At 33.7% G+C, this 71943-nt stretch overlaps 5 protein-coding genes across 7 annotated transcripts; 2 read left to right on the top strand and 3 right to left on the bottom strand.

Annotated features, from left to right (window-relative positions):
* Positions 1-8598: 8598 nt before the first annotated feature.
* On the top strand, positions 8599-20036 carry LOC129893292 (CSC1-like protein At3g21620). 2 transcript variants are annotated; one of them, XM_055968800.1, is made up of 12 exons: positions 8599-8695; positions 10851-11185; positions 12679-12825; positions 14841-14976; positions 15842-15943; positions 16450-16569; positions 16688-16768; positions 17148-17488; positions 17642-17887; positions 18372-18696; positions 19135-19368; positions 19478-20036. In XM_055968800.1, the coding sequence occupies exons 2-12, from the start codon at positions 10872-10874 to the stop codon at positions 19736-19738; spliced, it is 2307 nt and encodes a 768-aa protein (XP_055824775.1). In that variant the 5' UTR covers positions 8599-8695; positions 10851-10871; the 3' UTR covers positions 19739-20036. The 2 variants fall into 2 exon arrangements, with proteins under 2 accessions (XP_055824775.1, XP_055824774.1); XM_055968799.1 differs by having other exon boundaries at positions 8630-8905.
* A 954-nt stretch (positions 20037-20990) lies between these two features.
* LOC129893238 (uncharacterized) lies at positions 20991-36992 on the bottom strand. 2 transcript variants are annotated; one of them, XM_055968741.1, is made up of 12 exons: positions 36876-36992; positions 36466-36570; positions 35447-35578; positions 31941-32780; positions 31671-31752; positions 31519-31595; positions 29800-30706; positions 29411-29709; positions 28887-28993; positions 23372-23522; positions 21976-22128; positions 20991-21776 (listed from the first exon to the last, which is right to left on the bottom strand). In XM_055968741.1, the coding sequence occupies exons 1-12, from the start codon at positions 36915-36917 to the stop codon at positions 21642-21644; spliced, it is 3030 nt and encodes a 1009-aa protein (XP_055824716.1). In that variant the 5' UTR covers positions 36918-36992; the 3' UTR covers positions 20991-21641. The 2 variants fall into 2 exon arrangements, with proteins under 2 accessions (XP_055824716.1, XP_055824715.1); XM_055968740.1 differs by having other exon boundaries at positions 29800-30709.
* A 4033-nt stretch (positions 36993-41025) lies between these two features.
* On the top strand, positions 41026-42809 carry LOC129891933 (fasciclin-like arabinogalactan protein 7). The gene is made up of 2 exons (XM_055967422.1): positions 41026-41201; positions 41846-42809. The coding sequence occupies exon 2, from the start codon at positions 41879-41881 to the stop codon at positions 42671-42673; it is 795 nt and encodes a 264-aa protein (XP_055823397.1). The 5' UTR covers positions 41026-41201; positions 41846-41878; the 3' UTR covers positions 42674-42809.
* A 2567-nt stretch (positions 42810-45376) lies between these two features.
* On the bottom strand, positions 45377-52151 carry LOC129891932 (threonine--tRNA ligase, chloroplastic/mitochondrial 2). Its single transcript, XM_055967421.1, has 8 exons — positions 51815-52151; positions 51095-51241; positions 50819-50966; positions 48885-49138; positions 48367-48744; positions 46500-46808; positions 46079-46279; positions 45377-45786 (listed from the first exon to the last, which is right to left on the bottom strand). The coding sequence occupies exons 1-8, from the start codon at positions 52109-52111 to the stop codon at positions 45526-45528; spliced, it is 1995 nt and encodes a 664-aa protein (XP_055823396.1). The 5' UTR covers positions 52112-52151; the 3' UTR covers positions 45377-45525.
* A 4148-nt stretch (positions 52152-56299) lies between these two features.
* On the bottom strand, positions 56300-58309 carry LOC129893044 (cytochrome b561 and DOMON domain-containing protein At5g47530-like). The gene is made up of 3 exons (XM_055968536.1): positions 57511-58309; positions 57157-57411; positions 56300-56830 (listed from the first exon to the last, which is right to left on the bottom strand). Exons 1-3 carry the CDS (start codon positions 58135-58137, stop codon positions 56507-56509), a joined length of 1206 nt encoding a protein of 401 aa, XP_055824511.1. The 5' UTR covers positions 58138-58309; the 3' UTR covers positions 56300-56506.
* Between the last annotated feature and the right edge of the window lie 13634 nt (positions 58310-71943).

Below are 71943 nucleotides of genomic sequence, written 5' to 3' on the forward strand. Positions count from 1 at the left end.
TATCCTAGCACTGTGGTGGCGCGGTGCCCCGAAAAAAATCTCAGATCTTAGATTTCGAAATTCAAGAAGGAGAAAGGGTTATTTTTCAAATCCTATAAATAGAATATTGAGTATCTTTTGTGTGGGAGTCGTATTATTATTTAGTGCATAAGCAAGAGAATAGAATTCATCTTTAGGTTTCTTTTCTTTTTTTTTCTTAGAATATATTTCATGAAAATAATTCTTTTTGAATTTGTGATTATTAAGAATAGCTAAGAACCCTTGTTTTGATATTGTGGATATGAATGATTATTGAACATTAATTTTATAAATAAAATTAGTTATTGCCGAATTACTCTTGTATTTTTAAATTACTATTTTGATTCTTAGCTACTATTAGAATAAATATGTTGTCTATTCTTGAATTTGGAAGGGGAATAGAGAGATAGAATATAGAATACAAAGAGCATGATTTTTTCTTGCATATCACTTGAATTGATTTGTATCTAGGATAGGGATATACTTAGAACCATGGTTGGTTATTTAAACATGATGAAAACTAAATGCTCAACAGTTGATTCTATCTATTCTCGTTTAAAGATGTAGTTAGATGGCCAATTGAGGTAGATAGTTAGAAATCACGAGGTTAAGACCATAATATCAATCTTGTAAATCAGTAATTTGATAACCATTTGAAATCCATGAAAGAGATGTGAAGCATGAATTTTTAGTACGCTACAGTCCTGAAATTATCTCAATTATTGTAAATTAATCTTATTATTTAATTCTTGCAGCTTTACTTTTAGTATACAAATACAAATTAAACTTTTTTGACACACTTAAATAAATAGTTAAACTCAATATAGTTTAATAAAATAATTAATCAGTAAATTTCTATAAATTCAATATCTATTTTTTAATAAATTATTTTATTACTTACGTGACCACGTACATTTGGGAGCAACAACTACCTAAATCATAAACAAAACAAGCCACATGGATCATCATATAGTAATACAAATAAGTCATGTCTACATCAATGACAGTATTTTTATATGGATTTCATGTTCATAAAGACAATTGTAGCATCGATTTGATTTGATGGCGATGATGTGGGGGACACATGACCCCCCTGACCTGTCTCTTTTGACCTTTTTGTTTTAATTAAGTTCCCAAATTATATCCATACGTCATTAACCAACTAAACAATTGGTCTTGCTAATTAAGCTTCAATGAGCTCACAAAAAGTTTATTATTAACAAAATAGACTTATTTAATTAACACCAGACTGGTCCTCTTTCTTTTTGAAATATAAACAACATTGTTATTTTTGTTGTAAAATAAGCAAAATAAAGCGGAGAGAATAAGAGAAAACAAAAGATAGCAAAAGTAGAGTTATTGCCGTGTAAATATTTTCTTTTGTGTGTTTTTATTTCTGCATCCATTTTGTTGCCAAAGTTGGCCTTTTATAGATAGCAATATGGATAATTTGCCCAAGTGGTTTGTCCACTTATCTTCCAAATGGATGGGTCCCGTATGGAAGAGGACATTCAATTTCTAACACTCCCCATTGGATGTTCATGTGTAAAAAAAAACTTTACAAGAAATAATATACATAGTCATATTTGAACACACATAGATATTGTGTCCCGTTAAGACCTTATTAAGAAAAATCCAGTGGAAAAAAAAAACTTAATGAAGGAAAAAGAGTACACATATCTGGTAATACGTCTTGATTCCTGCCTCATTAAAAACCTTAACAGGAAAAACCCAGTGGGACAAAATCATGGTTAAGGGAAAAAGAGTGCAGCGCGTATTTACTCCCCCTGATGAAAGCTTCATTCGATATTGTGGAGACGACACATTCCAACCTTATATCTTAATTTCTCAAAAATTGATGTTGGTAATGCCTTTGTGAATAAATCTGTAAGATTATCACTCGAACGAACTTGTGGTACATCAATATCACCATTTTTCTATAGATCATGTGTGAAGAATAATTTTGGTGAAATATGTTTCGTTCTGTCTCCTCTTATAAAGCCATTTTTCAATTGAGCTATACACGCGACATTGTCTTCGAATATGATTGTGGGTACTTTAACATTTTTTTTCAGGCCGCATCTTTCTTTGATGAACTGTATCATCGATCTCAACCACACACATTCTCTTCTTCCTTCATGAATTGCAATTATTTCAGCATGATTTGAAGAAGTAGCAACAATGGACTGTTTTGTAGATCGCCATGATATAGCAGTTCCTCCGTGTGTAAATAAATAGTTGTCTAAGATCGAGCTTTATGTGGGTCTGATAAATAACCTGCATCTCCATAACCAATAAGGTCTGCGCAACCTTTGTAGTATAAAATAAACTCATATCAATAGTTTCTTCAGGTATCGCAAAATATGTTTGATACCGTTCCAATGCCTTCGCGTTGGGGATGAACTATACCTTGCTAGCAAATTAACAGAAAATGTTATATCAGGTCTAGTTGCGTTAGCAAGATAAATAAGTGCATCAATAGCACTGAGATATGGTACTTCAGAACCAAGAATTTCTTCATCCTCTTCTGGAGGTCGAAATTGATCTTTTTCCACTTCAAGTGATCGAACAACCATTGGAGTACTTAATGGATATGTTTTGTCCATGTAAAAAAATTTTAAGATTTTTTCAGTGTAGGCAGATTGATGGACAAAGACCCCATCTACTAAATGTTCAATTTGCAGACCTAGACAAAGTTTTGTCTTTCCAAGGTCTTTCATCTCAAATTCTTTTTTTAGATATTCAATCGCTTTTTGGACCTCTTCAGGGGTTCCAATAAGATTTATGTCATCAACATAAACGGCGAGTATAACAAACTCTGATTCTGTTTTCTTAATAAAAACACAAGGACAAATAACATCATTTATATAGCCTTCATTTATTAAGTACTCACTGAGGCGATTATATCACATATGCCTTGATTGTTTTAGATCATATAATGATCTTTGCAATTTCACTGAGTACATCTCCCGAGATTTATTTCATGCTTCAGGCAATTTTAATCCTTCTGGGATTTTCATGTAAATTTCATTATCAAGTGAACCATAAAGGTAATCTGTAACTACATCCATTAGGTGTATTTCAAGATTTTTATGTACAGCTAAACTGATGAGATATCGAAAAGTTATTTTATCCATAACTGGTGAATATGTTTCTTCATAGTTTACCACGGGTCTTTGAGAGAATCCTTGTGCAACAAGGTGTGCCTTGTATCTTATAATTTTATTTCTCTCATTTTATTTTCGCACAAAAATCCATTTATAGCCAACTGGTTTTACACCTTCGGGGGTTCGGACTACTGGTCCAAAACCCTCACATTTAGCAAGTGAGTCTAATTCTGATTGAATTGTCTTTTGCCATTCTAGCCAATCACATCTACGTCGACATTCTTCGACAGATTTAGGCTCAAGACTTTTACTATCTTGCATGAGTTTAAGTGCAACATTATATGCAAAAATATTATCAACCGTGATTTTTGATCGATCTAAATTTATCTCATCACCGGTAGAACTTATTGAAAGTTCTTCATTCACTTGAATCTCGGGCTCACTGATTTCTTCAGAAATATTAGAAGTACTCAAATCTTGACCTTCTTCAGGAGGTTCTTATGTAGTATCAGTTTTATTATTCCTCACACTTCTCTTTTTAGGATTTTTATCCTTTGATCCCAATGGTTTACCACGCTTCAGGCGTGTTTGGAATTCAGAAGTTATGATACTAGTAGATGGTCCTTTTGGGATATCAATCCGGATAGACACATTCACTGCAAGGATATGTGACTTAGTTATCCATTTCAAATCAGTAAATGCATTTGGCATTTGATTTGCTATTTTCTGTAAGTGGATGATCTTCTGGACCTCCTGCTCACATGTGCGGGTACGTGGATCAAAATGAGATAGTGATAAAATTTTCCACGCAATTTCTTTATATTTTTGGGGTTCCTTTTTCTCTTCCCCCTAATGGCGGGAAAAGTGTTTCATCAAACCGACAATCTGCAAATCGAGCAATGAATAAGTCTCCAGTCAACGGTTCAAGGTATCGAATTATGGAGGGTGAGTCAAACCCAACATATATGCCCAATCTTTGTTGAGGGCCCATTTTTGTATGTTGTGATGGTGCTACAGGCACGTATACCGCACAATCAAAAATTCTTAAATGGACTATATTTGGTTCATGACCAAATACTAATTGTGACAGAGAGTATTTATTATAATCTGTCGGTTTGAGACGTACAAGTGCTGCTGCATGTAAGATAGCATGACCCCAAACAGTAATTGGCAATTTTATTTTTATGAGTAGAGGTCTTGCTATCAATTGTAGGCGTTTTATAAATGACTCTGCAAGACTATTTTGAGTATGAACATAAGCAATAGGATGTTTAATTTTTATCACAATTGATAAGCAATAATGATTAAAAGCTTGGAATGTAAATTCTCCAGCATTATCAAGGCGAATGGCCTTAATTGGATAATCTGGGAATTGCGCTCTCAATCTTATTATTTGTGTTAACAACTTCGCAAACGCCAGGTTATGGGATGATAAGAGGCACACATGAGATCATCTAGATGATGTATCTATTAGGATCATAAAATATCTAAATAATCCACTAGGTGGATGAATAGGTCCACATATATCTCCATGTATACGCTCTAAAAAATTAGGAGATTCGATGCCAACCTTCAGGGTCGATGGTCTGGCAATTAATTTGCCTTGATAACAAGCAACACATAAAAATTCATCATTTGTAAGAATCTTCTGATTCTTTAACGGATGTCCAGTTGAATTTTCAAGAATTCATCTCGTCATTATTGATCTAGGATGACCTATTCGATCATGCCATAGCACAAATGTATTTGGATCAGTAAACTTCTGGTTTACGATCATATGTGCTTCAATTGCACTAATTTTTGCATAATATAGGCCAGATGACAGGGTTGGTAATTTTTCCAAAATATATTTCTGGCCTGAGACACTCTTGATTATACCAAGATATTCAATATTCATTTCATTAAGTGTCTCAACATGATATCCATTTCTGCGGATATCTTTAAAACTTAACAAGTTTCTTGGGGATTTAGAAGAAAATAGTACATCTTCTATAACAATTTTTGTCCCCTTAGGCAGAATTATAGTAGCTCTTCCGGAGCCTTCAATCATTTTTGAATTACCAGATATTGTAGTAACATTAGCTTTTCTTCTAAGCAAATTGGAAAAATATTTCTCGTCTTTAAAAATAGCATGAGTTGTTCCACTATCAATTACACAAATATCCTCTTGATTTATCATTGATCCAAACAAGATTTGAGGCATTTCCATATTTTTGTTTTTTGTTACCTTAAAAAAAAATAGTCGGAACCTTGTGCTGATAACGTATTGTAAAATAAGCAAAATAAAGCGGAGAGAATAAGAGAAAACAAAAGATAGCAAAAGTAGAGTTATTGCCATGTACATATTTTCTTCTGTATGTTTTTATTTCTGCATCCATTTTGTTGCCAAAGTTGGTCTTTTATAGATAGCAAAGATATGCAATATGCTAAATAAATATGGACGATTTGCCCAAGTGGTTTGTTCACTTATCTTCCAAATGGATGGGTCCCGCATGGAAGAGGACATCCAATTTCTAACAATTTTGCATTTTAAGTTTAAAATGTGTCGATAGGAAAGAAAACGTTTTTTATGAAAACAAAATGGGTTTCTTATTATTTTTTTTGTGTTCACGATACATCAACAAATAATAATATCCTGATTAAAAGAATTTATATATAATTTAGATAAATATTATAAAAAGTGGGGTCTATAGGGGTGGGATGGTCAGGGATATGAATGTGGAGTCTTCATAAAATATGTTGGAGGGTGGAAAAGACATAATTAATGTGAAATGTCACTCATATGTATGAAACTTGTTTTCCCACTTCACTAGAGAAGTTATTTTCCTAGAGAAAATATTTTTCAATTTTTTTTATCAATCAAACATGAAAAAATTGAATTCGTAATTGATTTTAGTCATCGAATTTGGAATTAAGTACTTATATAAAGTTAAACTAATATATATTGAGTTTGTTCGAACAGTACTAGATATTGTAGCTCCGACTTGAATAGACTTCAAAGTCGATAACCAAATGATTTTTTTAAAAAGGCTTAGTTCATTGACAATTCTTTAAACTTTCATTTACACACTCGAAATGTGACTTGTTGCAATTAAGCATCCGAACACATGATAAAATGTTTCTATTAGACACTTTCAGTTCTAATTTTGAAAATATTCTTGCCGTGTTCTCTGATATCTATTTTACAAATAATCACATAAAATATGTTATCTCCTTAAAATTATGCATATTAGCCTCAATTAGAGAACATATGAAGTTTTATGCTTATTGAGGTGAATGTGTATACTTAAAGAAGGTGCTATATTTTAAGTGGCTAACTTATTTATAAACTGGGCACTAGAAAATACGTGCAAAACAAATTTCAAAATTTAAACTAAAAATGTCTAATAAAAATATTTTATCATTTATTCAAATGTTTAATTAGAATAAACGAGAGTTTGAATATTTAAATAAATTTTGTTGGTAAATTTAAAAAGTTTATCCATGTATTAAGTCCTTTAAAAAAGAATTCAATGAAATACATTTCAAGACATATACAGCAATATGTTGTTTATCAATTATCATGGGATGAATTATATAATGTGTTCAAATGTAGGTATCAAGGGCCCCATCCTAGAGTTTATAAGCAGATAATTATAAGTGACATAATAGTTGAAGAAAAACTTTAAAGAATTATTTTTTAAGGGAATGGGATTAGAATGAAGTCTATTTTAAAATGATTCTCTATAAAAAAAAAATTAAAAATTGAATGGCAAAAATCGTAATAACCCACTTGAAAAAAAACTTAATATTTAAATCAAATTATATTAGTTAATTATGGTAAATGGCCACAATACCCTTATATCACGTCTAATAACAACAACATATTCAGTATTTAAATCAACTTACAATATTTTCTGGCCACAATGCCCTCGTGTCAACCTTAGAAAAAAATTCATAGAAAATAGGTTCATGATTGTAAAATAAATAAAAATTAAAAGGGAAATTGGACAAGTGTTCTTTTAATTACTTAGAAAAATTTCTGCATGTGTAATATATTTAGAAGTGGAATTAATATTCGTGTACCAAAAGCAACAAATAGTAATAGTTATTATATAAACATCACATTCACACCTACCAATCCATTTCAATATTTAAAAAGTTTTCAGGATTTTTTAACAAATAAATAAATTATAAGTCAACGTTTCATATACAAAATGTCAACTTTTTGGTAAATGTATACAATAGTTGATGACTCATATATTGATAAAGAGGTTTTTCATGAAAGTGAAATCAATTAAAACCTCCTATCTATATAATAGGGCAAAAAGCATAAATGAGCTATAGATTATTTTATATAAAAATATGTTAAATTTAGATTATTTATAAAAGTACATTACCCCCTTAAATATGAAGTAATAATAATATAACTTTAATATAACACATAAGTATTAAATTGTTGAACAATTACTAATTCAAGGATCATAAAACGTGATCATAGTAATCCTAATTAATTATGTTGATATGTTATAACGCATTATAATGTAACTCTCGAGTGAATTTCACTAAATACATAGAATTTCAACCCCATATTACATTATTAATTACTACAGATAAATGAAAAGTTCATAGTATACAATTTTAACTACAAATATCTTTTATTGCTGCAGATAGATTTATCGTGTGATATCTTTTAATATTTTTTTTTTCTAAAAAGAGATCCAAAAAAATCACCTAGTCATGAATCGATTCTTGCTAGGCTCTTTATAAGAAGGACGATGAAACTTGCGACGCCTAATTATACGGGATTATGATTTAACTAGTTAAATAGGTAATAGGTTATTTTTTTTGGTTTGGAAAGTTACATATTTCACGTTTTAAAAATAATTACACTTACTAATCATATATCTATAACAATAATATATTCAGTATAATCACACAAGTAAATCTAAGAAAGATAAGAATAAATGCAAATTTTACCTTTACATTTTGTAGGATAAAAAAATTATTCTCGATAAATCTACAACTCAAAAAATAAATTTTCAAAAGAAGATTACAAGAAAAATATGATAGCCTGATGCAAAGCAAATAGAAAAATATGTAGGCTATTCTTTTGATGGACGGTTATCCGAGATTAAAAAATATTTGTTTTCTCTAAAAATTAAAATGTGAATACCAGCAGGAGCAGGGGTAGAGCCAACATGATGTTACGGGGTTCATCTGAATCCCCTTTGACGAAAAATTATACTATTTATATATAATTAAAATTATTTTTATATGTATATAATAAATGTCAAACTTCCTGCATCTTTCATATATTTACTTTTTCACATCGTAAACCCACGTTGAAAATCTTGGTTCCGGTATTGAATATGAATATATAGAAGTTTGCTAGGAGGTCTAAGAAAGTAGCCGTTACTGCACATGGACCGATACCGACATTTAATTTTAAACATTTTTCACAGAGAAAAAGAAAAACGAAAAAGTAACGTAAGAAAAGCCCATAAAAGCAAAGAAAATCTCTGTTTCCACATTAAAAAAACAATTCCATTCCATTTAAAATACCCCCTTTACGCACAGATCAGATTCAGGTAATCTTGCCACCCAAAAATTAGCCATTTTTCAGGTGTTTCATTTTTTCATGAAACCCATTTGTCAATTTCTTCTTTTTTGTCAGTATCCTTTTTATAAATAATACTGTCCTTTTACTTCTTGAATTATTATTCCACACCTCCATTCCCTCTTCTTCTTGATATTCTCTTCTTTGGCAAGTTCAAGAATTACTTGTATTCACTCACTGAGTAAGAATCCCAAATACCCTTTTCTTCGTTTTCAGTAATGGTGCCCCCCACCCTCTTTTGTGTAGGCATTTTTATGTGAAAGTTTGGAACTTGTTTATGTTGTTGTTCTAGTGCCAAGATTGCTACTTTTTGAAGGAACTATGAAAGTTTATTGTTCCTTCATTATAGTTCCAGAATGGATTGATTTTCGTTCAGATTTTTATTTGGTATAATTTGTTCAATTTTTCGATGCCATCAATGTAATTAGAAGAATGTAAGAGCAAAATAAAATGCTGCAAAGGTGAAATCTTTCTTTGACCATAGTCGACTATCAATTGGATTTTGGTAAAATTAATATTTGATTTTCGTAGGATGAACTTCATTGGACGGAAGATTTTGGATTAATTTACAGTTTGAAAGCTACTTTCAATTTTAGGAATTTGGTACATTTTGATTATGTTTTTGTTCTAAATTTACATGATGGTGACTTGGGGGAGAGTGTTCATTCATGATCATATAGAATGTTTGATCTATGATGGTTTGAAGGATAAGGCAAGAAAATTGAGTTACATGGTTTCAATTTTAATGCCAAGGGAAGTGTATGTGAAGATAACTTGAGTTGGATATCCTGGAAGTTTCGAGTTAGAATGAAGGTCAACATGGCTAAGAGAGGATATGACATTTGCATTGATTAGCTGTTTCTTTTGGTGCTGAACTGTTTCATCTCACAATTGGATTATGTTTAGGCTCTGGTGAATCCCTTTATATAATTGATAATCTTAGTCTAAGGTCTTGAGAGGCAACTAGTATGTCGATAGGCCCTTAAAGTCAGGGTGGACAATGACATTGAAGCAAATCCTAAGAGAACCAATCTGAGATGATGCAGTTCTAAATGTTTATATATAGTGGTTAGTCAATGATGGATCCCAGAGAGGGCACAGTCAGCAGTTGGCAATGGGCTTAATACTAGTTCATTGGAGTGAAGAACTAAAACTCCTTTCAGTGAATGCTTTTAGAATAATCCAGGACCAACTATTTTGCAATCTGCCAGAACATGAAAGTTATTGATGTGAAACTAATTGTTTTTGAGAATAACGATTTAATTGGAGTATGGTTAAATGTCACCCATAAAGGATACAATTCGAGTACACTGAGACAAACTACTCACTCCTTTTAGGTATCATGAGTGATGGTTAAGAAGGACAACTGTGAAAATATAGATAGCAAAATGAACTAGTATAGGCTTATCCAATTCTATTCTATAAATACGTGTTATCATAATGTTAGTTAGCTAGACTGTTATGGTGATGACTTTTAAGGACAGTGCTTTCATCATGAGTATGAGTTCCTTTGCTTCTTTTCATGCATTGTCTATGGAATTTCGGTCCTTGTTTAGGGATTCCATGAGTTATCTTGGTGCATTCATAAGTTCTATGCCTTTGGCTCTTTTTTTTCCGAGGTTCCATTGATCTCTATTATTTTTTCTCAGTGTTCTGTTGGCAAAGCATTTTACTGACAATCAATTAGAGATCTTCATTTTGTTGTCAATGTAAAGGGGATAGTTTGCTCTAGTGACAAAACATCTTAAACTAAAAATGTGGGTTGATGGACTGCAATTTTAATCCTCATCAAATCTTTCCTTCATAAGACATGAAGGTGTAGTCTAGACATGGATGAATTCTCATTTACCATAGTGCAGTCATGCTGATTCTGGTCTTAGTATTCATTTTTAATGAGAACATTGAGCCTGGTATTATTGACTTTATACTTTATGGAGTTTCTCATCTTTATCTTTAAGGATATGAATTCATTTCTTTGCTATCTCTCTCTTCAAATTTCATGCATTCTGATTAGTTCCACCAGATTAATCCCATTGTTAAAACATGACTCAAATATATGTCATATATTGTTTCTGATAGGATTTCACTCTGACATATTTATCTCACTAAGAATGCTAATATTGCAGACAAGTCTCTGAAGCAGAACCATGGCCACTCTGACTGATATAGGTGTTGCAGCTGCTATTAACATTCTGAGTGCATGTATTTTTTTAATTGCATTTGCATTCCTTCGAATACAACCTGTCAATGACAGGGTATACTTCCCAAAATGGTACCTAAAGGGTCTAAGAAGCAGTCCTTTGCACTCGGGTACAATTGTCAACAAGTTTGTCAACTTGGATTTTCGTGCGTACCTGAAGTTTCTGAATTGGATGCCTGCTGCATTGCAAATGCCAGAACCTGAGCTTATTGACCACGCAGGATTGGACTCTGCTGTCTACTTGAGGATTTATTTGATAGGGTATCTTCATTTGGCACTTTCACTTTCACTTCTTGTTTTCCATTTTCTGCATTAGAAGCTCCGCCACTACTGTCTGTTTGTTCATAGTGGACTTTCATATGACTAAATAAAATAGGCATTCATCATATAGTGTGTACATAAGCTTAGAGGTCCGTTTAAGTTGTGCCATCAGATGAATCATGCCTGTGTCCATGCTTCAAGAATTAACTTCGTTCCTCGGTTACTGGACAAGGTATCAGAATAAGTCATTAACTCTGGATTACTTGTACGGAATATTTAGGTGGCTGAGATCTGCTATCTTGTACTACTTTGTTCAACTTCTGTGAAGTCTATAATCATTTTCAAATTGAACTTTCATGTCATCTTTGTTATATTCTACTCAGAGAAACAATTTAATAGGTATAGCTAGGGAGCTGCATATCTTTGTCTCATTAATGCGCAGGACACAAATTTTAATTGCAAAAACAGTCTAGGGAATATGATGATCAGAAATTAAGGCAGGGGGAGCCTCTTTTTACCTACATAATATTGAAACTCATTCATGAAAGTTGAACTTTAAGACCATTGTAATAAGGGCAGCCCGGTGCACTAAAGCTCCCGCCATGCGCGGGGTCCGGGGAAGGGCCTGACCACAAGGGTCTATTGTACGCAGCCTTACCTTGCATTTCTGCCAGAGGCTGTTTCCAAGGCTTGAACCCGTGACCTCCTGGTCACATGACAACAACTTTACCAGTTACTCCAAGGCTCCCCTTCTTTAAGACCATTGTGTAAATTATAATTATCCCTTACATTGGAATCTTATTTGAATCCTGATTCTCATGTTTCTAGTTTTTATAGATGCCTTGTGACTTGCTTATAGTTTTTTTCTATATTCCAGGTCTATTTCAAAAGTACATAAATGCGTGCTCGAGGTCTTCCATTTGTCTTTTCTTCCATTTGTTTTGACATTATCTTCGGTCACAGAAAAATCCAGAAACTTACTTTTTCACGAAATTGCTCAACTGTTTTAACTCTTTTGTGATGATAATCATTTCGAAAATAGACCTCGAGCACTTAGAAATCTTAAAAGATGTTTTGTGTTTTGAATGAAAATCTTTGGCACTCATCAATATGTGCAACTTCAATATTGTGTGGCTAATCATATCATACCTCGAGGATTGAGTAATGCTATGATCTAATGCTGATAAATTTACAACTGATAAATTATTTGAGTAGATAAATTAATACAAATTAGTATAAACAGTTTTTTTGTCATTGGGGAGTCCTGCCCTAGTGATGTGGCTATTGTTTCAACTTTTTAGGAACCATATCAGAATCATTTTGGAGATAACCGCTCGCTTCTGTCTCTTATGTCTGTTTCTAGCTAACTTAATATCGAAAACCCCGGGCTTCTTAAATCAAAAGCCAGAACTTATTGTCTTTAATAGCTTTATGAGTAGTTGTTCCTTCCCCACTCTGTGTTTAATTTCTAATTTCCTTTTGTTCAATGCCAGGCTTAAAATATTTGTCCCGATTGCTTTTATTGCGTTCTCAGTCATGGTTCCTGTTAATTGGACCAACCACACATTGGAGCATTCTAATTTGACTTACAGTGATTTAGACAAGCTTTCAATTTCCAATATTCCTCTGGGATCACAGAGGTAAGCAGAATCATTATTTGCTGTATAGTTTGCAGTTATTCTTTCTGAAGTTGCTATTCTTTTAATTTTTCCATTAGTTTTCTTTGACAAATTTGAAGACGTTATTGGTTTCACTTATGTCTTGTGCTCCTTTTTAATTTACCAATGCCATTAAGTTTCCTTGATATCAGCTAAGTCCCTATAATTACGAAGGTCCTCATTGCTTGGTTCCAGAAATTCCTGGTTTCACTAATGTCTTATGATCCTTTTTAATTTACCAATGTCATTAAGTTTCCTTGATATTTGTCAAATCCTTGAAAATAAGGAAGCTCCTCATTGCTTGGTGTTCCAGCTGCAAAGTACTCAAAGTATCACATCTTGTAATAAATGTAATTTGAAGGGAAAATCCGGTATAGTATACCCAAAAGTAGAAATCTACACAAAAATATGACTGTACACCCAATCAGCTATACGAGCAGGGACCTAACGGGTACACCAAAAAGAAACTAAAGATAAGAAAAGGTTATTCCTTAGATTTACAAAGTCATTTTCTATTTCATCAGATACTTTCCTATTTTCTCTCCTTCCATACAATCCAACATAAGAGCTAATGGGGTCATCCCATGCCTTAGGTCTTCTTTTTCTCCTTATAAATGACCAGCTATGTAGCAATTCCTCGACGGTTGCTTGCATCACCTGACCAATTCAAAACCACCGACCATAGCCGTGTTCCTACCTGACAATGTAACAGTAGGATGATTACATCTTCACCACATGAAACACCAACTCAACTAAATCTCTCAGGTTTTCACAGTTAATATCACACCCCTAGCTGCCAACTATGCGAAGATTGAAGAAGCACACCTTTTTTGGCGCCCTGGGTGTCCAAATTGTTGGTACAGGAATAGCAATTCCCCTCTCCCTAGCAATCTGTAGTAGTAAGATTTGTCTGTGAACAGGCCTCTTCTTCCCCATCTCCACGGATCCAATGTATTGATTAGTGTAATGTGCTTATAAAGTAGCTCCAGCGGGTTTTGCAACTCACTCGATGAACCTCCCCTTTATGTATCCTTGGATTCTGTTTGTACAGTCATCTCTTTTTGACACGATGCAGTGAAGATGTTAGGGAAAACAATCTCAAAGTGTTGAAAACCACTTGATGTCTCGAAGAGAAAAACAGAAAATGTAGCATATAAATTTTAGGCTTATTAAAGTATTGTATTCAGAGAAAGTAGAATTTCTACATCTATTTATGCACGTAAAGAGATGTCAAAGTGCCATAGTGAAACAAAATTCCTTTTGTGTGCATCAAAATCTATTTAAGACATCTTACTACAGGTGGCCAAAAAAATACTAGTCAGGGCAGTCTAATAAGTCAACATTTCATTATGTACATAGTTTTTACTATTGATTTTATCTTATATTCTAACTATAAACTGTATATCATACTTGTAGAAGTTATTGAGTGCGTATATAGACAAAGTACCATATCCTTATCAGACGTAAGCCTTGGAAGTCGTCCAATGTTGAGTTTCTAATTATGGACACGTGAAGAAAACAGGTCTTTAAGTTTTAACTGAAAAAAGAGGGGAAAGAAAGCAAGTTTTAAGTCCCACTGAACCCATTAATTATAGGATCAGACATTACAAGTTGACAGTTTGCTGTTTCAACTTTTAAGTTTTAACAGCTTAACTGCCCATTGTCAAAGGCTCTGTAAGGTATAGGATCAGACATTACAAGTTGACAGTTTGCTGTTTCAACTTTTAAGTTTTAACAGCTTAACTGCCCATTGTCAAAGGCTCTGTAAGGTATTACGTGCTGGGAGTCAAAATGGAGGAGCTTAAGTTTCACTAACAATAAAGCACAGTGATGACAAGTTGATTATTTTCAACTGTTAGGTACACGACTAAGAATATTGGACTTGTAAATGCATGTTTTTGGGGAAGTAGATTGGTGGTTTCGTTATGTCTTCTTGCTGGTATCCTGCGTAAGTGAATCATTTACTATTCCCTAAGTACTTGAACGGCTGCTTGCAGATTCTGGACCCATCTGGTTATGGCTTACATCTTTACTTTCTGGACTTGCTATGTGCTGAAAAGGGAGTACGAGATAATTGCATCAATGAGGTTGCATTTCCTTGCAACTGAACGTCGACGACCAGATCAATTTACAGTAAGAACCATAAGCCTTGTTGATCTATTATGATGGCAATCTTAATCTTACTGTAGGTTTTTGGGGTAAGTGAAGCCTTAGGCAAAGGTTGGCTATAAATTTACCTTATAGCAAGTGAAATTTTTAAACCTTAACATTGTTAAGATAATTATGTCTTGTTAGGGAGAACTTAATATTGATCTTGGGACTTGGATAACTAGGGAGAACTTATTAAGATGCCAAAGGTACTAAAGTTCAGCATATCCTATCTTAGAATTTTAACTTACTGTGTTCAGATTACAACAACAACCACAAGGTTGGGTCCAGGGAGGGTAGAATGTGTGCAGACCTTACCCTTACCTTATGGAGGTAGATAGGTTGTTTCGGAAAGACCTCGGCTCAAGTAACGTATATCAAATCAGTTTTAAAAGATGACATACAGAAGTAAAGAAGGCATGAAAACTAATAGAAAAATCACTACATAGCATACACAAAAGTGGAATAGTAACAACAGCAAATTAATAACTGAAGCTTGAAGCATTTAAATTAATAGCTTTTCTTATCTGGAAAAAATAAAAGGAGCTATGCTACTCAATGAGGGTAGAAGAGGATGATATTTGGTGTTATCTTGTTTTTAAGGCCGTATCTCTTTCTAGGTCAATAATAACCATCTTATTAGGGAGACAGTGGATTAACTTAATTAGTTTTCTTACCTTTTCTTTTTATGGGGTTAAAACTCCCCCTTCAACTAATCCAAGCCTTCAACTTCTTGTCATTCTTTCTCTCTTCTCAATATCATCTGCTATACAACAATTAACTAACTGCAGTAAATTGATGCCTATTATGACTGATGCATGTTTTCTAACAAATACTATGCCCTGCCTAGGTACTTGTCAGAAATGTGCCACCAGATCCTGATGAGTCAGTGAGTGAGCTGGTAGAGCATTTCTTCATGGTCAACCATCAAGATCATTATTTAACTCATCAGGTTGCAATTCATACACCTTATCTTCTCATTTAAAGGATTTGCTCACTGCCAAACTAGAATTTTTCAAAGTGTTACATCTGTTTTGCTTTTGTACTGACCTCTAAAGGACTTCCATACTCATAGTTCTTAACGTGTTGATATATTCTCAAATCATTTGTCAAAATCAAACAAGGAATATAGTAACATGAATTAGAAGGTGAAGAACAAGATGTTATTGAGAGTTTAATGTAGGTGCGGTAAAACATGAGTTTACCATCTGTAGTTGCTCATACCTATTAGCATCTGATACTTTGTGAGAACATGTTGTCTCTAATTTTTTTTTAAAAAAATTGGATACATTTTTGGAATGAAATTAACATGGTCAACTGGTGCGAAATGGTTTAGAAAGAATCGGATTTTAAGTATGACAGAATTATATATTTTTGTTCTAATTTGCTTACACTTATTTTATTTTCCGTCTATGATGAACAAACACTTATTTTATCTTCCCCTTAATAAATGTGTAGGTTGTATACAATGCCAACAAGTTGACAACACTAGTCAATGAGAAGAAGAAAAAGCAGAATTGGCTTGACTATTATCAACTCAAGTATACTAGAAATCAGTCCAAAAGGCCAATATCAAAGGTATTATTAATAGGTTATTTTTGCACTTGTATTAGCTAGTAGTGATTGTGAGGAGAAATGCCATTTCTCACATCTCCATTACTAACATCTAATGAGGAATGTTATTTCTATTAAACAGACTGGTTTTCTTGGCTTATGCGGCAAGACTGTTGATGCAATTGATTTCAATAGTTCTGAAATTGAAAGGCTCTCAAAAGAAGTAAGTACACCAACAGTATGTTTTTTACATAGTTTAGGTTTTTGTGTACTGTAACTGCGTCATTATTTACCTCTTTTAGGAGGGACTGTCCTTTCTTGCATTCTTATGCTTCTGCCTCTCTTATTTTGGTGTATGTATAAAGTGGGAATTCAAAACCATAAAAAATATTTTATCAGATAGTTGTGATCAAGTCAGATTGTCTATAAAAATAAGAGGTAATCAGTTTAGTTGGTTGAATATCAAGTTACAGGGAGAGTTCTTTGGCGTCTCAAAAAGATTAGGTGAATAATCCACTGAAGTAACATAGTGATAGCTACATGTGAGAGAATGAATATTATGGTCACTCACACATCACCACTTTGTATTGTGTTTATGTCAGATATCTGATGAGAGAATGAATATTATTGGGAGCACCAAGTACATTATGCCAGCAGCATTTGTTTCCTTCAAAACAAGATGGGCAGCTGCTGTTTGTGCACAAACACAACAAGCCAGAAATCCAACACTGTGGTTAACTGAGTGGGCTCCGGAGCCCCGTGATGTCTACTGGGATAATTTGGCAATTCCTTATGTTTCACTGTCAGTCAGAAGGCTTATTGTTGCTGTGGCATTTTTCTTCCTTACGTTCTTTTTCATGATTCCAATTGCGTTTGTACAGTCCCTTGCTAATATAGAGGGAATAGAGAAAGCGTTACCTTTCTTGAAATCCTTAATTGAAACGTGAGTTTCTTCTTCTTCACACTGTTTCCTCTCCAGTTCATTTGAGATAACTTGACTTATATAGTTTTTGAATACCACCTTTGGCAAACTGAAAAAGTATGCCATAGCAATATTGCTAAGAGTATTTATACTGAATGATGCTTTTCCATGCAGTAATGCTGTAAAATCCTTCATCCAAGGCTTCCTCCCTGGAATCGCATTGAAGATTTTCCTTATCTTCCTACCTTCAATATTGATGCAAATGTCAAAATTTGAAGGATTTGGTTCCATATCAGCTCTTGAAAGGAGATCCGCAACAAGATATTATATTTTTCAGTTTGTTAATGTATTTCTCGGAAGCATCATTACTGGGACCGCATTTCAGCAGCTAAATAACTTCCTGCATCAGTCAGCAAATGAGTATGTCCTCTATAATTTCATCTTTAATTATCCAATGCAAAATGCTTCCTTTGATAAACAATATTCTGCAACATTCTTTCAAATTGATTGAAGAATTTTCTTGTTTTCATTTATGTTGTCTGTCTTCAGCTTTATCTATCACAACCGACCCGAGAATTTTGTCCACCTTATTTATGCAGTTCATGTCCCTTTCTCTTCTTGTGAGGTGTGACAGAAATTCAGTAAATTCTCTAGTTGTCCCACCACTCTTGTCTCATGCATAAAATGTGGGTGAACATAATGATCTTGACAAATGACATGTTTATATGTAACTTCTTAAATTGATAGATAGAGCTGCTATTTCATTTGCCAATCCCATGCCTCTATTTCTTCTACTCTTTAATCTCAACTTTCATAAAGAAGAGCACGAAATATTCCACTCTGGTTTGCTTGTGCTGATTATGAAAGATCAGACAGTTAAAAGGTTGTGTGGTTTCTGATGCAGAATACCAAAGACAATCGGTGTATCCATTCCGATGAAGGCAACCTTCTTCATAACTTACATAATGGTGGATGGGTGGGCCGGAGTTGCTGGAGAGATACTTAGGTTGAAGCCATTAATATTCTTTCACTTGAAAAACTTCTTCCTGGTGAAGACTGAGAAAGACCGAGAAGAGGCCATGGATCCAGGAAGTCTCGGGTTCAACACTGGTGAACCTCAGATACAGCTTTATTTCTTACTAGGCCTTGTTTATGCTGTTGTGTCACCGATTCTACTCCCTTTCATCATAGTATTTTTTGTCCTGGCATATGTTGTATATCGACATCAGGTAAGCTTAATTAATACTTTTGAAATGACTTTTTCTTATATAATTAAGTTTTTCAAAAGGATTTCTTCCAGTGAAAAAAGCATCCATGCAAAAACTTAATAAATCTCTGGTTTTTGATTTTTGTTATAGTCACATGGTAGTTCTAAGTGTACATTATGCATGATTTTATGTGTATCCAAATGTTGGTTGTTCTTTTGATTGAAGATGATCACTTTGAAAGTACATTTTACCCGGCTTGAGACTAATTGGACTATTATTTATTACGTGATCATCTCCTCAGTTTTTATTATTCATTTAGTTTTTGGTTCTCAGTTTATATAGTATGTCAGCCATCTGTATAATTTTGTGTTTGCTTCCCCTTATACATGTGCGAAACGATTTTGCAATTCTATGTGAACTTATGAAAACCTGATCTTTGATATTTTTGTTTGCCTGTAGATTATAAATGTGTACAATCAGGAGTATGAAAGTGCAGCAGCATTCTGGCCTGATGTACATGGTCGCATCATAACCGCGCTGATAGTCTCTCAATTGCTTCTAATGGGATTGTTAAGTACAAAGGAAGCTTCTAATTCGACTCCACTGCTAATTACACTCCCTATACTAACCATATGGTTCCGTTTCTTCTGCAAAGGTCGTTATGAGCCAGCTTTTGTCAGATATCCGTTGCAGGTATTGCAGCTGTCTATTGCTTTCTTTTTTTCTTTGTATGATCTATGGCCAATTTGAGGCAGTATGTGATTTTTCCTATGGCATCTCTTTCTTGATTGATCAATATTAGGAAACAGTGAGGAAAGATACGCTAGAACGTACAAAGGAGCCAAACTTCAACTTGAAAGAGTTCCTTCAGAATGCTTATATCCACCCTGTTTTCAAAGGTGAAGAAGATAGTGAAATTGATGCAGCCAGCGAGGATGGGGAGCTTGAACCTTCGCTCGTCCAAACAAAACGCCAATCGCGTTTCAACACACCATTGCCAAGCAAAAGGAGCGGTTCATCTCCTCCATTGTTATCTGATTTTGATGCAACTACACGAGTATAGTTAGAAAAGTCTCTGATTTTATAAGCAATACATTTAGCATCTCACAGATAAAGCTAGCCAACTTGACAAAAGCAGCTTGGCAGGATTATGCTTCGTTGAAACATGCAAGTTTTTTGTGTGCTGGCAGAAACCTGTTTGGCATTGCATGTTTTTTCAAGGTTACAGAGTTGTTTAGTTTTGTACATAACCTTCTTGGTTCTCATTTACTTTGTTGTATTTCTTCTGATTCCTGTCCTACAATCAGCTGTTAAAAAAAAGGGCATAGAAAGGAAATGATCATTCCTAGTTTAGTTTTGAAGTTCTTTTGTTGGCATTTTGCACTTCCTCTTCTTTTTTTGAGTTCCTTTTTCTTTGCCTCTGCTGTCACTGAAAAGTACTTTTGTCCAAGAAAAGAAAACATTACGCCACTAGTGGAAATATTCATTCGATAAATGAGGAATAAGGTTTATAGTTACTAACAGGATGGTGAAAACTTGAGCATATCGTAGTCTGATTGGTTAAGTTTTCAAAATCTGCTTATTTTGAATATTTTTTTTGTTAAAGTGCTTTCTAAAACAAAAAAATACTTTTAAAGAATTGTAATTTGTGCAATTTGAAAAGCATAGTTTTTGCTACCACTCAAAAATGCTCAATTTATCTCTAAAAGCTTTGTCAAACACCTCAATCTTTCAAAATAAATACTTTTGACATCCTAAAAACTTGGTCAAGCATGCTAACTTGTAGTCCCTCCCTTTGCTTCTACTTACTCACTATACTAAAACTATTCAATTTTACTTGTCCACTTTAACATATTACGAGAAATACAAGTTTTTTCTTGTTTTACCTTTAATATGTTACTTGTTTCTCATTTTCAAGACTATTGAGACGACATACCAATTAAAATGAGTATATTTGTAAAATATATATTTTATCTATTATTTCTTAAAAGAAATGCAAAGTTCGAATGAGTAAAAGTGAACAAAAGGTGTAGAGATTTTCAGTTTTTCTCAGAGTTCGAATGAGTAAAAGTGAACGAAGGGTGTAGAGAAATTTCAGTTTTTCTCAGACTAATCACTTGGCACTAACAAAGAGGTCAGAGGATCCCCAAAAATAATAATTTTGATTTATCCTAAATGTCTTCTAAACAAATTGAATGAACTACTTCCAGTGCCCTGGGTCTCCCATAAGATTTGTTGCAAAAATACTTCTCCAAAAAATTGCATATTCACATATTAATCTTATCAATAGGAATAAGTGAGATCAATTGTGAATATATTATCTAAATCAAGATAAACTTTATCATCTTCATGAACGGTATATTTTTCAAACATATGAAATGATATATTACAGGCTTCTTACAGCAGAAACAGATGATGACTTGTAACATACAGAATCAGATAACCAGTTTGATTCATCCTCAGCATACAACATACAAACATATCACTTCACCCATATAATTATGAACCACCACACCTTGTTTACTCCTTGCTTTCTTCAGAGCACAGTAGTTATTGTATATAATCCTTTGATCATGCGCCAAAGAAGCGAGGATAAATATATCTGCCTTGAGCATCGATCACTGTTCTTGTCGTCTGCCTCCTCAACCCATCAGCCTAAATCAATGTTGTTGAAACTATCGTGCATCTATATATCAACATCCTCCTGATAAATTATGTACACCTCGAGAATCAACTGACCTCAAGAAGTCAGGTTTAGATGTCGACTTTGACGGGAGATGAAAAAGATTTCCCCTCTTAAGAAGTAAATCAATGAGCAAACAATGAGCTGCTACACATCAGCAACCCACTTACTTCTGAGTGAACCATGGTTCATATGTCAAGAAAAGAAGTAACCCCTGCAAGGTGATATATTGAAAATTCTCCTCGGGGCGCAAGTGCACATACATGGCCACAAAGAAGAGCATTTATATTTCTTGACTCAGACCCAGGGTATCAGGAAATTCTGGAAGCACTGGAGTAGGTAACTTGCAGGTTTTTGTTTTTTCCTTCAAGGGAAGGAGTTTTCCCAGATGTAAACTCCTTATGATCCAGTAAGCTGACTGCACAAAATGAAAAACAAAAAATGAAGTGTATATGGTAAGGTAGAGCTAAAAAGAAGAGATTTAAATGCTCCAAAACATCAGAGCATCAACGGCTCATCCATAGCACACTTTTATGCAAGTTGGAGCTTAATATACTTAAAACTAAATAATTCAATTAACCAGCTAGCCTACATAATTAAAGAAGGGTCTAACTAACCGTAATCGGTATGTTCCCTTCCGAGGCGCAATGCTTCAGGTGACGTGATGCACTACGCTCATTCTCAGTAATAATGACTCCAGTTACAATCTTCTCACCGTCACAATTTTGAACCAACTCGAGAAGTGTTTTGAAAACTTGCCCACCACCATGCTGAGTGCCCCGGAAAGAAGAAAAAGGGGTATCATGACATGAAAGCTTGAATGACAACAAAGTAGCCACTCTAGGAACACTATCACACGGATTTGACTGAGAAACTAAAGACCAACAAAGACGAACAAGAGGATTCTTGTAATGTTATTATTGACAAGAATTACTACATTTATATTGAAGTCATATAAATAAATATGTTTACAAGTAGTAATAAGCTAAAGCAGAAAAATTCCCTGATAATTTCAAGGATGTGAGAAGAGATATATTAGATTCTGGCTAAATCTTGTCAAAGATCAGTTCAATTGACATTAAGCCTTCAATTTTTCCATGGGTTAAAAGAAGGGGCTCATAGAATAACATTTTGTTGAGCTGAGGTTGAGGGAAACATAAATCAATATTTTTTGCTGAATCATCTAATTGGATTTGATTTTTTTTCTAATTAATTTCTTATGTATTAGCAATAATGATAGTAACTCTCCAACGGAAACAGGAAGAAAGAAAAAACATATTATTCACAAAACCTATAAACCTAATGACGTATACTTCACAGAAATAAGAATAACTTATCTAAGAAAAACTCGAATTTTCATCTATCTCATGTGTCTATCAGATCAATTTGATATTCTTTGATGTGCTTTTTTCTGTTCTTCGAGCTTATAGACGTTCTTATTTTTTGATTCAGAAGAAAAGTTCAGTTCAACCCTACATTTGATCAACAGAGACACTATGACGCTTGAATCAAGCACAAAAAGGGAAAACTTGACAATTTGACGGGAATCTACAGCTCTCAAGCAATGAATTTATCTTGTGGAAAAGGGAAGAGTAATCAAGTATTTTTTTTCTTTCTTTCTTGGTGCCAACTTCGACAGAGAACTATAAATACAAGCAAACTTGGACACGTACTGGTTATTCACATAGTGATGCTTCTTTAATTATTAAATGGAATTAAAACTTCCTATATTTCAAACCAAGTACACAAAACTTGTTAAAGGAGAAAGCACTTGGTTCATTCAACTGAACAAATTCTGAGATCTATGGGACACAATCATAAGAATTTATTTATTCATAACATAGACCAGAGTAGTTTTCACTCTTCTTTTCCCTTTTTTTCTCTTTTTGTTTAACATTTTTAGGAAACTGGCACTTGAAATAGGAAAAGAAAAATGGAGTAATACGAGCAACTGAGCAAGAGAACAGCAAGAAAATAGAGAAGACAGTAGTTAGACTTCAAAAACCAAACTACCTTGATAATTTTAGCCATGTCGGTGCAGAAATTCCTTTCACCGTGAAGCATGATGCCTAGATTGTCAAAGATAGGGCTATGACTATTGTTTTCGACTGAACTTCCGACAGCAATAAACCTTTTGCCAACAATTTTTTTAACAACCATGTACCTGAAAAAAAGTAAAGATGCAACTAATCATGAATAAGCAAGTTATCAGGATCAACAACAGGAACAATTCAAAAGGAAAATGTAACTTGTGCAGTCTAACACCCTTCATCATGTTTTCCTAATCAAATAAGGAAGAGAACCATTACTTAGAATTAACATTAGCAATAATTGAAACTAAGTTACTTACAACAAAGAAAAGGAACATGCCTAGAGAAGATTTTTCAAATCAGCAGGATCCTTTTTTTCCAGATTAATCAAATAAGCATGGTCATTGAAACTGAGTACTTAATAAAGAGTTTAACTGCTTCAGCATAACACGTTGAGTAGATTTAGTCCATGAGATTGCAGTTTTCCATCTCTTAATCTTTAAGCAAATACATGTGGAGCTTTCACAAATCTAAATACAATATCTAGCTTGTGTAAAGCAATATGCTACCATTAACAAAGTCATATTTATGTTTTGAATTTTTATGCACACTTCCTCACTGTGGAGATTGAACTATAAATCACTTTTTGAAGATACACAAAAAAGAAAAAGGGTTAACTAGTCAGCATTTAATGCATTCAAAGAAGAATGTATAGACACAAGAAGGCACTAATCCTAGTATTTGGAAGCATATTGTTTCTTGCTATAAGCTGGATAAGTAGGAAGAAAAGTTTACTTTCTCAAAAGAGGGGAATACAACTTTTGTACAGGTAACACCGAGAATCCCACTAACTATATGTATTTGTTTTCTGGTATAGGTCAATAAATGATTGGAGAAACTACTGAGGGATTTTTTTGTCGGATGTCACAAATAAGAACAGGAGTATCTTCGGCTTAAATGTGAGAGGGTTCCATCCCTATGGAGATAGGAGGTTTGGGTATTCAAAGATTGGAGATCTTTATCTGAGAATTGCTGGTAAATGTTCATGGAGGTATGCAAGTGAAGATGGGACATATTATTAAATTCAGCTGAAATGTGGATTAATACAGCTGGAAATTAGCTGTCACATCAGTTGGTTACTGTTAGTTGTAACTAACTCATTCTGTTAGAGTTAGTTTGTTAAGTAGGAGTAAGTCTGTTAAGTGTACTTCGTTAGCACTATACTACACATGATTTGTATTGTTGCATTGTATAAATACTCCCACTGTGGGTTCAATTGATATATACAAAAATAATTCTTCTTCTTCTCTAATCGAGTTCTCTGCAACTCTCTAAATGTAGCCCAGTTAGATCAAGTTAGTTTTCAGCTTAGTTGATAGATTCTAACATGGTATCAGAGCTCAAGATTTTCACACACAAGTCAAATTGATTTCTTATTAAAGCAATGAAATCTTTCAGAACTACAATGACTTCACTCTTAGAATGAATCAGACATATCCATGTGTATCTACTATGATCATCTACTATAGTAACAAAGTAGTTCTTTCTGTCATGAGTAGGCTTGCTATAAGGTCCCCAAACATCAACATGACTAAGTCTTTTACTGTTACTTATAGGAAATTTCAATCTACATTGCTTTGCCAAAGGACAAATCTCACAGTTGTGTGACACATTCTTGTCTGAGAAATGCTTTAATGACTGAATATCTTGCATTACTCCAGTTGATGGATGTCCCAATCTGAAATGCCATAGCTTTGCATCTGCATTGTCATTCTCAGCAACTACTGCATTTATTGTGGATTTTATTGATTCCTTCAATATGTACAGGCCTTCCTTTTCCCTACCAATCCCCAACACCTTGCCATTGAAGAGTCCCTGAAACACACAGAAATCAGGGAAAAAAGAGACTGAACAAGAGAGTTCCCTGGTTAATTTGGAGACTGATAGTAAGCTGAACTTGAAGTCTGGTACATATAGAACATTCTTAAGTTCATGACCTTCTAAGATGTTGGTAGTTCCTGTACCTTTGATATCACATCTATTCCCTGTTGGAACTTGAACTCCACAAGAATCACCATCTTTTAATCTTCTAATGGTAGTTAACAGATCCTCATTAGGTGTAGTATGATGTGTTGCTCCACCATCAACTATCCATTCATAAATTTTACTTGCTTTGGACAATAAAGAGGTGATACCTGACATGTTAGCAACACAATCTGATGTTCCTGTTCTATCCATCTTGTCAACTAGATCCTGATATTGAGTTGGTGACATATGTGTTGAAGTTGCACTATTGGGAAAAACATCAACATTCTTTGTCAGGTGTGCATTTGCAGGCTTGAAGTCATGCTTGAAATCATCAGATCCTTTCCTCTTGCTCTTGAAATCTGGAGGATAGCCAACTAACCTATAACAATCAGCCTTAAAGTGACCTTTAAATCCACAGTGATCACAAATTGTTCCAGAAGGTACAAACTTCTTTGGCTTTGATATGTATCCCTGAGTCCTGCCTGCTAGAAGTGTTAAAGCATCTCTGGTCTTGTCCATAACTCCCAATGCTCTTTGGCTTTCTTCTTGTGCTGCAACAGCATATGCTTCATTGACAGTCACCACAGATTTTCTAGCCAAAATATTACTTCTAATATTCCCAAAGCTTTCATTCAATCCCATCAGAAATTGAAGTAGTCTTTGTGACTTCAGATGCTCCATATAGGAAGCTGAATCTGCACAACTACATCCAGGTGATGGAATCATTACATCCAACTCAGACCATAGATCCCTCAATTTCGAGTAATATGAAGTAACAGAGTCAGTTCCTTGTTTCAAAGTGGCAATTTCAGACCACAAATGGTAGGTTCTCATGAGATCTGATCTATCAAATCTTTCTTCAAAATCTGCCCAAACTTTCTTTGCATTCGAAGCATACATGATTCCTGGTAACAATTCACTTGTAACGGTGCTTGCAATCCATGACAACACTATCGCATTGCATTTTTCCCATTGTTCTTCTAATGCTCCTTTGTAATCTCCTTTTGCACAGGATCCATTAATGAATCCAAGCTTTCCTTTTCCCCTGAGAGCCAGCTTCATTTATCGACTCCACAGAGCATAATTTTCTGGTCCTGTCAACTTGATTGGAATGAGAACAACTCCAGGTGTATCAGATGCCTGGAGATATAGTGGATGATTGTGATTTAGGGCTGTTACTTCATTTACTTCATTTGGCGCCATTGCTGCTTGTTTCAGAAAGCTTCTCTCAGATCTTCACAGTATCTGTTCTTGTCTTCTTTTACGCAAATCACCAACATGGATAGTTCAGAAGGGAGGTGATGAGATGGCATGAACTTGTCAATGGGAATAAAGGAGAAACTGTACGTTCCATACTTGAATTTTTGGTTGGCAATGGGGATAGAGTCTGATTGTAGCTAGATGTATGGTGTGATAACAATACACTGACAGATGATTTACCGAGCTTATTGCATTTGTTTATTGACCAGTTGATCATAGTAGTTGAGACTCAACCACCATGAGATATAACTCCCAGAATACCTCTAATTCGTATGGGAGTATTATGAGGTGGAGCCATTCCTACTGAGATCATACAGCCCTACACAATATAGCTCGAGTTCTTACAGCCTTTAGTCCGAAGTAGCATCATCAAGACTATCTTACCCCGTAGCTAAGGAAGTGAAGAGGAGCTTTCTTAGTTGCCTAGGGAATCATATAAAGACGGAGACAAGCATCCTCAAGGACTTCTCAGTCTAATCTTAGAGTGAAGAACAAGAGAGATTCCAGACCTATATGGAAAGTCGTAGGGAAATCTGAGGCCATGAAGAAGGTGGCTTCACTTGGTATGCAGCTTGGGGTGTGTATGTTTGGGGTGGGTGGGGGGGGGGGAGGTGGACTATTTTAACCAAAAAAAACATAAGAAGCAGATGCATTCTTAGTTGGCGTTGCTTTTGCTAGAAACCTGGGGAGGATGTGAACCACCTTCATGCATTTTTTGACTTTGCTTCAGAAATGTGGTCATAGTATATATGATTTTCAACATTCATTTGTTACTTCCTAATTCAGTTAGCAAGTTGGAAAAGTTATGGAAAACCACAATTTTTTTGCATTTTGCGGTTAATATAGAGAGGAAAGAGAAAAACAGGAGAACTTTTGAACAAGTAGAGACTCCATTACCTATGGTCAAAAGTTTCTTTTATTTTCCTTGTAATATTTGTGCAATGTGGAAACACTTGTATGGATAGTTTTTAGACTTTTGGGAGGCTTAATGTACATTACTACAACTCCTTTTGTAAAGTTAAAATCTTGGTGAAAGAGAAGGCCCCACAATCATACCATGGAAGTCAAAATAACATGTTTCCTTTGGATAAACACACCATAGGCCACATCCTACACCTTAAACCCACTCCCAGTGTTGATGAAGATGTCTGGGACTGAGCACATGGCCCTTTACGAAGTAGGTTTGGGAATGATGTTTTTGACTGCTCTTTTGGTATCTATTTTGCCTTTAACTCCCAAAGCAGTCTAGAAGTCCTTTTGGATTATTCACACCTTTAATTTACTATCCGATGTTGGGCTCAGGGGTTTATCTTGAAGAATGAAGTGGTAGGAAAGGTGGAGAGGGAGTCCTTTAGTCTTATTAGTTTTGTAATATGCTAAAGTATATGTAGCATGAACAGTGATCCTTCCCAGTGCCTGAATTAATTTAGTTCAAAGATTGATAATGTGAAAACAGATCATTGGAGGTATAGGAAGAATGCCCGGTGCACTAAGCTCCCGTTATGTGCAGGGTCCGAGGAAGGGCACGACCACAAAGGTCTATTATACGCAGCCTTACCTTGCATTTCTGCCAGAGGCTGTTTCCAAGGCTTAAACCCGTGACCTCCTGGTCACATGGAAACAACTTTACCAGTTACTCCAAGGCTCCCCTTTCAGGTACAGGAAGAATACTAAAAGTTTTTGGCATAGAGATGATAGATGCTACAAAAGTGAATATAAGTTTTTACTAATATCTGTTGGGGGAGGAAGCACCACAACTAAAGTTTGATATGATGATAAATAATGAAAATAAATTGGACACGAGAATTTTACGTGGAAACCCTCAAACAAATAGAGGGGAAAAACCACGGGGTAGAAGAATTTTTACTATTATGATATGAAGTACACCGCTCTCAAATACAAGGAGAAAACCCAATTATACTAAGACCTTTCTTTTCCTTTCCTTTCCCTTTTTCTGCCTACTTTTTTTGTCTACTTTTTCCTTCTTTGAATTAGACTTTACTTAGCAGCCTTTGTTGACTTTTCTTTCAATATCAGTGCCTTATAGATCGCTTGAACAACACATGTAGAATGATAACCCTAAAAAAAGATCCTATAGAAGGATTATAGCTGGGAAAATGAATTTTCCATCATAAATGTAATATATAAAGGTGAAAGCTGAAAAATCCATAAATTCATCAGTTATATCTTGGGCATGGTAGAAAACTTACTTTTCAGGTGGTAAAATGCATCCTTCACTAATTGAATCAGTAAGCCATTTAGCTTTAAGCATGAAGGCATCTACTGCACGTCCATACAAGAATTTGATTGTTTGCAGCTGCAATAACACCAAGTAGAGACAAATATTTACCTTAGAATATCAGAAGTAAAATCTAGGATAATAGCAGTTCAAATGAAATGACAGGAAATATATAGGCAACAGGACAAGAAAGTTGGAAGATTTATAAATCTAAGTTATGGTTTTAGTATCTCAAGGTCAAAGGTCCAATTAATTAACTTTAAGAATATAAGAATCCAAATTCAGTTTTTTTATGACAGTAGTGCCCAGACCAGCTCCATGCGCCTTAACTATTCCACCGGGTATGTGCTACCTCCCACTAGCACATGATGCAGTAGCCAGTCACCGGACTCCGTTTTCACATATGAATAATGTTCCGTCTTATGCCCATTATAAGCATCACGCTAGAGACCTGAAATGAATTGGCAAAATAAAAGCAGAGAGACAATGACTGACCTTCTTTGAACAAAGAACAACAGGAACTGCATGGGGTTGAAATCCCTTGCATCTCTTCCCCCTATTAGTTGGAGGGGGAATATCAGAGAGAACTGTGCCACCATGTTTATTGATTAAGTCTTCAAGTTTCATCTCTCGCTTCCTAGAAAATCCCGTGACTAAGAATTCCATATTTCTGAGCATCAATCTTCTTCCAACTCTGGCACAAGAATTTATAAGACGTTTCTTGAGTTCTTGAGTTCTCGACTCTAAATATGAAGTTGGAGGCCTCAAATTTCTAGCAGCACTGGGAGTATGACCTACATAGATGAAGGTAATGAAAGAAGTGAAACTGTGTCCTTATTCTTTGAACAAACACTAAGTCAAATTACAAATTACAACTCACTAACAAGATTTTAGTGCAGCAGGTGACTTTTTAGGCTCCTTCCCCCGTTGAATCTCAGTTTCAGTTTCTGAAAAGCGAACGCGCTTTCTTTTTGGACACTCTATAGCAGCTTGATCTTTTGTTGTTTTCTTTCTATCTTTTTCTGTCCCAAAATCATGTGGAAATGCTTTTGAAGCTTCAAATCGACGGCGTGGTCCAGGGTTCAATATAAGGGGTGAGCTTGTGTTCTTGGGCATAGAAACTGCGAATTCATTCCCGTCTCTTGGAGTATCACCACAATTTCCTTTTTCGTTTGTCATTTGACCTGCTGGCTTTAGCATCGGTACATCATTTCTTCCCAATGAAACTGATGTATTAAAATAATATCCTTTCTCTGAAGATATATCAGTGCCAGAGAGTACACTATAAGTTCTTAGAGAGGTTACTTCTCGGCGAACTGGGACATGCATCCCTTCTCTATTAATCTTCGGAGTGGTAACTTGTTTCCCATGAACCACCTGATTAACAAGAACCGAGTTCTCCTGCAAGTTCGTAGCACATTCAATTGTGGGACCAAAGCTTTGTTGTTTTTCATCCCTTACATTATTGTATATAGCTGAAGGAGAAGACAGATGGTCAGATGATATACTGCACGGAACAACAGAACAGAGGGTATCATCTAAGGACAGATTTGAAGATGTCACAATATCCTGAGAGAGCAGTATCATCTCCTTTCCTTTGTTACATAAACCCTCAGAAGGTATACTCAATTGAGAAGCAACAATGACCCCTTCATCCTGTTTTTGTGCGACAAAGGAATTCATATCTGGAGCTATGTCAGCTGATTCTGAGAAATAACTTGTCTCGCCAACAAAAGGTTCAGGAATACTTTTGATAGCATTGCATTTGACTTGAACAGATGAGCGTACTTCCTTCTAAAGAGCAACATGAGAAGGAAACAGAAAATAAGGTATATCTCATGAAAATTGAAAAAAGAACATAAAAACAAGAAAGATCAGTGATAAGAACAGCAAGTGAAGAAGAGAGAGAGTAGTAATCAAAGCAAGATGACAAAGAAAGACTAAGAAATGAGATACAATGCAGAAAGGCAAACTCCAAATGTCAAATAGGACTAGCACTGCTGTGATCTCTTTTAGCAGTGACATGGCATCTAGTACTTCTGAAGCTCTGTTTTTCCTATGCTACTAAGAAACTTGTTGTGTTTATTTCATTGAAAAGAAAATTTGATTACTTTATGTCTTTCAAGCTTATCATGTCCAAAGATCATACCCTCAATTTTCCTCTGATTCTGAAACCTGGGTTAAAAAATGACCTGATTGGAGGACACAAGGATAAAAAGAAATAGAAGATAAAAAGAGATTCAATCTTTCTATATGGAGGAGTCCTAAACCATCACTACAGCAGTGATGTGTGACCCTAATTTAGATGATTAATGTTAATATTGACTAATGGATTGAAGGCAACTGATCTATAATGTAGTAACTTACAAAACAGAATCAGAATATACTTTTCAACCTGTTGCATCTGTGTCAATGCCAAGAATCAACGCATTCATTGGCTACAATATCGGACAATTTCTAGGCATACATGTGCTTCTTTCAAGTGACGGATCACTGAGGCTTTGGATTTACATATGACATAAGTTCTGCTTTAATAGTAAAATATTCCACAGAGGAAGGGTTGATGAAGGAACCAGTGACAAGATATACTTGAATTTACTGACCTTCAAACAAGTCCAACCACCAAACCAACGACTTTTGAATCTATTGGGAAATACTTTTGGTAATTCAGCACCTTCTCCTGTAAGAATGAAATACATTATCTGACATGAAGATTCTTCCAATGGAATGTGATATTCAAAGAGAAGTGCTTTACCTGCAACATTAATGTTCTTAACACTGGGAAGACCAATAGATGCTTGAAATGAATTTCCTTCCAAGACAGGAAAATTGACTTTCTGCATAAACAGGGTAACGTTAAGGCCCAAACTAATCCACGGCAAAAATTAAGAAAACCAACCAGGTATACGGAATGGAACAATTATTAATACAGAAACTACATGGAGACAAGAAATTGTCACATATCTCTGTCTTTATTAATAGTTTCCACTTTTGATACTACTGAAGCTGAACCAATAGGAGTTACCTTCAAACAGTCTGACATGTGATCACTCTCACGTGCCACTGGGGTGATATCTGCAACCAAATATGGATCCTTTGTTGGTTTTCTCTGCCCGTCAGCGCTAAGAGACCCAAACTCGTCCACTTTCAACTGGGACTCACTCTCAATATCATTTAAGTTTTGCTCGGTAAAACTATCTCCCGACTGAAGAATGTCTATTCCATGAAGAATAGCTCCTTCCTTTTCCAATTTCCCACTACATCTTTGAGTTTGTGAAGCAAGAGTATCTTTAACGTGAGACAGACTAAAATCATGGAAATACAAATCAGCAGAGTCACTAGCAGATAACCCCACATCTTGGAATGCATCTTCCATTCTCAAATCCTCCGATTCTGATAGAGAATCAATTTCAGGTATCTCCTCAGTGGCACACTTGCAGCTTTCATGACTCTCTTTCCAAGCTTCCAGCCTTGCTTGTTTTACCTGTAGTGCAGCTTCTAACACAGTTGAAGCCGGAAATCTTTTTGAAAATAGTTCATCTTTGAACACCTCATGAATAACCAGTGCTTCAGATGCAGCAATCGACAACTCAATTGTATCATCCATTTGATTGACTTCATGTAAGCTGGCATTTCTCTCATACCCTTCTTTTTTGTTCACATTATTACATCCTTTTCCTAATGCAGAAAAGTTGTCTACTTTCAATTCCTTAGCACTCCCTTCAGGAACAGTTGGGATTTGAACACACTGAACTGACAGAGCATGACTGGACTTGATCCTTTCTGCTTCAGATATATCTTCAAGTGTAGTTGGAAGGTTCTCTGAGCTACAATCCAATGACAGATGAAGATGAAATTGAACCACCTTTAAAAGAAAGTAACATAGATATAGTTAAGGACTGCACTGGTAATACACAGGTCAGAGCATCATGCAAGAAGTGGCAAAAACCAATTATGTGACATTCATTATCTTGGTTTCTCTGATTTGAAAGGAGTTAGAGAAAATCAATTAATCATCCAATCAAACTTAACTACACATCCCGAACTAGTTTGGTTGGCTGTATGATTACTCTACAACCATTCAACTCCAGCAGTGGCCAATTTCATTCCAATATAAGGCAAATTATGGGATCTCTAAAGCTAGAGGTTCTCTAAATGTCACACTTATTTTTGCCCCCAGGGGTTCTCAGTTAGCAAAGGTTGAGGGACTTGTGCTTAGGTCACAGATTTGAGCCCTATGTCAAGCGAACTAAGTCCATTATATAAGTGGATAAGGATAGATAGGAGACCAATAGTTTCGAAGGGTGCAGTTGTCCCAAAGTGTTGTCTCTAGACAGATTTCTCGATCTCCAAAAAAAAAAAAATCTAACACTCATTTCTACACTGACATACAAGTTTCTGACCAAATTGAGAACACTCCTGGCATATACCAGACTAATGTAAGTGTAACAATCACCATTAATCCTTGATCCCCGAAACGGAGAAGGAGAAAATAAGAAAAGAATACCTGGGTTAAAGGCGACTTGTAAGTTGCACGCATGTACCGAGTAGTTCTTTTATAAATTGCACGCATGTAGAATAGATGCACAAGTTTGCTTGAAGGAAAAAGAATGGGGAAAGGAGAGAAAGACAATCTACAATTTTACAAAGGCACAGAAGAATGCTAAAATCGCCATGGTTGAATGATGCTATACGAAAATTTTGATTCCAGGACCAACCGTGAATGCACGCACAAGGTTGGCCAGTAGGTAAGCCAACAGGCAGGCAAGTGAGATATTGCGGCCTTCTATAACTCCTAGAATTTTGTAACCTCCACATGACAAATTAATGTGGTGTTTATCTCATTTCAATTGCTATTGAAGTAACATTCTTCATCCCATCCTTTTTTTTGAGATTAAGATGTTATGCAAGAAGATGAATCCAAATTTGCAAGGCTGAACTGATCCAGTGTTATGCATCTCCATCAATTCACTAGATGCAGTCTTAGATAATTGCATTAAGTACTAGTTTTATAGATCAGTTTCACTTTAACTTCATGTACTAGTCTCACTCGTGGAAACAGGCTAAAAGAACCTAGAGAAATAGATAAGAGTCTGAAGAATATTTTTCCAGGCTTCCTTTAAACAAAAATGAAAGCAAACCTATGATAAAGTCAGTAATAAAGGTCACCGACCAACCATCTTAAAGCAGAACCATAAAGAATGCACAACTTTCGCGAGAACATTCTGTATCTTTTGTGAGGTTTAGCAGCATAGCTACAGTCTCCTTTCCTTAGCAATTTATGAAAGACAAGGAAATATGGGACTAATTATTGAAGCCTTAGAGTCTCCCTCTTTTATTTCCTTTTCTTTTATGTGATAACTAATTAGGACTACTGACAAAACGTAAGACCTATACACAAGGAGTATACATAGACAATTTCATAGAAGAAGAGTTCAAATTCACAAATCTATCCAACCACCTATCATTCCACCCCATAAATATAAGAAAATATACTGTGGTCATCTGAATTTGTGAATCTTCATGTTCCAATCTTGAATATCCCTAGTAAAATAGGAGTGGCCAGAAACCTTCTATGCACCACCTAGATACCTCTCCTACAATGGCTTCTTTGTCATGTAGATGGGATACAGCTGCCAAATCCAAACATAAGATTCTCTCATCACGCCGTTGATGACCACCCAGAAAATAATTGTTACAGAATAAGGACACTCCTACATAATCTCTTTCCACAAAGCTACACGAGAAGGGCTGTTGATTTGCAATTTTCCACACCCCATCCTCTACCACATATTTTACCTTATTGGACTTCTCCATAACTTCTACTTTTCCAAGCATAATCGCCACACTTGCTAGTAAAGCAGCACAGCTATTTGTTCCTCACCCAAGGACCCCAATTCCTTATTAATAGCAGCAGCAGTTTTCTGGTCAATCAGAAGGGTTTTTGGAACCTTCCAGGCCATCTTACAGGAAGTTCCTGCAATTGATAGTGTTTTTTCTATCACATATGGAAGCACGCTAAAAAGTGACAAGAAAGAGGTTGGGAGGCCTGAAATGTACTGCTTAAAAGGACTAGTTTTCTATCTTTTGACAAATTATTCCTTTGCCGATGCTACTAATTTTTTTCAAACTTCTGTCACTTCCTTATGAAAAGCACCTAGTGAGAGGCCCAAATAAGTAGCACTAAGCTGGCCTCTATCATCCAAGTCTTGAAATCTACGTCAGTGTTGAAGATAACTTTAGCAAGCAGAAACGATATTGATTAATGTCAACAAGTCATTAGTACGTAAAATATGTAACCAGATTTTAACCGTTTTACAATATTACTACTTTACTATAGGTAGTCAATAAAGAATAGGATGTTTGCGTAACTTCTCATATTGTAGCAAAATATCAGTTATCACATCAAAAAAAAATCCATACTTCTCCTGGAAGATTTCAACTTAAAAACTAAAGTCGGGAAATAACTCACAGTGAAAGCAAAGAATTTTTGAAACATTTTATAAAAACAAAGAGTTCCCTGCAGCTTACATTGTTAATCGGTTGAACCAAACTGAGTGGTGAACTATCATCACCAGATAAGAATAGATGGCAACTCTTATACCCATCTTCTTGTGTTGATTGCTGATGGGACACCACTGCATTATGTTGTTGGAGAAACTCCTACATATAGACCAAGGAGCCAAATTGATTTTTCTCATGGCACACGAGTCTTATCTAGAAAAATTAGAAGTTTGTAGACCATGAAAAAACTATGAAGGAACAACCATGGTAGTTAGCTGTAGTAAATATAAGCAGAATCAATTTGTCCTAGCTCACAACAGATTATTGGAGCAAACAGGATGCAGAATCATCAACTTAGTATTGAAATTTATTGCGCCTCACTTTTGCAACTTCATTTTTTTACTTTCCTGTTGGTTTATCTCTAAGCTTACACTGGTATAAATGATGCTGATAAACATACTACAGATTGGTGTTGCTACAAAAGGTAGACCTAGGACTTTCAGTAACTGGTTCAGAAATGAGAATGCAATTAACAGTTCTGAGCAATGATAGCTTCCATCCTCGTAAGATTAAACCACGCTCAGTTCGATCCACATTTACACTTCTCACCGTGTTTATGCATTAGTTATATGGTGTAAATTAAAAGCTTTGGTATTGTTTCAACATCTTAAAGTTCTCATCAATGAAAAAATGTCGCACAAGATACTAATTTAATGCAGTGAATTGTTCTTCTCGATGGCAAACTCATAATAATAACTTGCATCTTTTCATGAGCTATATTGATTCTTATATTTGAAATGAAAATGTAACTAGATGTTAAGGACAATCCTTAAAATTTCAAACCTCTGCTAATGTCTTGCAAACAAAAATAAACTTTTGCTTCCAGGTAATTTCACTTTGACTTCCTAGAGTTTTTTTTCCTTAATCCTTTGATATAGAACAATACTATGACAAAGTAAAAAAAAAAATCTTGTATTTAGCAGTTATTACTAGATGAAAAAAAGTACAAGCCCTTTACTTAGAAAAATAATAATTAAAGACCATACCTCCATATGCTGGTGAGAACATGACTTCCCAATATTGGTACCATTGTAAGATGATTTGGTTTCAACATCATGTTGCTGAAGCCAACCCGGAAGCCAAGCAGTCTCCTACATCAATCAAATTGTTCAAATAAATGAATTATCACTTTATTTTCTTCGACTTCTTTTTTCAAATTATTGAGCTTGTAAGCAGTGATTGAAACTGAAAATTTTTGCAGAGATTTCTGATTCTGTTATAGGCGTAGCTTATGAATTTTTTAAACCATGAGGTCTCTAGTTCAAATTTCAGCACATATATAAGACTAGGTGATTTGTTCCAACTTTGGTTGATGTCGAACTGGTCTAGACACCACGGTTATCAAAAACAAAAAGTATTCAAAGTTTAAAAAACAGTGATGCAATTGAGAAATTACCTCGGAGAACTGAGGAGGACGAAACCCTAGCAAGCTCTGCATTGAATGTACAAAAATGTTAATCACACTGCTCTGTACACCACCCGATGAGCTACCAGTAAGAGCAGAAGATTTCGTCTCAATTCGCGCCAGTTCCTCTTCGCGCCAAAACCTAAAGGGGGATTCTGCGTTTGGGCTTCGGTCTTTTCTCGTTAATTGGGCCAGTTATTAATCAGCTTTAGGGCACAATAAAGTGATGTATCGAATCCTAACTCACAAGATAAAAGTTCATATTGATATAATCAACCAACTAGTCTACAAAGATTCTTCGACAAATCCTTTCATTTCTTATCATGGATACTATTTTTTTAGGAAACCTTGGTTAACATAAGGTGTAAATGACAACCTTTTTTCACTCTTTTCCCCATAAACTAAGACATTTTTAGCTTTGTGAATAGTCTAGCATCAACTTTTTATGGGATGAGTGGTCTTTTTAACATGACTTGAACAATTCTTAATTCTTGAGCTAGTATTTAGAGTTGAGTTAGGTTCAAAATTTATTTTTTTAATATTGTATCACAGCAAGACTTATCTCGATTCTCATTTCTGATATTGGGCACTAATATTAAATTATCCATGCACCGGACATTCAACCATGAGTGTGAGTTGTGTGTGTGAAGAGTCTCACATGAATCTTTTACTGAATGAGTGGTCTCTTTAATAATATGAATTTGGCATGCGATCCTCACCTCTTGAACGAACTTTAGGGATTGACTTAGAGTCAAGATTCATTTTTTGAACAACTTGCATTCATAGGGCTCACCCCACGAACACATTCTAGTCACACGTCATTGATAATGGACGATCTATCGTTAGTTAAGATTGAAGTGACACTTTTTTATAGAAGATCTACTGAAGTACCTTAAGGCGAATAAGGCTCTCAAATGAACTAGACGTCTGATGGAATGCTCTTGCCGTGTTGAGAAGCATTCGTCCAGATCTTCATTGATGAACAATGAAGAAGAAACAACAAAGAAGAAAAGACAGAACTAAACAAGATACTTTGGGCCTAATACACAGAAGAAATAAGATTTGGGCCTTGCAAGAGTTTGGGTCGTTTCTGCATAACTTACCTATCAAGACTCAGAATAAATTATAAGTACATAGATTAGTTTTAGCACTTTCTAGAATTCATAGTGAACTGTATAAATAGAGTTATAATTTGTTACATAGGATTCTGTATTAGAGTTATAGTTTGTTACATAGGATTCTGTATTTTTTTTATTCAGTCCTTGCATATTTACATAGCAGTCCTTTGTAGTGTGTATAAAGTAATGTAATTAGAGAGCAATCAGAACAAGAAATTTGTCCCAAATCTCAATTAATCTTTTCTATTCTTTCTAAAAGTTCTCAAAGAAATCAGTCACAAAAAATTCTTTTGTAAGTCTATTAACTCTGGAAAGACATGATCCTTCCCAAAATATGAATCTTGCATTTCCTAATAGTATTTTTTTTAATTTATTTAACAAAAGTCAAACATAAAAAAATAGGTAAGAAATTCACTATTTTATTTCCTATTGAAATATTTTTCAATAAACTTGCTTTAGAGAAATGCCAATTGAAGTGTCGGTTACCAAAAAAAATGTCTGCTATATACTTAAATAATCTTCCGTTTCAAAGGAATTTGGATTCTATTAATTTGCATACCCGACAGCAACAGCTCAACCAACCTCCACATCTCTTTTCCATACACCTCATTCTTTCCACAAGTATTATGTCTCAAGATGAACCACTTTTAACGAAAAATTACAATATATATATTATTCTTTTAGGTATATATAATAGATGTTGAATTCTCTTGATTTTTTTGTGTATTTACTTAGCTTCTTCAAATTTTAAATTTCTTTGAGTAAAAATCTTAATTACGTTATTACCGCCAGGTATTAAATTTGGGGGAAAAGTTATTGTGTTTCTCTGAACCATGATAGGGCTTTGGATCCTCCCAAGATGCTAGTGTACAAGAACTTATATGCTATCCAGTTAAATTGATATAGAATACTATATAACTCTTCTTAAAAGCATAATATCATAATATAGAAAATAGAGTAATTATATGTTGATGTCGATTGCATTACACTAATAGAATCTAATAGTTGTAATTTAGTCTTGTATCACTTAATCGTGACAAGTATTTTTAGTAATTTTAACAGCGATTTCAATATGAAATGGAGATAATAGCAATAACAATTGTTGATACACATACACCCTTCCTCAATTCCTCTCCCCCTCCCTCTCGATTTTTGAATTTGTTTATTTCTATCCAATAAAAATTGCATTTTATTTAAGAATAAGATTAAGCTAATTTTATTTCAAAAACATTTAATACTGAAGATAATATAAGACAACAATATAATTAATTGCATGTATATTACTTTTTATATACCAATAAAATCAAATTTTATTCTTATTAGTTACTTAATGTTTTAAGTTAAATAAATATATCACTAAACAAGCATTTGATTGTTATTCATGTAATTAAAGCAATCAACAAAATTATTTACTAGGACAGTAGTGCCAGTTCATCTTGGACCCATCTTAGCTATTTGATTGTCATTTTGCATAATTAAACAACTCATAAGGTATGATCATATTTATGTATCCTTGTCGTTGGTTAAACTTTAATTTAATTAGAAAAATAATTGATATTATAAAATATTAGGGGTTGTTTAATAAGATCAAAAGAAATATAGGTGCATAAGACCAATATCTCCGTATTTATTGTCCTTACTTATAGTACAAGATATATTAAAGCTAATTATACTATTAACAAATAATTACAATACCTTCTTCTTCTTTTTTTCTCTGGAAAATGTTTCTTCTAGAAAAATTAGGATAAGAGTAAGAAAGGGTAATCAATAATTAATTTTGAACTAGTATACTTACTATTAATATAGGGGGAGTTGAACTGAACTCTAAACCAGTGAATTCTTTATAAATCTCAGCCTTCACTTTACCAAAATTGATCATTAACGATAATTAATTAATGTCAATAGCTTAATTGCTGCTAAATATGTTTTTACCGGTCACAATTATATTTTAATACTCTTCGTAAATGTCATTAAAATCTATCACGACAATTAATTCTAGTGACAATTAACTAATGTCGGTAAAAAATTTAACACTCTTTATTATTATTCATATTTATTATTGCTAAAAGATGTTTTTCTATAATGCTAGGAACTTTAACCAGAAAAAATAATTCTTTTTAAGTAATTAATATTGATTTCACTTCATTCTTAATGCAGACTTTTGACAAAGTTTCACTGGCTTATAAGTAATAAAATAACTATAAGAAGAAATTGATGAGACCGGCCCCAAAAGGGCACCAATTTCAACACATCGTATCAAAATAGAATACTCCCTAAAAGTACAGAGACTACAAGGGACAGTTCGCATGTTGAAATTGTTGTTTTGATATGTATTTTTAGAAAGTGTTTGTTTTGATACATTGCGTTGAAATTGTTATCCATTTGACATCGGACTCGAAATTTGATGGTTGACAAAGCCTATACTACTTTCATGAAGAAGCCAGCTATAAATAGATCTAAATGTTTAACCTATGGGCTTAATCAAGGGTCTGCATGTTGTAATATTTGTATTGTTAGGATAATTGTAAGTTTAGCTTATAGATTATGATTCCTTCTTTTCTTGTCTGATAGAGCTGATTTCTATATAACATGTTCCTTCCATCTTAATTTTTGATTGGAAATTGACTAAGGTTGATTTGAAGCCCCGCGGCTCGAACAATAACTATATTTTGGTTATTTTGCTCATTTTCTTCTCTAGCTTTTGAGTGTTGTCTTTTATTTATTATTGCTTGTTGTTTTACACTTCTTTAATGACCATTTTAAAGAAATAAAGAAGTTTTCTTTATCTTACAGTATTTATATTTTGTTTTCACCAAAAATGAACCTATGGGTAGAGGAGTAGAAATTTGGAGACACAAGAAGAAACGTTTTAAAAAGAAACAATTAAATGAAGACATTGAAAGGCCAACGCACATCAACACTTTGCTTTAAAGTCTTGTCACAAAAAATTATTTCCACTCAACAGACAAATTAACACACTATCAAATTACTATAAAATAATGAAAAAGCCCATAGTAATCATAGACGTAAGCAAAAGCTTCATTTTCCTTTTTTTGGCCCTTCCCCCCTTCACCAAATGCCACTGCAAATATTGTATAATTTACACATTCTTTTTCTTTAAATACTCTCTTTGTATACCAAACTCCATACCCTTTTGCTCTCAGCCCTTTTCTCTGTCTCTCAGCTTCTCTGTTTCAAGGTCTGTTTTTTTTCTCCTCATAATCACTCCTTTAATCTTTGCATTTAATTTTCTCTCATAACATTTGCATTATTTTGTCCTTTTTTCTGTTTGTGTATGAGGGTAGTGGGATTTTTGTGGGGGGTAGGGGGTGGGGGTCTATGACTGGATCTGGATCTGTGTTCTTGTTCAGTCAGTCTTGATGTTCTGCATTGTTTTCCTCAAAGGTATAGAAAGCTTTAATTGACATTGTGACATCTGGAAGTTTCTTTTTTATTTTTTTTATTTTACTGTTATATCTGCTTAATTTTGTCTTGCATGCTACTTGTATGGACATCTTCATTCAAGAATTTTCAAGAATTTAATTCTTGAGTTGATGAGTTACAAATTACTAATTTGGTGATCATTTTATACTCAAATTGTTTGTTAGCTCATGTTTTCAAGAAGATTCTAGTATGATTTTGTAGTGGTGAGTATGAAAATGCACTTGTGATTCTGTAGTGGAAATGTTGAGATCTAACTAAAAGGGTGTCTAGATAACATAATCTTGTGAGTAGCAATTCACTTGGATCAGCACTTTTTGGGTTAGTTTTAGCTAAAGATGCTAACTTAATGTCAATTTGCTTTGATTTTGGTTGACTTAATCATGGATCTTGAATTTGTAGGGGTCAGTGAGTGTATATCAGGAATAAGTGAAAATGGGCTACTCAATGGTTCTCATTATTAGTAGTCTACTTCTAGTCTTTCAATTGTCAACTGTAGTTGCGAAAGGCAAAGCGATTGGATCTCCAATCATGGCTCCAGCACCAGCACCAGGTCCTGAATACACGAACCTAACGGACTTACTGTCCGTTGCAGGCCCTTTCCATACATTCCTTAACTACCTTGTATCGACAAAAGTCATTGAGACATTCCAAACCCAAGCTAACAACACAGAAGAAGGGATCACACTTTTTGTTCCCAAAGATTCAGCCTTTACCTCACTCAAGAAGCCCTCACTTTCCAATCTTACCTCAGATCAACTTAAGTCCCTTTGCCTTTTCCATGCCTTGCCACATTACTACAGTCTAGCTGATTTCAAGAACCTTAGTGACATTAGCCCTATTAATACCTTAGCTGGAGGAAACTTATACTCCTTGAACTTCACCGATGACTCTGGGACCGTTCACCTTAACTCAGGATGGTCTAGGACTAAAGTTAGCAGCGCTGTTCGCACCACTTATCCAGTTGCTGTTTATCAGGTGGACAAAGTCCTTCTTCCTGAAGCTATTTTTGGGACAGATTTACCACCAATGCCAGCTCCAGCACCAGCACCAGTAACGGATATCGCCCCTACTGCTGACAGTCCAGCAGCTGATCAAACAGGCAAAGCTAGAGCACCAGCGTCGCCTGATTCATCATCACCATCAGCTTCTCACAAGATGATGAGCTGGGGCATTTTGAATCATTTGGTTTTGGCAATTGGTGGTGGATTCTTGATGTTTTTCTTGTAAGGAAAATGATCTCTCTGGGAGGAAATTCTGTTAAATTAATGTTGAACATCATGGTACATCTGTTTTTTCTTATTGGTTTTGATATACTCCATACATTGGGGATTTAGTATTGGTTACTTTACAATATTTTTGTATACATTCATGTATCATTTTCATTTTCTCATACTCCATATTCTTTATCAACCTTTTTCTATTCTTTAGTTTTATTTATCATTGTGGAATTCTTTTTCCAAAGTGCTGAGCTTTAAGCTTTTCAATATTGATTCCATTGCTATATTGCAATTTGCAAATGATGTCCCCTAATTTTTATTGCACATTGCATATGATAACTCATGGAAAAACTTTGTATATGTTGCTTGTAGGGTTGTACATAGGCCAGGTTGGTTGAGTTTTTTCAAATATCAAACTAAACTAATTGTGGTGGATCTTTAAAATCTATAATTTAAGCTAAATCAATAAAAATTGGGTTTTTTAACCCCTTTTTTTTTTTTAATTTTGTTGGATTTTTTTTTTTTTGGATTATGCCATGTCAAAGAGGACAATTGAAATCCAAAGTAAGTGTCGCCTTAGGAAATCAGTTAAGCATTAGTTTTTTCTTTTTTCGAAAAATGTCCTTACTTTAGTAAATGATATTTTTATTGGGTACATGAAAATCGTAAACAACACTTAATTTGGATGGGAGATAATATTAGGTAGAAGAGTTTGATGAGGAGCTCTTGATTAATGAATTTGGAAGAGGTAATTCTGAATACAGGAAACTTAAGTGGCCCAAATCAACATTTTTCAAATTATCTACAGTCTTTAGTTGACTAAAATTGCCTAATTACAATTTCCAAGGATTTTCTTACTATAAATAATGTTAATCTGTTTGGTGACATTAATTTTATGTCCGACCTTTTTAATAGTTTGGGAGAAAATGATAAAGCCTTTGGTAAAACATAATTAATACACAACTAATTTAGGTTGTTACAAGTGTAATTTGTACTCCATAGTTTGTCTTGTAAAAAAGGTTAAAGTCTTGAAGAAACTAGAGAATATTACTTCTTCTGTCTCAACTAAATTTTACTCCCTCTGTCCATTTTTATTTGTCCATTATATTAAAAATAGATATCCAACAATACTTGTTCAATTAATAAAATTAAGAGATAATTTTAACCTAATTTCTAATTTATCCTTATCATTAATTAGTAGTCATTTCCTATTACATTTTTTGAGATATTGTATTTATTATATTCAAAAGGTGATATGATAAAATTACCCTTCTATTTATAATTTTTTAATAATTGTGCAAAATCAATAGTGGGTAAGTAAAGATAGATGGATGGATTAGTTATAGTTTTAGCTTTTTTTACGTCTTTTAAAAAGAAATTATAGTTGATTAAATTATCTTTTATTTATTAAATGTTATTTGAGAATTGAGTTATAGTTAAGAAAAAAATATTTTTTTAATGTTAGGGGTATACTTAAAAACAATTGCAAACTTTGGTCTTGAATTTTTATAATGACATTTATTTTGAGCTAAACTTACAATTAAAATAAAACGAAGGGACGTATATATGATGAGTTTAAATTTTGTGTCCGATATATATAAAGCTTAAATCATAACACACACATATCACGATCTATTCCGTCAAATATTTTACAACTGGAATCACATGCGCTCCAAGTAATCTACTAACTAATTCACGTGTCAAGATTGATACTATCTCAGTCTTAAATTATTTGTCGCATTTTTTTAATAATTTTTTTTTATATTTTAAATAAGATGTAATTTTTTTTATAAAATATTTATTCTATTGAGGTATTTGTAGTCTCCAAGAATACTGACTACTAAGAATAAAATAGAAAAAAATTGTTATTATTATTTTAAACTTATATAATAATAATAAAATTGAAATAACTATTTTTAAAAATTATAATAAATATTTTAGGACGAGGTAATAAAAAAAAGAGTGAGCTCTGAGGAGTGGTCAGTGTAGATCTTAAACAAACTCATTTTTATGATTTATGAGATCTTAGAGAAGTCAACTAATTAAAGAATCGAATAGTTTATTTATCAACAAAGATACCAAATTCAACATGGGCGGCAAGTTTTTCTTTTTCTTTTCCTCATTAATTGAAATAAAACAAAATTTAAAGTTACAAGTTAGAAAAAAGATTTTGAAAATTTAAAATGTATTTGGATAATTGTAGTTTTTTGAAGGAAAAAAAACTAGTGAAAGTTAAAAGATTTGAAAAACTTTCGTCGATATTTACTTCCTCCATTCATTTTTGCTTGTCCTAACTCTATTAGCTTAAAAATAATTTCAAGTTTACTTATTCGTTTTAGCATTTCAAGAAAAAGACAATTTTGCTTTTCTTCATATTTTACCTTTGATATTAACTAATCATTTCTCAAGTCACTAATCTAACTTATATGGGTGTTATGATCAAATATACACTTCATTTATTATTTCTTAAAAAATATGTAAAGTACATTACGGATAAATAAAAATGAATGGAGGAAGTACATTCAAACTACTGCTTGAGAATTTATTTATTTTTTCAAATTTTGCTTGCAAAAACTTAAATAAGACACTTCTAATATTTGAAAATAATTTAACTTTAAAATTTTTAATTTGCGCAATTGCGCTTGGATGGCATAAATATTATGACATTTAAAGACTGTCAAACACCATCATATATAAGGTGAAATGAATTAAGTACAAAATAAAAAGATTCAACAAGAATTCATTTATTTTCCTCTATTTTTTCTCTGTGGTTCACAACTATGTTTAAAATCATACATGAATGACTGACTAATAATTAAGGAGACCCTAATTCCAAACATTTTCAATAAACCATTCTCTTGATCATAAGAATGAACGGTTTTCACTAGCAGTCTTTGTTCTGCTGATAAATTCATCAATGGACATGTTCCCTAACTCCCCTGCGAACCGAGATCGAACAGTTATAGTTTGTGTTTCTACCTCTTTGGGCCCAACTACAGCCATCAATGGGATCTTTTGCTTCTCTGCATTCCTAATGAGTTTTGGCAGCCGCTCGCCGCTGCAAACCTCAGCCCGGATACCATTAGCTTTTAGTTTCTTGCCTAATTCATTGCAGTACTGGAGCTGTAAACATAATGCAGTCAAGTCAGTATGAGACACCATATATATATATATATCAGCAGAAGCAAATACACAGATCAAAATATGAAAGAAAATCATCATGAAGCCTTTTGCTACTCTTTTACTTGATGAAAATGATATGGCTCATGTACACTCAAATAGAAAACCACAAAGTATGTTGAAGAGTGACTGCAGGAGTTGGTATAGTGTAAGCAGCAAATCTTTGGTCGGGGTAATAAACTAAACATGGTTATATGTAATGGAGAACAAGATTAGTCAAACAAGTATTGATTACCTGAGCATCAGTAACTGGTAAAACTCGAGCTTGGATGGGAGAAAGCCAAAGCGGAAAATCACCAGCATAATTCTCTATGAGAACACCAAAAAACCGCTCCAAAGATCCAAGAACTGCTCTATGGATCATGATAGGTCGCTTCCTCTCTTGATTTGAATCAACATATGTAATGTCAAAGCGCTGGGGTAAATTGAAATCAACCTGTAGAAGCTCATGTGTCAATGAAGGATTACAAAGAAGCTAACGAGCAGAAAATAAAAAGGAAAAACACTTTCAAGTTTGCGAGAGGTCAAGACTAAAGCAAACTTGATCAGAGTTTTGCAAACAGAGACCAGAGGGACCAAGAAGACAAGAAGACAGAGGAGAGTGGTCCCATGGAGCATACAGGCCAATGGAAAAGGAGACCAAGATCAAAACATGCCTGTATAGTTGAGCATTGCCACTTCCTTCCAAGAGCATCCTCAATTTTCAGATCTATCTTTGGACCATAGAAGGCCCCACCACCATCATCTATCTGATAGCTCCAACTTTTATCTTCTAAAGCATCCTTAAGTGCAGATGTTGCTCTATCCCAAATCTCATCATCTCCAACAGCTTTTTCTGGCCTTGTTGAAAGGTTCACCTCATACTTGTCAAAACCAAATTGCTGTAATATTTCCTCAGTCAGATCTAACACGCCTCTGATTTCATCTTTAATTTGATCCTCTAAACAGAAGATGTGTGCATCATCCTGTGAAATCAATATAGTGGTATCAGATAACAGTAATGCAAGCTGCTACTACTTAAGAGTTTCTGGATGAAAGCATGAACACTTGAAGCAGACATTTTATCTGAATCATCTCATATGATTGAATCTTTCTCGTCTTTCTCTGAGAGAGGACAAGCATACTATTAAGAAGACCGTACATAACAATATGTTTTAATGATTATAATTATAAATGTGGAAACTTAAATCCCCTACTGCAGTGGAGAATATCACAAAAAGGTAAATTTAACAAGTTAACTCCCCACCACCACCTGTAATGCAGGGCACAAGAGTACATATAAGTCTTCCACAAAAGGCTGAAGTATCACATAATGTAAGAGATCTAAGTAATAGCAGGTAAAAAGCTGAAACTCCACCGCATCACAGGTAATGCACTCACTTGAATCCTTTTAATTTTTTTAGGGGCTCCTCTTGGAAAGTCCGTGGTAAGAATAGAGGAGATAATGGGAGTTGGCTCCACAGTCAGATTGCAGAATTATGAACACTCCAGAAATTCTGGTTGTATATTTTTGGAGAAGATGAGGAATGTTTGCAATGGGCATAATTCTCAAGGAAGGTTGACAAGCAAAGATCAGGATGCGGAATTTTTGGACCAAGTTAAGTTCTGGTCGGGTGAGATGAAAGGAATGTTAGACAATAATGACAAAAAAAAGTACAGAGAGAAAGAATATCAAAGTAATCTGTTCCTTAGGAGGAGGCTGATTGGTGGAGGCAAAGGAGTACAACCTAGAGATCTTAAGTTCCTATCTCAACTACAACACTCTTATGTGATCTGCTCCAGCCACGGTGAGTAGGGTTACTTGGCTTATTCTTGTGACCTTATGGGCTGAAGCACGCTGCCCCTGAATTAGTATAGGTCCAAGAAAAAGAAAACCAAAGTAATCTAAAGAAGTGTCCTCAATTATAGCAGGCACTTCGTTTGTGTGTACATGTTAATGTGTGTGTTTCTCTCTCCCTTCTCCGGCAATTCTTGGTATGTAATTCGAGGGTGATGGAACTTTTATGGGGAACATTATGGCACTGAAGTTTCTTCTGGAAGAAATTTCTGGTCTTTCTGGTGTCATAAACATCACTCCTCCTGGATTTCTTCCCCTTGGATGCCCAATGAAAAATTTACATAATAAAAAGAAACTAAAACCAATAAATGATTTTTGCGGTTTTCTTAATTGAGAAACTTTCCATGCTTACTGGCAATACCAAGTGTTTCAACCAACAACAAAGATCAGATGTTGAGAGTCAAGGTGGTACACTAAACACCTAAAGAGAGAACAGATTGATTTGTTCAACCACATTAGTATGTTCTCTATGTCCGAGAGAACCCAAAGCAGACCAAGACAAAATCCTAGCCTCTAAGAGGAGAAGACGGATCACTTCTATAAACTATAGCAAGTATGTTGTGCTCCACAATGATGGGTTTCTAGGAAATGCATCTTCATTTGTTCATATTAATTGTTGTATAAGGCAGAGGTCATCATGGTTATTGCACAGATAAACACAAATAAAAATCTCATGTTTGACATACCTGAGTAAAACCTCTTACACGGAAAAGGCCATGTAAGCTTCCAGATAACTCATATCTATACACTGTTCCCAGCTCTGCAACTCTGATTGGAAAATCCCGATAAGAGTGTAACTGCCTCTTATAGATCAGTACATGATAAGGGCAGTTCATTGGCCGAAGCTGGAAAAGCTCTTCCTCAATCTCCATCTGATCAAACATATTCTCTTTGTAGAAGTCCAGATGACCACTAATCTTCCAAAGATCTGCCTTCGCTACATGGGGAGTATAGAGCAAATCGTAGCCCCGCTCCATATGAATCTTTTTCCAAGTATCTTCTATTATGTGCCTAATGATAGCTCCCTTGGGATGCCAGAACACTAAGCCTCCACCAGCTTCATCCTGCAGTTTAACAATCAATTTGAGTTTCAATTCATGTAAGCATAGGCAACAAAGAAAAAAAAGTTATTGAATCTCATTCCATAAAAAAGGTATATATACATCACAGGTCTCATAAATGGGTTAATCAAGGAGAGACCTGCCTGTATGGAGAAGAGATCAAGATCTTGGCCAATTCGCCGGTGATCACGCCGTTTAGCTTCTTCTTTGAAATGAAGGTATGCTTTTAATTGGTCCTCATTCTCCCATGCGGTGCCATAAATCCTTTGGAGCATTGGTTTCTTAACATCTCCTCTCCAGTAAGCACCAGCAACAGATTCAAGTTCAATAGCTTTTTTGTTGATCTTTCCTGTAGTTTCAACATGAGGTCCCGCACAAAGATCCCACCATTCATCACCTACGAAAAGAAAGCATTTTATGAGAAAAAGTAAAATATATTTTGTTGTTAAAGCAATAGATTTAAGTGGATGTTTCTACAATCAAATCAAGTTCTGCAAAATACAAAATGAAGCTTTTGTGGGTGCTGTATAGTTTATAAAGGATGGATAAGCAAATATTGACTGAAGACCTACATTTTGTTGGATAGTTTTAGCTAGAACTTAGTACTATAAAAGTCCAAATTTAACCTTCTTTTTCCACCTCTTAGAAGTCTTAATACTTTCTTGTATGATCCTAATAGGTCTATATCTAAAATAATGCAGTAAAAGTGATGTTCTAGAGAAGCATAGCTGGTAAATTCTTTAGTAAATTCACCTATTCTGCATTTTCTCAACAAATTCTGAAGCACTTGTTGATTGAAAACTATCACAGTAACAATAATTGTTAGCACTAATAACAGCATGTAAGCTTCAGTCTTGCACAGCAAGGGCTGATGACTCAGATCTTGTATCACAAGGGTTGAGACCGGATCCCAGAGAGTTGATTTGGCTGACTCTAATCTTCCCGACTCATATTCTCACACCTTAGACCTCTGCAAAAATTTTAGAACTTCCAGGGTGGGGTACAAGTCTTCAATGGAAAAATTGAGTTAGAGGTAGAAGTTCAGGAAGATTAAAAGTAAGATTTTGCAACAAATCAACTATCTAGGGGTCCAGCCAGATTCAAGTCATCTGGCGTCCAGGTTCAAGATTCAGCTTCCCTCTATTTTTACTGCTAACAATAATAATAACAACTCACCTCGCAGAATACTATCATTGTACTCTTACAATATCAATATGGTACATCTTTCCACCTAAGTCCTAGATTCAATTTGTGCATTATGACCTAAGGTGAGGCAATCTTTCTTAACAACCTTTGTGAAGGAACTCTGAACTTCACATACTGTTCAGGACACACTTCTCATGACATCAATTTGGTCCCCACAAACGTAAATTTCCATATCGAGAAATGAAATTCTCTCAAAGTGAAAATATTTGAATTGGTACAAGTGTAAGTGTATTTAGCACAGAACAGAATGAAATATACTACTTCACATGAAGATATTTTTGACCTGAAGTTTTAACAATATTAAGGAGTAACTACATAATTCAACAGAAGAATGATATATTCATAAAAACCTGCAGCAATAGCTAGGGTGGGTATTGAGAATTCCACCTGAAACACTTTCAGGAATGATGTAATTAGCAGCAAGGACCAGAACTTATCCTCCATGAATTAGTCTAGCACTCTACCATATGATCATTAGTTAAATAATAATGATATCAAGATAGCTACTAAGGCTAAGGTCAACATGTATAATAGTAGATATTCAAGAAATAGACAAGGTTTATACACTACAAATTGCTAAATATTACATTGAGATCATTCTGATCATGTGAGATACTCATTTCAACGAATTACCAGGTATAGTCCTGAAATATATAGGGTTTATGCTTCTCAAATTAACTCCCCGTGATCATTATCATTTATGAGTCATACAATCATAAAGTAAAAGTTCATATTGTCTTAGTTAGAAAACATGTACAATATGCTAAAGTAATATTTTATATTCAAGTTTCCCAAACTTGTGGGATTACACTGACTACGTTGTTGTTGTAAGTTTCTCAAAGTAAACAAAAGCAACTAATCGAAGTCTTACCAATATGATATATGGTAATTGGTTCCTCCTGTATGCTCTTTAAAATCTCTATCTTGTAAGGTTCATTGATAGACATTATTCTTCTCTGAGCTTCGTCCCGGCTAACTTCTTCTCTAACAAGAGGCAAGTTTCGGCTGATAATTCGATCCTAGAGAAAATTCAACATGTCAATTCTCTGACCAGAAATCATAGCTTCATTGACATGGTTGTGGGGAGGCGGAGGGACTACTAAGGAATAACTTTCTAACAATAACTTAAAACGACAAGTGAGCTTACCATTTCCTTCTTAATCCTCTTCAGGTCTCTATCAGTCAAAGGCTCCATATCAAAATCATAATAAAAACCATTTTCAATCCAGGGCCCAATAGTCACTTTTGCATTTGGGTAGAGCTTTTGTACTGCCATGGCCATAACATGAGCACACTGCAGCAAGAAACACATTGACCCACTCTCAGAATGGTAATTTATATTACTGAAATCTGCTGGTCACACTTAAACTACAAAAAACTCAGGATTCTACATAATGAACGAGTAAACACACCAGTCCCCGCTAAAAAAAAAAGATATCTTGCAATAGACAATACGAACCTCATCTCCAACAACATTAAAATCATAAAAGAAAAAAACTTCCCAAATCAACATTAGCTGATTTCTTCCCATCTATTCTAGCCTTGATGGTTAGAGTTGGAATTAGTCGAGATGCGCACAAGGGGGCTTGGACACCACGGTTCTTAAATAAAAATCAAACTTCCCAAATCCAACAAATGTACAAGGAGAATACTATGAGTTATAAACTAAACTAATTAGGATGATTTTGGCACAAGAAAATTAGCTTTCTGTGAAACAGTATAAAAACAACATTTTTGAGCGATATTAAATCCTGCAACAATGTACTAAAATAATACTTATTTCTGTAATTGACCCTTTTCAATTTTAAAGACAATAAACGATTCAATTTCTGCAATACCCATAAACCCATCCGAATATCAACATTACCGTATGGCGAATTCTAAGGAGTCCGTCGGATGACTCGTTAGTTGGGAGAACAATTTTCTCATTTGGGGCAGGAGCTTCTTGTAGGGCGGCGGAAGCATGGGGACAGAAAGAATTGCGGCGTCTCAGCAACTTTTTCCTAGTAGTGTTGTTGCTTTTGGAAGGATCAAGAACAAAAAGAATACGATATTGTCGAATTGGTAAGGAAGAAAAGGGTTTTTTGAGAGGAGAAAGGGTGAAGAGAGAGCATAAAGATAGTGATAAAGCCATTGTTTTCCCTAGAGCGCCAACGTACTTCATTTGCTGCTTTTGGGTAACGATCCTGCCCTGGCTCTTGTGATTTCTGTGGTCGACGTTTTGTTTCCTCGTATTTCATTTTGTCAACAAACAATTTGACTTGATTACATCTTAGCTTAATATTATTTATCATTTATTATACTTTTTTCATAATATTTTTATTTTATATTTTCTTTTTTTAATAGATTTATCATTTAAATTATTAATACATAATATTATGTAATGATAAAGAATAACACAATCTTTCTAAATATTTTATTCATTAAAATAATACAATACAATACATTATCTATCTATATTATTATAAAAGCATAAATATAAATATTGATTGACCAAAATATCCACTAAAAGTTGATTTACTTATTTGTTCTTTTAAGTTAAAATTTTCTCTATCTAAAAAATTACTAATGGGTATAAATATAATTTTATACTAGAACTAAACAAAACATATTTCTATTAGAATTAAGTTTATTTTAGGATAGACATTATCCTATTAATACTAGGAGCTTAACATTAAATATATTTCAAGTAAATTATGAATAGAGAATTTCTACACGTTTAATAATATTGATCGATCAAAATATCCATTAAATATTGAACGATTTTTATATCTTTAATGAGTAAATATTTAATAGTTATAACTTCAATTAATTTCAAAGTGTTACATATTTGCATAATAATTAAATTAAATATCAATTATTTTAAAAAATAGTAAATGATAATTTTGCCTATTGTAGAAAAATAGTAAATGATAAAGTCAGATCCAAGGTTTGATGTCGAGGTCGAGGTCAGGTCTCGTGTCGGAGGTTAGAATCGGGTGGGGTCGGGTGCAGGGTCAAATCTTGGATCGGAAGTCAGGTCCCGATCCGAGATTTGAATTGGATCCTAGGTCGGGAGTTAATGTCGGAAGTCGGGTCCCGAATTAGTGTCGGGTGTCAGGTGTCGAGGTTGGATGTCGGGATCAGATCTCAAATCAGAAGTCAGATCTCGAGTCCTGATATGAGTGTTGCATTAGATCCTGAGTCGGGAATCAAATTCTTTTTTGTATGATAATTGATAAGGAGTAACGTGCAAAGCACGTTCATAGACACTAGTGTAACAATACAAAACAACCATCTAAACATAGTGTTAATATGCTTGGTACAAAGGGAAATGTTTTCTAAAAACTTTTCTTGGAAAATAATTAACATCTTTTAGTGTTTGATAAGTAAATAAAAAAAATTATCCAAAAATATTTATATGTAATTTAATAAAATACCCACAGCACGTTTGCTTGAAGGGGAGCCTTGAAGTAACTGATAAAGTTGCTGTGTACTGCCCTTTTACTCACAGCACGTTTGCTAGGGTGCAAAACGAATAATGATGAATAAGATGTATTATTGTAATAATAATGTTGGCATTATATAGAAACGTTCATATTAGTTAAGATTGTATTAAAAATGACATTATGTATTGTATAATTTTTAATTTATTTACAAAGATATCCCTCACAAATATGAAAAAGATGTGAAAAGGGGTTTGAGGGTTAATTGTGTCTTTAATTATGTTAATGTATGCATTAAAAATTAATGTTTGGATTGTTAATACCATGATTTGTCATGCATTAGTTATATATAACATAATATCAAATAGAGTGTATAACTAAAAATTGTATCAATCAAGATATTCGTAATACACAAAACTAATGTATGCATTATTTTTTTTCTAATGCATTCAACTAAACAACCTCTTGTGGGTTTGGAATGGGGCATGAAGTGGAGGTGTAGGGCCGTTGGGTGGTTGAGTGGGAGGAGATAATGCAGTTGAAATGTCATTGATGAAACTTGTTTTTTTGCTTATCAAAAATTATTTACTTGAACTTTTTTCATAGAGAATATTTTTCAACACATTTTGATTAGCTAAACAAGAGAAAAGTTATTTCGAATAGGAACTTTACTTTTTTTCGGTATTATCGTTTTCATTAGGCGTTGTCTCGTAACAAATTTTATCTCTATCTTTAAATGTGAAGAAGCTATTTTTGACAGATTCTCGACTCAAGAAAAAATATTTCAAAGCATATAAGAAAAAAGATAGTGAATCGAGACTATAAAAGTCATAACAAAATACTACATATAGCATGTCAAAACATTCTAGAAAAAAGAAAGAAATTATAACAAAATAATACAATAATCTAAATACAAAAAAAATTAGATACTAACAGAAATAAAAGGACAAGAAACTACATGAGTAATATTATGTACGACTACCGTATAGAAATTTAAGCGAAGAAACACTCTACTACCTGCTAACCTCCCCCTAATCTGTGTACTCTACAACCTCTTATGTATGGTTATGTTCTCGATAAACTGAAATTGTGTCATGTCCTATCTTAGTGGGTACTTGAATTGACTTATTTTTAGTGACTTTTGACTTTTAAACTTTTTTTAAAAAAAGTTTTGAAAGTGTTTTTAAACACTTTTTTTAAGCTGAACAAGTACCCCAAAAAGTCAAAAATCAAAAATTACATGTTCCCAATTTATGACTTTTAACTTTTAACTTATAAGTCACTTTAAAAAAGCCAATTCAAACACCCCATTACTTGGCCTACCTCTACCTCTCATGAATTCATTCATAGTCAAATCTCTCACACATGTGCATTGACGCATCCGCGCATCTAGTCTTTACAAGTTCAAATCATCACAATCTCACTTCCCCATCTTGTCCTCCACCAAAGCCTATAATAGGGAACTTTCATTCCCACTAGAAGTCCTCGGGCCATTCACTTTTTAATAAAATATTGCTTTCTCACGGCGCCTCCTAGGAGACACTGGAATCGGCATTTCCTCGTCTTTCAGTCACAGTTGATTTTTTTGTTTTGGACTCCACAAGAATTTGTCGCGCTGACTCTTGCACCGCTGGAGCAACTTCTTCTCTCATCCTTCCTAAATGTTGATCTTAATACTTACTTAAGAACAAAAAGAATAGCTAGGTTTCCTTTTTCCCGAAACCCATTGGAAAGAGCAGTGCAAGAGAAATCATAAAAAAATGATCGAATCTTCGGACGCCCTTATGGGTTGGGCCACACACGTGCTACAATGGCAATTACAATGGGAAGCAAGGCTGTAGGGCGGAGCACTCCCACACTTGGCCACATTATTGTTAGTAGAAAATATAGATTTTATCTCGTTTAGTTTGAATTTTTCCTTTTAAAAACGAACTGAATCAAATAGTAGTAATAGTTTCGTGCTTAAGTGAAGAATTAAGCAGATTCTTCAATATTGAATCTGAGAGAAATCGGTATAATTAAGAAGTAAAAGAGAGTAATTTACATTATTTGATATTCAAGCTAATCTACAATATTGGATAGTATACAGAGAATTTATAGACAAAAAATAGGATTAACTAATTCCTAATTACTGTTAACTTGTAACTAACTTAACTATTAAGTGTAACAGACTGCTCACCAGTCTTTAACAAACTAATACTACTTCTAACTATTTTTTAGCTTTTTTCCTCAACATTAAGTCAACTTGGCACTTTTCAATTTTTTTGGCAAATTAGGTATTGACTAGCAATGTGTTATTTCTTCTAGAAAAAAACGACTTTGCTTGCATTTGCAACTAGTAAACATTTTACTACTCAACATGGCCTTTACGTATTCCACTTCTTTAATTTGTTTTTCAAGTTTCATCTTCTAGAAGCCCCAATTCATGTTTTTCCAACTTCATGACAATATGCCACTTGGCAAACTATTATAGTTCCTCCGCTTGCGGGTTATATCATTTGTAGGAGGGATAAGAAATAATAATTTTGGAATAAAATGCAGAATTATTTTATTTTGTGTTTGGTAAGGAAATTAATTAATTTTGAAATTACTTATTCCACCATTTATACTATAATGATGAAATACGTTATTCAATGGTATCTCCCCCCCATACCAAAAACAACTTAAAGGCTTGTTTGGTTGGGGATTTATCCTATCCCAGGATTGTTATCTCACTCACAATGTGAAATAATTAAATTAGAAATAAGTTATCCCACGATTTTATTCTAACCAAACATGAGATAAACCTAATAATTCAAAGATTAATTATTCCTTATCCCTCGTACCAAACAAGCCCAAGTGTACAAAAATTAAACTCACACATTATACCATATCTTCAATGGTGCTAAATTAAAAGAGAACTCTTATTGCCAAATAAAAGATGAAAGTGAATGAAAAGACTACGAGCAATGATAAAATAAAACCACAAATAGGTGGTCTCTCAACATATATGTATACAAGAATATATATCCATCTGCAAAGAGCAAAAAGAAAAGAAAAAAAACAAAATTTCATGCTAAACAATCATCTGAACTAAACAATCAAAAACATATATGCATACTACAAAGCATGTCCAAAGTGACATTTAAGTTAATTTATGCCTGCTGATGATGAGTCCCATTTCCATAAGGATTAACACCATTTGTTCTATTTTGTGTGTTCTTGTTAGAGTCTGTTTTTTTCCTTTTGATGACAATGAACCAAGTGAAGGCTTCTAATAAAACAGCAATGGCCCCTAAGGCTATGATCACACCAATGTAAGCCCTCTTCCAATTCTTTTGCCCATTTAATGCATCAAATCCTTCAAACACATTGACGATGCTCAGACTTATTACCGCGTATCCAATAGCATGGTGGTAAATGTTCCAGTATAATCTGTACTTGTGGTCTGGCTTTGGCCTTAGAAGCAAAGCAAACACCTACAAAGTTGGATTCAATCCTTAGTTCAGATGTCTAAATGAAAAAGAAAAAAATCGCAAGTTTGAGGGGGTCATCTATGTATTAAGCCAAAAAAGGGGAAATTCTTTTGCTCTTTAGTTAAGGGTCCGGTCTTTTAATGTCTGCAGAAGTGAATTCAAGATTTAGAGTTAATGCTTTTAGATAATAGTGATCTATATATATGTGTAACATGGTTTGAAGTAAAAACAGTTAATTCAGTTGAATCCATCGCGCTTACTCTTTTGTTCGTGTGCAATTGTTTGCAGAAGTGAATTCAAGATATAGGGTTAATGTGTTCAATAGTTACCTGAAGAGTTCCAAGGCAAAAGAGAGTGATGCCAATGTTCCTGTGAGTAGTGAATTCGATACCAGTAGAATCACTGCCAAGTTTGAGACCAGTGCCCCATCCAGCAACACCAACAACATAGGCAGAGGTTTGACAAGCAACATGTATATAAAACCAAGCTGGATTTGCTGCTTTGAACACCTTCAAGTACCTTGCAAATACTGCTCCCATTGGCATTAACACTCCCCAACTCACTGCATTCAATACTCCATGAACCTGTCAAATTTTCAAGAAATCAAACATGTCAAAACTCTCCTTTCTTTGTTGCTTCTAATTATTTGGGGAGAAAAAGGACACTAGATATATATAACTTACATATCTTCTGCGTTGTCTAGAAGTGACTGAGCTACCACCACCACCTAACTCTCCATTTGCAAAATCAACACTTCCAAAAGACCTCATATTATCACCAGACTGAACATGAACTGTCAAAGCCTGACCAGAAACTCCTCCATTTTGCCAAGCCTGATTAAAACTAGTCCTTCCAGCAGGAAGTTCCAAAGTTGCAAAAATGATAAATTCATTGTTTGAAAACTCTGCTGCAATTCTTGGAACATTGAAACTTAAAGCACCTTCTGTTAACTGAGTGCCGTAACTAGAAACAGGGGAAGTGTAAGCATGAATTTGTCCACTAGAATTTCTAAATGCAACCAAACATTGTGAACCAACCATCATGGATCCATCAATATTTAAACCCCAAGCTACCCAATCTGTATTTGGTACACCTCCATGTCTGTAAGCAAGATCCACTGTGTGGTTATCTGGATGGTAACTCCAGTGAAGAACAGAATTTAGTACAGGCAGAGGATTGCAAGTTGCAAATATCTGGTTATTTCGGAATGCAAAAGCTGAGCAATTTTGAGTTTGAGCATATGAAGTAGTAGAAAATAGACTTAGAATCAAGACTAATGAAAACAAAAAAGTTGTTAAAAGTCTATCCATTAAATTCAATCTCTTTTTTTTGTGTTCTGTTTTTTTTTTTGTCCAGCAAAAACTCAAATTCAAGAACTTGGGTAAGTCCCAAAATGTTACAAGAATTGGTTTTCTTGGGTTTTGTGATGATTGAATCAAGAAAATGAACTGTTTGTTGAAAATTGAGGGAAAGTAGCTTTAGATTATATAGATTTTTGAAAGAGAAAGGGGAAAGGAAGGTGAAGTAGGTGATGACAAATTCTAGGGAGTTAGTTGACCGCTTCCTTTACGTGGAATTTCAGGCATATGGACTCTGGTGTAGTTAACTTCTGGAAATTTTCATATGAATTCGGTAGGATCTAATAACGTTTACTCAAAGAAATTTATTAAATATACACAAATATTAAGTTTAGAATTTAGTTATTAACAACTAAAATGGTTGTTATAAAATTCAAAATCCATAACATTAAAATTGCGACTTCGCCTCTATTTTGAGTTTGAGTTCTTAGTATAAACACATTTTTGCTAGATTTTTCGGTATAAATCAAAATTTAATCGGGCCAATACAAATATAAAAAATTGGATGAAAATAAAAAAGAACCTTAGGCGTATATGTGGAAACCAAAGTCCATTATTAGAAACGCATAGAAGAGTTCTAATGGAAGTAACAAGGAAGGTGTCTAATTTTATTTTTTACTATTTTCTGGTTTTGTATTAGATATAGAAATTGAATATTTTTCTATTAATGACGAGACTTGGTACTCAAACAAACCTTTGCTTTCAAACTTGGAAAATTGTTGAATTTACTAATTTAAAATATTGCTATTAAAGGACGTAATTTGGATACTTTCGTCATATAGAAGTTGCTATTTTATTTTTTTAGAAATTAGTAATAGTACAAGAGAAAGTTCAATTTAGCTGAGGAGAGTAGTTGAACAATATAATATGTAAAGTATAAACAGCTGGTAGAATGTAATATTCTGTCTTCTAAATAAAAAATATATTTCCTTTATTTTAACTTAGGTACTTTTTAAATTTGTTTTAAAAAAATATCGCTCTAAATTTAATTTATTTTTAGAATAAGGTCGATGTAGAGTGACATTTTCATTGTCGCTTAGAATATCACGGTCCTAATTGTCTTCGTGTTGCAGCTAGAGCCAAGTTGGTCGCATAAATTAAAAATCCAATTATTTTTAACATATCTTCTTGTTCATTTGTCTGTATGTTAAAAAAATAAATAATAAGCAGAATAAGTATTTTCCGACTTATGAAAAGGTTTTAGGAACATTACAAAATTGACAAAAAATAAGGAAAACGATTATATAATTATGATTTTATTTTTATAGAAGACTTTTCTAAATAATATTTTCAAAAAAGACTGTACAAACACCATAAATACCATTGAATATAATGGCCCCAAGAAATATAATTTTGACTTGTTTTTTATCTTATATACTCCTTCAGTCCCAATTTACGTGGTATCTTTCGAATTTCGAGAGATAATTAATTAAATTTTGATCGTGAATTAGGGTATGAAATCTTAAATATTTTTGAAATAAAATTTACATATTTAAATTTTTTATAAAAAGTAATATACATTACGATACTTGACATTTCAAAAAATTTATAAAATTAATATACAAAAATCGTGATAAAAAATCCGTTTAACTCTCGAAATCCAAAACATATGAAATAAAACAAAAAGGATTTTACGATGAATATGTTCGGCGATCGGCAATATTAATAAAATCATGTTCGGCAAACGGCAATATTTAGAGTCTATTATTATATGAATTTGAAGTGATTATCACTTACCCACTTTTAAAAATTAAAAATAAATTTCATATTTTTATAAGAAAAAATAAATTAACTTCAAAACTATATTTTACCCTTAATAAAATAATTTATAATCGCACAAATATCTATTTTTTTATTTTATAGATTACACGTTTTAAAGAATTTTATTTTTTAAAAATTTGTGTTAAATTAAACATTGCCACGTCAATCAATCGGAGATAGTAAATATTCTTGGTTTGGCAAGATAAGTTGATCGTTATTTTGTCCACTTTTCATTGAATTCTGTCTATAATATTTTAGTCGCCACCACAATGTGTACAAATCTTAAAATTTCCTAATTAAATGTGTTGATAAGTCTTCAACTTTTAATAAATTTGTTGATAAAGGAAGGATCAGAGTATTACAATAAAAACTTTTTAAAAAAAAACTTATTTCTTGGTTGTATACGTTGGCAAGATGGTTGAGCATAACTTTTCTTTCCTATATACTATATTTTATCAAGTATTTATATTATGAAAGAATAAGAGAAAATAGAGTGACTTTCTTTCTTTTCTCAATTTGGTTTTTTTTGCTGAGTTTTATATTATTTAATTTATGTTGTTTTTGCTTGTAGTTATGTAGAAGAGTTTCCTTTCAAAGTAGGGTTTAAGTCTGCGTACATTCTATCCTCTCTAGACCCACATGGTGGGATTATAATGGATTTGTTGTTGTTGTTGTTGTTGTTGTTGTGTAGAAGAGTTTGTTAAATCTTGCGAAATATATCTTTACTTTTAAAATATCATTAAAAACAGTATTTTTAACACGTCTTAAGCTATAAGAATTTACGTGATTTCTAATAATTTTCCAACACACACTTCATCTTATTTGAAATGACAACCTTGTACATCAGTTAGCTTATAAATTATGAAAGTGAATTAAACAATAAAATTGAAGTTATCAAACGGAAGTCCAATTGTTTAAGAATTATGGATTGAATAACTACTAACGTAAGAAGTACGTCCACTGATGGGTGATTTGAATTTTGATGTCTGCTAAGTTTTTTTACTCAAAATATTTCCAGAAGAAGTAAAATTTAAAAGGAAAAAATATTCCATTTGTTTCGATATACATGCACAGAACTTAAGGAAAAAAAAAGGAATTCCACAACGTTTTTTTGAAATCATTTTATAAACAATTATACTTGAATCTAATTAGTCCTATCTATTTAATTTTCTAAAAAAAAAGTAAGAAGTAAACGTAAAAAAGGGTGAATAATTAATTTTTTATTCTTCGGTATTGAATATGATAGCGAAGACAAAAAAGAAGTAAAAGAAAGGAATAATAGAAAGAAACAAACAAAAGGAAGGAAGTAATTTTTTTTTATATATTTTTTTGATTTTCCATTCAATGTCTATACCCGCATTAGAGTTTCAAATAAATTCAAATCATGCTTCTAACAATTGTTTTTCATATTTAAAATTTAAATTCAAAATTTTTAATTAAAAATAGAAAAGTCACTATTGGTAAAAGAAGAAGTTGTACTAGGCCATGGCAATGGCGTGTTGACCCAGATTTAGTTGACTAAGCATTGTATTATAACAAGTCACGACTTACATATATTTTTTATTACTAGAAAGCTTCATAAAATTAAATATTTGAATTTAGAGACATATAATGTACATTGCATGCAAATGCAATAATGCGTGCATGGGCCTTTTTCATAGGTGTCATATATACAATTGGAGATAATTAATTCACGTCATCTTATGCTACTTAATCAACACCCAAATTTGACCAAACCCTACTTATCTTTTTTTTTTTTTTTATATTCATTCTACATTAATCATCCTTTCTATTCTCTTTCATTTTATATGACATTATTCAAAATACAAAGGTCATACTAATTAACTTTTTATAATCTAAAAAAAATCATTCTTTTAAAAAGTATATATTTAAAAATTATTATAAGTCATGACAGTAATTAAAGTTTCAAAATATTAAAGAGACAACTAAAAATATAATTAAAAGAAAAATTTATTTGATACTCCAAACAGTAATAGTATTGCATAATGTAGAACTGAGAGAGTAATAATAATTCTCCCTTCTTCTTATTTTTCATTTTTTCTATTTTAGAGTAGTGGATGATATAAATTTGTCCATATATTCTGCTAATAAATAGTTCATGTTACTATTTTATTTTTGGGCCGTCATCATTAATTATATTACTAGTATATCTTTTAAAGATCCATGCAACGTGGTTGATGAATTTATTAGAAAATGACGTATATTTGGAAAGACCAAATCAATAATGTTCATCTAATTACATATGGAAATTTCCTCTTACCATTAACAATTTATATTTTTCTTATTATTAGTGTCGTATGCGTTTCTTAATTATGGGAGATTCAATGATAAACGTGTCTGCGTATTTTCGGAATATACATATCTACAGTTCAGATAGGAAGGATCAGAGTATTAAACAATGATAACTAAAACTAAAAAGAAAGAAAAAGTAAATTATATAAAAAATAAAAGAGTTAAGAGTTAAAAGAATAAATCTGATTTTAAATTAAAAGGTAGAACAGTTAAATTTATAACTGTTCAACCTTATCCTTTTATGATAAGGCTGAACGGTTACTGTTCAACTCCCTTTTGGAAAAGGAGAGGGAACAGTTATTTAACTGCTCTAACTCTTCCCTATTTAAAAGGGACACGGAGTCTGCTGTTGGAAAGAGGAAAAAGTCGTAACCTGCAGATTACGTGAAAAAAGTTACGTGACTAGAAAAAACAGAAGAGAGAAAAAGAGAAAAACTAGATAAAGAAAATTCATCTTGATTCATCAACACACACAAACAAAAGGGCATTTAGTTTGTGGATATCAAACTTGATTTTCTAGTGAAATCAAAGTATATCTAGGGCAAATTCACTTGGTAGCAATAACAACCTGCGAATATAAAGGTACACAACCCGTTGTTCTTGCTCCTTTTTTTTAATCATTGGTATCAGAACAAGGTTAAGTGATTTGATTGATCCATGCTAATAGCCATGATATCATTATTTGTGTGTGTTGATGAAATCTTGTTTGCTGACGATTTTTTTTGACAAGTTCTAAATAATGCGATTTCTATTTTGGTCCGTTTTAGTCATAGTTTGTTAAATTTTTGGGCCTAAATCTTTTATTATAATGATCTACTTATTTTGGGCTTTCCGAAAACATATTATAATAATAAAAAAAGGATGAAAAACGAGTGAGATATGAATTTTAAAAAATCGGCAATTTTTGATTATTTATTCATCGAAAAACTGTTGTTGTTTTTGTGGTTTTAAGCTCTGCTAGTTAAATTTTTAGACTTCATTTTTACATATTCATGATATATTCATTTTGGAATTTCCGAAAATATATTAAAATAGTCAAACGAATTTAAAACGAATAAGTTGTTATTTTTGAATGTTTTGAGTATTTTTTCAATAAAAGCAGTCTTCCAATCTTAAAACCTTTTTATGATCATTTTTTACTTTTTACCAGAAAGTTGTGATATCCGTTGTCACATTGAATGATACTTATCATAATTTTGATTTCTGGTTTCTATTATTGATATTGATGGACATGAATATCCTTCTATTACTCCAAGTGAGAGTGATATAAACAGAGAAACAAAAAATAAAAATAAAAGAACTCGACACAATAGGATTAAAGTGCAGGCTGATTCAAATTTAGAGCCTGAAAAAATAAGAAATGACTCAAGGGAAGTACAGAATTAGAATATAGATGAAATGACACGAAAAAGGGTAGGAATAAGACTGCTTGAGGATTTCAAGAATATTAGAATGACTCATTTAAACTCTATGTTAGACTTCCTCAGGACCTTTAATGAAAAATTGGAAAAAATCTTTAATCATCATATTTGTGTTGAGGATAAAGATTTTAAATGAGTCATTCTAATATTCTTGAAATCCTCAGTCTTATTCCTTTCCTTTTTCGTGCCATTTCATCTCTATTCTAATTCTATACTGTCCTTGAGTCATTTCTTATGACTTCAACCTCTAAATTTGAATCAGCTTGTACTTTGATCCTATTGTGTCGAGTTCTTTTACTTTTTCTTTTTGCTTCTCTATTTATAACACTCTCACTTGGAGTAACAGGAGGATATTCCTGTCTAGCAATATCTGAAATAGGAACCAAAAAGAAAAATTATGATAAATACCATTCAATGTGACAATAGATGTCGCAACTTTCTGGTAGAAAGTAAAAAATGATCATAAAAAAAGTTTTAAGGTTGGAAGACTGCTTTTATTAAAAGAATACTGAAAACATTCAAAAATAATAACTTATTCGTTTTAAATCCGTTTGACTATTCTAATATATTGTCGGAAACCCAAAAACGAATAGATCATGAATATAAAAGAATCAAGTCTAAAAATTTAACTATCAAAGCCTAAAACCACAAAAACAATAATAGTTTTTCGGGAAATAAATAGTAAAAAACTGTCGATTTTTTAAAATTCATATCTCACTCATTTTTTATCCATTTTTTTATAATATATTTTCGAAAAGCCCAAAACAAGTAGATCATTACTAGCAATGATTTAGGCCCAAAAAATTGACAAATTATGGCTAAAATATACCAAAATAGAAACCACATTATTTAGAACTTGTCAAAAAAATCGTCAGCCAACAAGATTTCATCAACACACACAAATAATGATCTCATGGCTATTAGCATGGAACAATCAAATCATTTGACCTTGATATGATACTAATGATGAAAAAAAATGGAGTAAGACTAATGGGTTGGGTACCTTTATTTTTCAGCGGATCGTTGTTATTGCTACCAAGTGAATTTGCCCCAAATCTATTTTGATTTCACTAGAAAATCAAGTTTGATATCCACTAGGAAATCAAGTTTGATATCCACAAACTAAATGCCATTTCGTTTGTGCGTGTTGATGAATCTAGAAAATCAAAGTGAATTTTCTTTCTCTAGTTTTTTCTCTTTTTCTCTCTTCTATTTTTTCGAGTCACGTAACTTTTTTCACGTAATTTCCAGGTTACCACTTTTTCCTCTTTCCAACAAAAGACTCTCAGTACCTTTTAATTTAAAATTATATTTATCCTTTTATTCACGGGTTGAATAAGATTGGATCGGATCGATTCAAATGAGATTTTGAACACACCTAAACTATTTTTTTTTGAGATAAGTATAAAAAATACACCTAAACTATTACGTTTTTTGAGTTTTAATATCTAAACTATTGAGAGCGTGAGTTTTATACGTAACTAATCATTTATTAATTTAAAAAACACATCTCAGTGGTGTGTGTAATACACTCTCTCTTTATTTGAAAAAATCTTGTCACATGGCATTGTACATAAATAAAATATTCCACCTTGATAAAATAAAATAAACTTTTAATATTAGTTAAAAGTTAAAGATCAAAGTATTACTATCCCAAAAAAAGAAATTATTTTTCTCACAGAACTCTACCACCTCCCCCTATCCCATCCACCTTGTCCCCCATCCCCACCCCACCTCCCGACAATCCCCCGCCCTTATGTTTTTTTTTTAATTTTTTTTTATAAAATATTTTTGAAAAATTCGAATTTCACCTCCTTCCCCACTCAGTCCTAAAAAAATTGATATTATTTTTATTTTTTTAAAATAAAATAAAATTCTACACACCCCATCTAATCCTCCGCTCCTAATTTATTATTCTTTTGTTTTATATTTTTTTCTCCTTTTGTGTTATATATGTAAATATATTTTTAGAAAAATAGTTTTTAAAAAAAATCTTGCGGCAAGTAAAAGATATATATAGAAAAACAAAAAATGAGAAAAAAAATTAAAGCAAATGTCATGATCCAAAATCGGATGTGATGACACTCGTCTCAACCCATCGAGACTAGTCAGCCTAAAATCCAACGGAAAATAAATGCGGAAGTAAATAAAATAAATCAAGGTTTAACTTAATCAAAAATAGGTAACTAATCTCAGAATCCTCTAAGATTGATTGTCACGTGTACAAGCCGCTAATACATTACCGAAGTACCAAAGAAAATACAGTCACAATGTCTTTGTCTCTAGAATAGGACTAAAACATAATAAAAGAGTAAGAGGTGCACAATTCACAAATATCATAAAGGTGCGATGCAATGCAATGAAATGATCTGTCCTATCGGTACACATCCTCTAAATCACAGTCCGAAATCCATGGGAGACCTTTTTGTCTATGTAACCTGCCATTGAGCTTGTGGCCCGTCCCCTCAAATATACATATCCTGCCACGAAGCGTGTGGCCTGACTCCTTTATTTCATAATACTTGTCACGGAGCATGTGGCCTGACCCCTTTTTATTTATATCATTTTCAGTCTCAGCACAGTATATCAGAACCAATGCAATCAATTCATGTTCATATAATTCACGATAATTGCATGATATCAACAATAATTTTCACATCTCATATCAATGTAGTCATTTCGCATGTCCAAGATAAGTCAATAATTTCACCACATCGATCGTCATTTTATACCCCTCATCTCCATTTTAAAGGTAAATCATATAGTCAATAACCCAGTGCAATATTCATTACTTCACAACGCACATACTAGTATCTACAAGCTTAAACAAAGTTTAAAAGTTCACTTGCCTCAAATATTCAATCAATCACTTCGGGACTTGAGCGTTCCCCTTTCGTTGGGCTTTCAAATCAATGTAATGTAGTCACATAGATAATCACAATAAGATTTCGAAACTGACAACATCCATATTACTATATGTCTAGCCTAGACCCAAAAACTCACACAAATCTATACTTAAGTTCCTAATCTTGATGCCTCTTAACATGTCAACCCCCATATTATCCAAATTTCAAGATTATGATTAAGTTTCAGTTTCTCCAATTATCATAAATTTAATGAAATTCATTTAGCATAATACACCTAACATTTAATTACATATCTCAATATATCCAAACTTAATTTATAATCTAATAATAAAATAATAATATTTAAAATTGAGGCCGAGTCACTTAAACTAAGAGTTACCCACGTAAATCATTAACTAAACCACAACAATATACAAAAGGTTGCCTTATAAATAATTTATTCTTATCACCTCAACCCCAATGATTAGCCTAATATAATTGCCCAAGATTTGCCCTATAATGACCATTAATGCCTCATTGAGAATTTCACTATAATGCTTCAGCATATACGGCTAAAAAAACATTCAAAAATTTCTCTTGAAATTGAATTTGACATGCAATTTCTATCAATCATTAACCAATCAGTGATTTGCTATTTACATTATGGTCATTATTAATTATTAGTGGATAAGAAGAGAAAAGAAAGTAAGTTGGAAAAATCTATGAAAAGGTTTGCCAAACCTACAGTTGTTGCCTTTGATGTGCAGCGTTCCGTTCCTCTCTCTTTTTTTTTTCTTTTTTTCCTTTTCCTTTCTCAAATTATGATTTAATAATATTAAATCTCATTAACTTATTTAATATATATGGGTCAAGTAGAACAAAGTCTTAAATAATTTAACAATTTAGTCCACTAATTAAATTAACTATCTAAAATCACCCATCAACTAATTAATCATAATTATTGAAAAATTCAAAATTTCAGATTTAAATTTACAAAAATGATCTTTTATGAAAGAGAGAAGACTTGTTCTCGAAATGATCTAACGGGTCATTAAAGCGAAGGATTAGGTGGGTGGGATGAGATTATTTCTTTTAAAAAATTAAAACAATAGCTAAATTATTATATGAAGGGGAGGAGGGGGGAGATGAAGTAAGAATTTCTTTTAAATTTTTTACAAAGAAAATTAAAAAATAAACTAAAAATTTGGAGAGGGAAGGGGGGGGGGGGGGTTACGGTGAGAGGAAGTGATGGAGTGGGATAAGAAAAATATTTTATAATATTTTTTTTGGATAGTAATACTTTAATATTTGACTTTAACTAATACTAATAATTTATTTAATTTATGTCAAGGTGGAATGTTTTGTCCATGTGGAGTGTGATGTGATAATTTTTTTTAAAATAAAAGAGAAAGAGTGTAGTATACACACCATGATAAGAGCATAATAAAAGAGATGTGTGTTTCTCAAACTAATAAGTGATAGTTTATATATGAAACTCACTCTCTCAATAGTTTAGGTATGAAATTCAAAAAAAGGTGATAGTTCAGGTGTGTTTTTGACACTTATCTCTATATTTTTTAATCTTGTACCTAAACTATTGAGAGTGTGAGAAACACATCTAAACTATCATATCATTAGTTTGATAAACACACTTCAATGCTGACTAGACCAAATGTGTGTATACACACACTTAAATGTGTCTGGATTGAATTCTCATCCACGTTTTTTTTGCTTACACGTTTTTAAAGAGTAGAGTGTGAAAAACACACCTAAACTATTCATTTTTTAGTTTCACACCTAAACTATTGAGAGTGTGAGAAACACACCTAAACTATTACTTATAAATTTAAGAAATACACTTCAAATAATATGCGATGATTTGTATATTACACTCTTTAAAAAATATAAAAAAAAATTGTCAAAGGAGGAAGTAAAAATGAACGTGTGGAAGCATCCCCATATCTAATAAAAACAATTATAGTGCATACAAGCAGATTCGAATTACATAACTATATATCAAAAAATAAAATAAAAATAATTTAGATGGTAAATTACATTCTGTAGCAGCTTGTTTTGACTTTTGACCAACCCAGTCATGTCTTCTATGAATTAGTGGTGAGTCGTTAAATTGTATTAACTATAAAACTAAAAAGAACTGTTTGGTATGCAGAATAAGGTAAAAAATTAATAAATTTAGGATAAAATTTTGTAACGATATGTTTTCGTCATTATGGTAAAATTTTGTAACGATATGTTTCCGTCATTATGGATAAGCCAATGGAGAAAGAATTTAGACCAGAAAATTTCTGAGTAGTAATTTGAAAATTTTGAGCCTAGGCCAGACTTGGACGAAATCTGAGTCAAGTGAGGTCTGGGCTAATTCGGTAATGGATGGGTGATTAAATTTTGAATTTGATAGTTTGAGTTGATATCCAAGATATTAAGGAACCTGTACGGCTTTACAAAATCAAAATCGGGCGAGTAAAACTCCCGTAATTGATCTTGGTGTGAAAAAGTTATTTTGGAACGTCATGGTTTGAGGGTGTGTTGCGAAATAGGAATTTGGGACGCAAGTTACGAGTTTATGTTCCAGTGCAACCCGCCATAGAAAAATTATTCCCGCTATGACGGGGCCGCCATGGCGGGGTAAGTGGCACCATGTCTGGGTAGTCGCGGAGTTAAACGGAAAAAAATTCTAAAACCTTTTTTATTCCCCCATTTCGTTCTTGATAGACCAAAGCGACCTAGAGTGATTTTCCTTTAGTTTTCCATCAACTATTGTGTTAAAGATAAGTTAATCATTCCTCTAACCGGTAAATTGATTCCTAGACCTTAGAATCTATAGAAATTCTCTTAGGGGAAGGTTTTGACTTGAATTAATGGTGGAAAAAGTCCTAGTTAGGGGAGATGATTATAAAAGTGGCCAAGGGTTAGGATTTTGATATAATTCGGGTATTGTAGGCCGTTGTTCATTGATTTCTTTTATTTTCTTGTTGTTTTTAGACCAAGAACATGCCAAGAGATTTCGTAAAGGGGAAGCTCCAGCTCTTTAGAGTTCTCAAAGCTTAGTTTCGAGGTAGGTGATGGTTTATTTTTCCGTCTATATTATATATGTCTGTTAACTGCATTTGATAGTATTGCGTGCATATATGTGACTAGAAAAAAATGTAATGAACTTAATGAAATGACTATTGTGATCAATTGCTGACAACGAACTGAATACTTGATTGTGCAAGTTTGTGAACTATTCATTGTTGATTGTGATTATGATTGTGGCTATTGGATCGCGTACCATGCCGGCACATATTGGATTGGGTGTCACGTCGACACATATTGGATTGAGTACCATGCCGGTACAAACTAACAGTTTGGGTATGGCTTCCATGAGAGGACCATTGTTGACTGTTGTATTTGAGATTAATACTGTAAAACTATATTTTTCTTATGAAATGATAACTGGTAATGTGTTCTATATATGACTGTCTTTACTATATTATAGTTACTTGTGTTTATTTCATTTACTGGATTGACCGCGTGATCCTACTAGTACACCATTTTTATGTATATTAATACTGCACTTGCTCTTTCTTTGTTGAGTACAGGGCATTCTTATTTTATATGTTTGTTTTTCGGGATTACATCCCCTATCTTAGACCCTTTACTTAGTAGTTTTGGTATAATGACTTTCAGGTTCTTGTAACACCCCTCAAAATTCTTCCTAAGATTCGGACCTCCCTTGTACACGTGTAGGGTCAAATTTATTTATTTTGAAATATGTGCATAAGTTGAGATGAGTCTTTGAGAAATTGAGCAGCGTTGGAGGTGATGTGGGGTCACAAAGGACCCCTAAGACCAAGCTAAGTCCAAAAGGTTCGTCATGGTTAAGTTTCAAGATGAGTTCGTATATGGGGTCGACTTCTAACGACCCTATCTTTTGAAAGACGACAATATGGGTGGCCCACGACCTATTAAATTAAAGGTCGTCGAGTCTTCTTTCCAACGCCACCAAGAATGTAATTTTTGGAGTTCGGAGTCAAAAGATATGACGATCCTAAGATGAACTAGCACAGTAGGGATTTTCAGGCCTGGGTTGCATTTGCTGGAAAACTGGGCTTGGCGCCGCAGTGGCGCGACGTGCCACTATCGCGCTAGGAACACGCCTCAGTAGTTTGGCCCCTGGCGCGGCGCGCCACTACGAGGTGTGTAGGGTTTTTCAAGCCAATTTCCAGAACCCAGAAAATATTGACCTTGGCGCTGTAAGGGCGCGACGCGCCACTATCGCGCCAAGAATATGCCTCAGTAGTTTGGTCCTTGGCGCGGCGCGCCACTAACCGATGTGCAGATTTTTAGGCAAAATCAGCCTGGCGCTGCAATGGCGCGACGCGCCACTATCGCGCCAGGTGCATTTTTAGCCTATTTTCAGATCTTTTGAGGAGGGGTAATTTGGGAACTTACCCAAATTATACATGTATCACCCTAGATCATTTTGGGGAACATATTTTCAGCCCCACTCTCTCTCTAGAAAAGCCCTAGAAAACTCTCTTCTTCATCACCTTCTTCTTCTTCTCCATTTCCAACAAGAGATTGTTCCAAGAGTTTCAAGACTTCAAGCTTTCCATTGAAGACCCAACAACAAGGTTTCTTCAAGAGCCTATTCTAAGGTATGTAAGGCTATCCAAAACATGGGTTGAGTCCACCCATGTGCCCTACTCTTGCTTTGAGGTTAGATGTTCATGAAAATGGAGTTTCTTGGTATGGGTTATGTTTGAATGAGTTTTGTCCCCTATTTATTTGATGCTATATGTGTTGATGTTTTTGAGCTAAGAAGTTCCTAAAACCTTCATGTTAGTGTGAGTTGATGGGGATGACTTGTTATTATGTTTTGTTGATTTCTTTAGCCATGTGATTATGTTGCTTAAGTCAATTTCCTTAAATATGTTATTCTACTTGAATTGTTGAGCTAAAGTCATAGAGTTGTGATGAGTCTTGAGGAGATGTCATAAATGCTTACCTAAATGAGGCTTGATTGAGTTAATTAGAGGATGGAATTGACGAGTGGACGAGGTCCTAAATGAAACTTGCCATTATGACTTAATTGAGTTGGAATGAGAATAGTGTTGATGAGTTGGCAATGTCCCACATGAAACTAGCCGTGAGGGCTTGTTTGAGATGATTGGAGGGAGTCTTATGAGCATGGAGTCATGGGAGGAGTATCGAGCACCGAAGCGGGTAAGAGTATAGTCCATACTCGAACCCCAGAAACTACACCGCCAACGTAGGTAGGGATGGAACCGTTAAAGTCGGATGCTTCCCATGGAATCGAACCGTTAAAGTCAGATGTTTCCCATTTTATTGTCCTGAAATGATAGGACTTGACTAATCGATGGTATCCATGATTAGGGAGGCGTTCATGCCCT

The sequence above is a fragment of the Solanum dulcamara genome, chromosome 6 (genome assembly GCF_947179165.1).
Source record: "Solanum dulcamara chromosome 6, daSolDulc1.2, whole genome shotgun sequence".
Taxonomy (NCBI): domain Eukaryota; kingdom Viridiplantae; phylum Streptophyta; class Magnoliopsida; order Solanales; family Solanaceae; genus Solanum; species Solanum dulcamara.

What these genes read in the sequence shown, in the direction of transcription:
- LOC129893292 (XM_055968800.1), top strand. Translation starts at nt 10,872, where the DNA reads ATGGCCACTCTGACTGATATAGGTGTTGCAGCTGCTATTAACATTCTG. An exon ending in GACGACCAGATCAATTTACA is followed by an intron (nt 14,977 to 15,841) that starts GTAAGAACCATA and finishes TGCCCTGCCTAG; the next exon opens with GTACTTGTCAGAAATGTGCC. An exon ending in TTGAAAGGCTCTCAAAAGAA is followed by an intron (nt 16,769 to 17,147) that starts GTAAGTACACCA and finishes TGTTTATGTCAG; the next exon opens with ATATCTGATGAGAGAATGAA.
- LOC129893238 (XM_055968740.1), bottom strand. Translation starts at nt 36,917, where the DNA reads ATGCAGAGCTTGCTAGGGTTTCGTCCTCCTCAGTTCTCCGAG. An exon ending in TTGTTCTTTGTTCAAAGAAG is followed by an intron (nt 28,994 to 29,410) that starts GTCAGTCATTGT and finishes GTGTTATTGCAG; the next exon opens with CTGCAAACAATCAAATTCTT. An exon ending in ACATGGCTAAAATTATCAAG is followed by an intron (nt 22,129 to 23,371) that starts GTAGTTTGGTTT and finishes CGGGGCACTCAG; the next exon opens with CATGGTGGTGGGCAAGTTTT.
- LOC129891932 (XM_055967421.1), bottom strand. Translation starts at nt 52,111, where the DNA reads ATGAAGTACGTTGGCGCTCTAGGGAAAACAATGGCTTTATCACTATCT. An exon ending in TTGATCTCTTCTCCATACAG is followed by an intron (nt 48,745 to 48,884) that starts GCAGGTCTCTCC and finishes GTTAAACTGCAG; the next exon opens with GATGAAGCTGGTGGAGGCTT. An exon ending in GTGTAAGAGGTTTTACTCAG is followed by an intron (nt 46,809 to 48,366) that starts GTATGTCAAACA and finishes TTGATTTCACAG; the next exon opens with GATGATGCACACATCTTCTG.
- LOC129891933 (XM_055967422.1), top strand. Translation starts at nt 41,879, where the DNA reads ATGGGCTACTCAATGGTTCTCATTATTAGTAGTCTACTTCTAGTCTTT.
- LOC129893044 (XM_055968536.1), bottom strand. Translation starts at nt 58,137, where the DNA reads ATGGATAGACTTTTAACAACTTTTTTGTTTTCATTAGTCTTGATTCTA. An exon ending in CTAGACAACGCAGAAGATAT is followed by an intron (nt 57,412 to 57,510) that starts GTAAGTTATATA and finishes AAAATTTGACAG; the next exon opens with GTTCATGGAGTATTGAATGC. An exon ending in TTTGCCTTGGAACTCTTCAG is followed by an intron (nt 56,831 to 57,156) that starts GTAACTATTGAA and finishes CCAACTTTGTAG; the next exon opens with GTGTTTGCTTTGCTTCTAAG.